Source organism: Oncorhynchus tshawytscha, linkage group LG26 (assembly GCF_018296145.1).
Source record: "Oncorhynchus tshawytscha isolate Ot180627B linkage group LG26, Otsh_v2.0, whole genome shotgun sequence".
In the NCBI taxonomy this organism is placed as follows: domain Eukaryota; kingdom Metazoa; phylum Chordata; class Actinopteri; order Salmoniformes; family Salmonidae; genus Oncorhynchus; species Oncorhynchus tshawytscha.
Genome location: NC_056454.1, coordinates 34133991 through 34206079, shown reverse-complemented (window position 1 = coordinate 34206079; position 72089 = coordinate 34133991).

Here is a 72089-nt window from a genome sequence, read left to right as displayed (position 1 = left end):
GGTCCGAGAATTGAACCCTGTGGCACCACCATAGAGACTGCCAGAGGTCCGGACAACAGGCCCTCCAATTTGACACACTGAACTCTATCTGAGAAGTAGTTGGTGAACCAGTCGAGGCAGTCATTAGAGAAACCAAGGCTGTTGAGTCTGCCGATAAGATTACGGTGATTGACAGAGTCGAAAGCCTTGGCCAGGTCAATGAAGATGGCTGCACGGTACTGTCTTTTATTGATGCCGTTTATGATATCGTTTAGGACCTTGTACGTGGCTGAGGTGTACCCATCACCAGCTCGGAAACCAGATTGCATAGCGGAGAAGGTATGATGGAATTCGAAATGGTAGGTGATCTGGTTGTTCACTTAGCTTCCGAAGACTTTAGAAAGGAAGGGCAGGATGGATATAGAGTTTGGTTCTAGAGTGTCCCCCCCTTTGAAGAGGGGGATGACCGCGGCCGCTTTCCAATCTTTAGGAATCTCAGATGATACAAAAGAGAGGTTGAACAGGCTAGTAATAGGGGTTGCAGCAATGGAGGGGGAGAATTTTTTGAAGAGAGGGTCCAGATTGTCTAGCCCACCCGATTTGTAGGGATCCAGATTTTGCAGCTCTTCCAGTTGCTGCGGGGGGTGCAGAGCGGTTGGCCAGGGTTGGGGTAGCCAGGTGGAAAGCATGACCAGCAGTAGAGAAATTCTTATTGAAATTCTCGATTATCGTGGATTTACTGTATCAGTGGTGACAGTGTTTCCTAGTCTCAAGTGCAGTGGGAAACTGGGAGGAGGTACTGTTATTCTCCATCGACTTTACAGTGGTTACATATGGTTTCTGGTGCTTTTCATTTGAGTGAGCAAATGGTTTCATAGGTGAACAGCAGACCAAAAATCGCAGGATCTAAATTCAGTTAATGAGAAAGGTTTTAACATTTTATATATTAATAGACACTCTTATCCAGAGCGACTTACAGGAGCAATTAGGGTTCAGTATCTTGCTCAAGGGCACATCGACATATCTTTCACCTAGTCAGCTTGGGGATTCAATGAGTGCCTTTTCGGTTTTTGGCCCAACGCTCTGAACCGCTAGGCTACCTACCCTTGAAGTTAAGCGCATGGTCTGGCCAACTGACTTTGATGATTTGAGAAACTTGTTAGCAGGCGGTCATGAGAGAGATGACATACTGTACAGGTCCTAATGGTACCAAGTTCTTACATGCCATTGATCAGAGTGAGAATAAGGATCTGACCAGTTTTGAATTTGCAGTGTGTTGAGATGTTATTTGCCTGACCCCTAAACAACTGTTTGTCATAGCAAGTAAATATAGGAATGATCTGTAGAGTGTGTTCGCATTAATGTATCCAAACAAGGAACTCATCATTGTTAAGCTGACAGCAAAACATGATAAGGTAGACATGCTGAGAGAGGTTATAAGCACTGATCAAAGTAGAAGGTTTCATCATGTGTACTTGCAAAGTGGTTCACCACTGACAGACATATGGGCCTACCACACATTCAATTAGATCAGACCTAATACCAGGCGAAGTAACTTTTGTGATGTGTTTGATGGTCAATGAAAACAGACACATTTCTCAAATCAAATCAAATTCTATTTGTCACATATGCATGGTTAGCAGATGTTAATGCGAGTGTAGCGAAATTCTTTGGCTTCTAGTTCTGACAATGCAGTAATAACCAACGAATATTCTAACCTAACAATTTCACAACAGCTACCTTATACACAAAGGGAAAGGGATGAAGAATATGTACATAAACATATATGAATGAGTGATGGTACAGAACAGCATAGGCAAGATGCAGTAGATGGTATCGAGTGCAGTATATACATATGAGATGAGCAATGTAGGGTATGTAAACGTTATATTAAGTGGCATTGTTTGAAGTGGCTAGTGATACATTATTTACACGTATGGCAACAGCCACTCAATGTTAGTGGTGGCTGTTTAATTAACAGTCTGATGGCCTTGAGATAGAAGCTGTTTTTCAGTCTCTCGGCCCCTGCTTTGATGCACCTGTACTGACCTCGCCTTCTGGATGATAGCGGGGTGAACAGGCTGTGGCTCGGGTGGTTGTTGTCCTTGATGATCTTTATGGCCTTCCTGTGACATCGGGTGGTGTAGGTGTCCTGGAGGGCAGGTAGTTTGCCCCCGGTGATGCGTTGTGCAGACCTCACTACCCTCTGGAGAGCCTTACAGTTGTGGGCGGAGCAGTCGCTGTACCAGGCGGTGATACAGCCTGACAGGATGCTCTCGATTGTGCATCTGTAGAAGTTTGTGAGTGCTTTTGGTGACAAGCCAAATTTCTTCAGCCTCCTGAGGAGCAATGCACTTAACCCCGTTGATAATGGCAGACCCTGGCTGTGACCCTGCTCTCCGAGGGTTCCTCAGGGAGATTTGGGATATGCAAAAAAAAAAATCATTTCCAATTCACACATGCATATTAATACACAACTGTACATGTGTGAAATAGGACAAATTTAAACATCCAGCAAATTATAATATGTTTGAGAACAGAGGGCCTATGTCCCAATTATCTCTTCTTCCTCCCAAATTGTGCATTTCTTCACTTCACTGATTACGAATGGAAATGACTGGCATATTTTATTTAACCAGGCAAGTCAGTTAAAAACAAACTCTTATTTACAATGACGGCCTAGGAACAGTGGGTTAACTGTCTTGTTCAGGTGCAGAACGACAGATTTTTACATTCTCAGCTCTGGCATTCGATCTCGCAAACTTTCGGTTACTGGCCCAATGCTCTAACCACTAGGCTACCTGCCGCCCCAATAATAAACACGGTGGAAACTCCCACTACCCCAGTTTTAGATTTGTGGGAAGTAGTGAACAAGTGCAAATTTCAGGAGAAAGTTTGCGCATTCTCCTATACCCCCCCCCAGTGCCAGCGTCTAGCAGGCCTCATGGGGTCTGGTCAAAAGTAGTGAACCATATAGACAACAGGGTGCCTTTTGGGACACAGACCAAGAAACAAACAGTAGTAACAATGAAGGTGAACATTTAAGAAGCAAGTGTAATAAAACATTAATATATACAATAAATCACAAAGGGGTAAATGAGAAACGGGTAAAGATAACTGATCAGTCATCTGAGTTAACAGATGTGTTTTTCTCAGTCAGTCACATGCACTAATACATTATTATATGGTATGTAGTAAATAGAGACAATGGATGTGTCCCAAATGGCATGCTATTTCCTATTTAGTGCACTACTTTTGACCAGGGCCCATACAGAATATTGAAATTTGGGATGAACATGATGCAACGCTCCCTAGCAGCCTACCCAGCTCCTCCCTGATGCTGGGCTGTTGCCTCCTAGATATGTGAGGTCATTTGCGAAGACATTAAAGAACACTGCACTTTAACTTAAAAGAATCTCAGCATTTTGACTATTTTTCAGTGTGAAATGTGTAAAACTCATTACAGGTGTTGACACTAGGGGATAGATCTAGCAGATAAATGTATTTTGGGGGATAGAGCTGTGGGGTGAGCGGAAGGAAGGAGAACCAATACACCCCTGGATTGGATACCATCGCCATCACCATCATTTCAAGGGGAAAGGTTGTCAAGTTTTTCATGGTGATACAAGCTATACACCATTACGCCTTTCTATCCCAACAAATTGAATGACTGAGGTAGTAATTCACTCATGGAGAGGAGACACCAGCCTGCTGACTCCAGCCGTGTGGATGCTCTGGGCTCTATTCAGCTTTACAGATTGAATAGAGCCCTCTGTGTTGTAATAGGAGACACTTTTCCATAGTACACTACTTTTGACAAGGGTACATACAGTAGGGTACCATTTGGGACGCAACCTTAGAGTCAGACGCCCTTTGAAGAGTTTTCCAATTAGTGAACACATCCCTACTTCTGCTGTTTTTACCAAGGTAAGATCCAAAATGTCACGCACTACATAGGAAATATGATGCTGTTTGGGAGGCTTCCCAACACTTATAAGTTTCCCTGCATACAGCATCACAACTTTTCAAAGCCAGACAATCCCCCTAACTCAGTTAACTGCTCTGAATGGGAGAGTGCCTGTTGCTGTGGAAGCTTTCCTCTTTCAGATAACCACTTGTTTTTTTAGCTCTCTTTCACGTTACTGTCAGCGTACATTGTCTACCAGTTAGCGACATCCTGAATTCACAGGGTTTAAAAGCTCTTTTGTAGCTTGGCCAAGAGACAATTAGCAGAGACAATTAGAGACCAGAGCCCAGCCAAATGAACTCGGTAGACAAAGAGCATCATTACCCTGACTCCAAAACAGCACCCTACTTCCTTTATAGTGCACTTCTTTTGACCAGAGCCCATGATGCCTGTTAGCTGTGGGACTGCCTGGCAACACTGGCATTGGGGCTGATATAGGAGGAAGGTAGGAGGGAAATGGAAGGATGTTATGGAGACACACTGGCATGTTAAACAACTACCTTGATTTCTGGGACATAACTGACGAATAAATACAGTGAGAGATTGTCCTTGATGGTCGTCTGGAAAGATTCCCTATTGATCCTTGGCACAGTATTACAGAATGAGATAATGTGTAACACTGGTGTTTAACTAACATACCGTAAGTGGATATTTCAAAGGTTATGTTCTTTACAGAATGATGAGAAAATAGGAAATCCTGAAAAGTGCTTGATACATGTAGCAAATTCTTCTTCTTAACCTGCTGAATCAACATCCTACTGTATTTTGTACTCCAGTACTGGTACTGTAGACTAATGTACTATAGGTTATTCCTTTGTGTGTACGTGTGTGTGTGTGTGTGTACGTGTGTGTGTGTGTGTGTGTGTGTGTGTGTGTGTGTGTGTGTACTTGTGTGTGTGTGTGTGTGTGTGTGTGTGTGTGTGTGTGTGTGTGTGTGTGTGTGTGTGTGTGTGTGTGTGTGTGTGTGTGTGTGTGTGTGTGTGTGTGTGTGTGTGTGTGTGTGTGTTTGCATCTGTGTGCACACTGGGAACTTAGAACTCAAACCCTCATCACCTGTGAACCACACATGGAGCGTAATTGCCGGTCATAGATCTGCCAGCCCTGCATTCTGTGCTTCGACACTCACTGACACCAAACAGATATTTACGCATTTAATTAAATTACACTCCTTTCAAAACGCTGCCTGCCTGGCACAAACTGCATAGAGAGATGTTACTTCAATAGTCTGTCAAAACCTAGCGGCTCGGTTTGCCCCTACATGTTTAACTAATCTCTGAGGAAGAGGCTTTGGTTAAAAGGGGAGTGAATGAAGTTCTTAAGTGTGAAATACTAAATACTGGGGAGAAATCAGCCTTCATGGTCAAACTGCTGCAAAGAAACCACTACTAATGGACTGCAATAAGAAGAAGATACCTACCTGCTTGGGCCAAGGAACACGAGCAACCGACAGACCTGTGGAAATCTGCCCTTTGGTCTAAATGTGAAATTTGTGTGTCTTTGTGAGACGCAGAGCAGGTAAACAGATGATCTCTGCATGTGTGGTTCCCACTGTGAAACATGGAGGTGTGATGTGATGGTGGAGGTGTGATGGTGTGGGGGTGCTTTTCTGGTGACACTGTTTGTGATTTATTTAGAATTCAAGGCACACTTAACCAGCATGGCTACCACGGCATTCTGCAGTGATACGCCATCCCATCTGCTTTGCGCTTAGTGGGACTATCTTTTGTTTTTTTCAACAGGACAATGACCCAACACACCTCCAGGCTGTGTAAGAGCTATTTGACCAAGGAGCGTGATGGAGTGCTGCATCAGACGATCTTGCCTCCACCATCACCCGACCTCAACCAAATTGAGATGGTTTGGGATGAGTTGGACCACAGAGTGAAGGAAATGAAGCCAACAAGAGCTCAGCATAAGTGGGAACTCCTTCAAGACTGTTGGAAAAACATTTCTCATGAATCTGGTTGAGAGAATGCCAAGAGTGTGCAAAGCTGTCATCAGACAAAAGGACAGATTTCCACTGGTCTAATGTCCATTGCTCATGTTTCTTGGCCCAAGCAAGTATCTTCTTCTTATTGGCGTTCGACCATAAAGGCCTGATTCATCCTCAGAACAGTTGATGTTGAGATGTGTCTGTTTCTTGAACTCTGTGAAGCATTTATTGGGGCTAAAATTTCTGAGGCTGGTAAATCTAATGAATGTATCGTCTGCAGCAGATGTAACTCTGTCTTCCTTTCCTGTGGTGGTCCTCATGAGAGGGAGTTTCATCTTAGCACTTCATGGTTTTTGTGACTGCACTTGAAGAAACTTTTTTCTGGATTGACTGACCTTCATGTCTTGAAGTCATGATGGACTGTCATTGCGCTTTGTTTATTATTTGAGCTGTTCTTGCCATAATATGGACTTGGTCTTTTACCAAATAGGGCTATATTCTGTATACCTACCCTACCTTGTCAAAACACAACTGATTGGGGCAAACAGAAGAAGGAAAGCAGTTCCACAAATGTACTTTTATCAAGGCACACCAGTTAATTGACAATATTTCCAGGTGACCACCTCATGAAGCTGGTTGCGAGAATGGCAATAATGTGCAAAGCTGTCATCAAGGCAAAGTGGGCTACTTTGAAGAATCTCAAATATAAAATATATTTGGATTTGTTTCTCTTTTTTGGTTACTACATGATTCCATATGTGTTATTTCATAGTGTTGATGTATTCACTATTATTCTACAATGTAGAAAATCGTAAAAATAAAGACATTTAAAAAAAAAAAAAATTTTTTAAAGAGTCACTTAACCTTGATACTTAAAACCTTAATTGATATCGTCAATAACGTGGTTCTTCAATAATTTAGCATACTACTTAACAATCTCAGACTCAATTTGAGCAAATATTTCCAAAAGGTATATCATCAGATTTCATGTGTTTTTGTGCGTTTTTGTATGGCTTAATTTGTGTGAAAAGTCCCCAAAATTTGTGCAACTTCATTCATAGGAGAATTCATTTTTGTGGGGCTAAACTTCGGAACAATCTTTTGAAAGTTGTTAGAGCAACGCATGATAAGCAATGGTGTTCTACACTGCATTTTTTTGTGTGCCATATTTATTTATATATTAAAATAAACGTGTTAACAAACCAATATTGTTCATCAATCAGGATGTCACCAAAATAATTATAATATAATAGTAACCTTACCTTGTTTTTATTTCTATTAACGCCTATACTGTTTTCTATGCTTGTTTTCACTTTGGGATACTGGTACACTTGATGTCAGAAAGGCCCTTTTTACATGTAGGCATCATAATGGATTTCATATTTTGTGGAGCCTACATTACACAATTTCTTTATAATGCATTTAATACAAGGCTCCACTTTTTCATGTCCATTACACCATTTCTTTATAATGCATTTAATACAAGGCTCCACTTTTTCATGTACATTACACCATTTCTTTATAATGCATTTAATACAAGGCTCCACTTTTTCATGTACATTACACCATTTCTTTATAATGCATTTAATACAAGGCTCCACTTTTTCATGTACATTACACCATTTCTTTATAATGCATTTAATACAAGGCTCCACTTTTTCATGTACATTACACCATTTCTTTCATAATGCATTTTATACAAGACTATGTCTAACTTTACAAGGGTTGCCAGATGGGAGAAAAAAAATACAGATTTATCATTTACATTTTTTGGTATCGATGAAGGTATTTGATTGGTGAATAGGGATACATTTTTACGATGAGAAATTGTAATACACACCGTAATACATACACACGCACGCAAACACTTACAGACATACGTATACACACACTCACTTTATTTGTACTCATGTTATAGTCAACACTTGACTTTTGCATAAATTGTCTTTAACTGGTTAATTGTTTTTAGTTTGCATGTTTCAGGAATGTTTAACATGGTTAAATATTCATTCATCTCTGCTTGATTTAGCTTTTGGTATATTTGGCATTTTTATACATATTCTGTATTTCAACTGAAGAAAGCAATAATTAAATCAACACACTACTGTAAATAAATGGACACTACCTGTTATAAAATGAAAATTGCTCTCCGTAAATAAATGGTGAGAAATGCTCTGTCTGAAGCTATTCGGCTATGGGTTTCACATTCCTATAATAATGATGCAATGTATATCATCTTAAAAAGGGTTTATTTACAACCAATGGGGTAAAGATGTTGGGAATAGTGTCATAGGAAAGTCTAAAATTATTAACTAACCCTAAGCTATGTTCATTGTCAGCAGCAATTTCCAGTGAGAAATGGTCGCTCTGAAGCCGTCCGGCTATGGGTTTTACAACACTACAATAATGATACAAGTTACATCACATTAAAAAGGGTTTATTTACAACCTATGATGTTGGGAATAGTGGCATAGGAGAGTCTCAAATGAATTAAATACCCTAACCTATGTTCAATGACAGTGTCACGCCCTGGTCTTAGTATTTTGTGTTTTCTTTCTTTATTTGGCCAGGCCAGGGTGTGACATGGGTTTATTTTGTGTTGTGTTTATGTATGGGGGTTTTTCGTAGGTTTTGGGATTGTGGCTTAGTGGGGTGTTCTAGCAAAGTCTATGGTTGCCTGAGGCGGTTCTCAATCAGAGGCAGGTGATTCTCGTTGTCTCTGATTGGGAACCATATTTAGGCAGCCATATTCTTTGAGTGTTTCGTGGGTGATTGTTCCTGTCTCAGTGTTTTGTATTTCACCAGATAGGCTGTATAGGTTTTCACGTTCCGTTTGTTGTTTTGTATTTCGTGTTTATTCGTTTATTAAACATGTATCTAACTTACCACGCTGCATTTTGGTCCGACTCTCTTTCGACGGAAGAAAGCCGTTACAGACAGTAGTAATTTCCAGTGAGAAATGCTTAGTCTGAAGACATTCAGCTATGGGCCTCACAGCCGCATAATAATCACCTTAAAAAGGGTTTATTTACAACCTCTGGGGTATAAAATGTTGGACAAAGTGGTATGGAAGAGTCTAACATATAACTCCTAACTTGAGTTCAATCTTCGCCAATGACAACCAAGAGGGGCTTAGCTTCGACCTGCATGACTTGAAAGGCCTTGATTCTAGGCCATAGAAAATGCTACATCCATCTCATTAGATCAGAACAGGATTCATCAACAGTGATTCATATTACTGGTTTGCATCCTAAATAAGGGATGGTTGTGTTTTGCTGCATAACACACTTACATAATTTGACTACCCATATGATGTGGCTACAGAAAAATCGCCACGTATGCATCCAATCTATTTAGTCAGGCAATGTCCATATTATTCTCACATAGGCAAGGCCAAAAACGTTGATTATTTTTGCATGCTTTTGAGGGGAGTGTTTTTTTATTTTTTTATTAGGCCTTATACAGTCTGTACAATTATATAAATGATACCATTGTATAAATGTATAAATGATTGCCATTAACTTCACCTTCACCTATAACAGAATTTGAATGTTTGGATTGTTAAATGTGATACGCCGTGTGTAGCGTCCATTTTATAGTTAACTCCATGCCGCTTTCCACACACATCTAGCAATGCCCCCTGTCACACAAGGAGCACATTTTTTGTTCCTCGACCACAAGACACTTGTGTTCAGTCTGCATGGTCAATGCAGCACATGCAACAATGTTGATGACAACGATGCGGTTTTAACTTTGCTTCTTAATATAAATCCACTAGTATTCTACAATTACACTATTCGTTTGTGTTTCTTATAACTGCAAACAAGTCAGTAGAGGATGCCTGGTTGCTCTCCAGACAATCTGGACCCTCTCTTTCTAAATTGTTGCAACCCCTATTTGTAGCCTATTCAACCTCTCTTTCGTATCGTCTGAGATCCCCAAAGATTGGAAAGCTGCCACGGTCATCCTCTTCAAAGGGGGAGACACTCTAGACCCAAACTGTTATAAACCTATATCCCTCCTGCCCTGCCTTTCTTCGAAAGCCAAGTTAACAGATCACTGACCATTTCAAATCCCACCGTACCTTCTCCACTATGAAATCTGGTTTCCGAGCTGGTCATGGGTGCACCTCTAAACAATATCATAACCAACATCGATAAAGACAGTACTGTGCAGCCGTCTTCATCGACCTGGCCAAGGTTTTCGACTGTCAAGCATCGCATTCTTATCGGCAGACTCAACAGCCTTGGGTTCTCAAATGACTGCCTTGCCTGGTTCACCAACTACTTCTCAGATAAAGTTCAATGTGTCAAATCGGAGGGCCTGTTGTCCGGACCTCTGGCAGTCTCTATGGGGGTGCCACAGGGTTAAATTCTCAGGCCGACTCTTTTCTCTGTATATATCAATGATGTCACTCTTGCTGCTGGTGATTCTCTGATCCACCTCTACGCAGACGACACCATTCTGTATACTTATGGCCCTTCTTTGGACACTGTGCTAACAAACCTACAAACGAGCTTCAACACGATACAACACTCCTTCCGTGGCCTCCAACTGCTTTAAATGCTAGTAAAACTAAGTTTGCACCCTCCCGCCCGACTAGCATCACTACTCTGGAGAGTTCTGACCTAGAATATGTGGACAACTACAAATACCTAGGTGTCTGGTTAGACTGTAATCTCTCCTTCTAGACTCACATCAAGCATCTCCAATCCAAAGTTAAATCTATAATTGGCTTCCTATTTCGCAACAAATCCTCCTTCACTCATGTTGCCAAACTTTGGCGATGTCATTTACAAAATAGCCCCCAACACTCTACTCAGCAAACTGGATGTAGTCTATCACAGTGCCATCTGTTTTATCACCAAAGCCCCATATACTGCCCACCACTGCGATCTGTATGCTCTCTTTGGCTGGCCTTCACTACATATCTGTCACCAAACCCACTGGCTCTAGGTCATCTATAAGTCTTTGCTAGGTAAAGCCCCACCTTATCTCAGCTCACTGGTCACAATAGCAACACCCACCTGTAGCAGGAGCTCCAGGAGGTATATTACAGTGGTCATCCCCAAAGCCAACTCTTCCTTTGGCTGCCTTTCCTTCCAGTCCTCTGCTGCCAATGACTGGAACAAATTGAAAAAAATCTCTGAAGCTGGAGTCTTATATCTTCCTCACTAACTTTAAGCATTAGCTATCAGAGCAGCTTACGATCACTGTACCTGTACACAGCCAATCTGTAATTAGCACACCCAACTACCTCAACCCCATATTATTACTTACCCTCTTGCTCTTTTGCACCCCAGTATCTCTACTTGCACATCATCATCTGCAGGTATATCACTCCAGTATTAATGCTAAATAGGTCTCTAGGGCCTATTTATTGCCTACCTCCCAACTCTTCCACATTTGCACACACTGTACATAGCTTTTTCAATTTTTATTTTTTGTTATTGATTGTTCTGTTGTTTATGTGTAACTCTGTTGTTGTCACACTGCTTTGCTTTATTTGGCCAGGTCACAGTTGTAAATGTGAACTTCTTCTCAACTGGCCTACCTGGTTAAATAAATGTTAAATTAAATTAAATAAATAGCTAGCTAATACATGTACTGAGTTAGAGCAAATTTAATTAGCTATGCAGCCTGATAATACCAGTGATGGTGAAGGCCTATATCAGCATGTTGTTTATGCAACACTATCTTCTAAATCAAAGAGGAATACACAAAGCATGAATATGTTATCTACATGAACTAGCCACATGAAGTAGTTAAGAGAACACATTTGATATAGCCAAAGATTATATGGTCCCCTAGGGAACACTCATCAACACTTTGGTTCCTAACCTGTCACAAACTCCTCCCTGGCATTTTCATTTCTTGTCATGTCAAGCAACACTGTATTCAAAGAGCACACTATTATATTCTAACTATATAATTAGAATAACCATTATATTTCCATAATTCAAAATTTTCACCCAAATGTTTTGCTCTAAATCCAAGTCAAATCGCAATTGCTACATTTGGTTAAAGGTAAGGCCTAGATTGTTAGCCCATATCATGCAGCCTTAAGTGCAGGAAATGCAGAAAATTGTTTTATTCTGTTCAACTTCAACCAAAAATAATCACTTAGAAATCACTTAGAATGTACAGCATGTGTTGCCACGCTAGGGTCACGCGCTACTCATAAAGCAACATTTGAACTTTTAATATTCAAATACGGCCATACCGTCCATTGAAAAAAATATGGTGGTATGATATTTTGACAATATCGCCCAGCCTTAGTGTCTTCCCTTTTTGGGGAAGAGGATTTCCCTCCTTCTTCCTCTGTTGCAGAACTAGCCTCATCCTCAGGTTGGCCTTAACTGGCCACCTTGTCAGAGCTGGTTTCTGTAGTAGCGGTGTGATAGAGTGTGCTCAGACTGTCAATGACATCTCGGACTGGGTCCCTATGAGTCACAAAGGGACTCGTGATAGATCATCACCACCCACTGTCTCATTGGGGTTTGCCATTCATTGCAAACCTAGAAAACACACCACATTGGGCACCACCACTATAACGATCGGTAATCACTAAACCTAACTCCGCTAATAGGAGAATAAGGGAAGATGTCATGAAAGAAAGATGTGCATTTTACAAATAAAGCAGATGGCATACAAAATCAAACTAACCCCTCCAAATCAAATCAACTGTATGGCTCAGTCTCTGAAACACAAATAAGAATGCAAAATAGCCTCTGTCCTTCAATGACCGTCAATACAGTTTCAAGTCCAGGTAAAATGTCCCAAAAAATAAGAACTCAAATAATCTAGAAATAATCTAGAAATTAAAATAAAGATTGATTTTACCAGTTCAAGCTGCACAGTTCAGTAAAAATAGTCCAAATGTAATCCACAAAGCAAAAAACCCAACAGGTAAAGTCGGCCTTAGAAACAGCCTTTAAAAACATAGTCCTTTAAACGGAGTGGGATAAACCACCAAAAGGAAAATTATTCTAAATGCTCCAAAACAAGAATGTGAGACAAGTCTCACCTGTATAAAATGAGGGAAACAACAAAACATTTTCCTACCAACATACAATCAAAATGTATTTATGCATGTACAATACATTGTCTCCTTGCAGCATGCCTAAGGCACATTCACGCAGATGAGCAGGGACCCTGGGCATCTTTCTTTTGATGTTTTTCAGAGTCAGTAGAATGGCCTCTCTAATGTCCTAAGTTTTCATAACTGTGACATTTATTGCCTACCGTCTGTAAGCTGTTAGTGTCTTAACGACCATTCCACAGGTGCATGTTCATTAATTGTTTATGGTTCATTGAACAAGCATGGGAAACATCGTTCCACAGGTGCATGTTCATTAATTGTTTATGGTTCATTGAACAAGCATGGGAAACATCGTTCCACAGGTGCATGTTCATTAATTGTTTATGGTTCTTTGAACAAGCATGGGAAACAGAGTTTAAACCCTTTACAATGAAGATCTGTGAAGTTATTTGGATTTTTACGAATTATCTTTGAAAGACAGGGTCCTGATGAAGGGATGTTTCTTTTTTTGCTGAGTTTAAATACACACACCTCTTTTTTTTTTACTTCAAGGGTTCTTAAAACCTCTTAACAATTGACCCTTTTTTTAAATGTTCGCCTAAAATGACATCAAATCTAACTGCCTGATACCATTTGAAAGGAAAAACTTTGAAGTTTGTGGAAATGTTAAACTAATGTAGGAGAATAGAACACATTAGATCTGGTAAAATATATTACAAAGAAAAAATGTGTGTTTATTTGTATTTTCTTGGACCATCTTTGAAATGCAAGAGAAAGTCCATAATGTATTCTTCCAGCCCAGGCGCAATTTAGATTTTGTACACTAGATGACAGTATATGTACACATTTTTAGACTTATCCAATTAACCATTGCATTTCTGTTCAAACATGTTTTAATCAAAACTGCCGAAATGTAACTAATTGGTTTATTAATACATTTTCACATTCATAACTGTGTACTCTCCTCAAACAATAGCATGGTGTTATTTCACTGTAAATTAGACAGTGCAGTTAGATTAACAAGAATTTAAGCTTTCTGACAATAAATCAAATCAAATCCAATCAAATTTTATTGGTCACATACACATGATTAGCAGATGTTAATGCGAGTGCAGTGAAATGCTTGTGCTTCTTGTTCCGACAGTTCAGTAATATCTAACAATATCTAACTATAACAGATATGTCTATGTTTACAAACCTCATGCTAATCAAATTAGCCTAAGTTAGCTCAACTGTCCCGCAGTGGACCCACCGATCATGTAGAGGCTAAAACTCAAAATAAAATAACTAAATGATCCTTGGTATGACCCTGTTAAAACAATTTCATATAGGTAAGTAGAACCCCTCCCCGGGCTTAGACTGTGATGGGGTACCAAATCACATAATACGTTGCTGTGTGTGTGTGTGTGTGTGTGTGTGTGTGTGTGTGTGTGTGTGTGTGTGTGTGTGTGTGTGTGTGTGTGTGTGTGTGTGTGTGTGTGTGTGTGTGTGTGTGTGTGTGTGTGTGAGAGCTTTTCTTTGACATCTGTTGGGAGAAATGACTGATTTACAGTTCATGTGGGTTGCCTAATCACACATATGAAGTTTTGAAAAGATCTGACCTTTTTAATCCTTCAAAAAAGCCATCATGACAACATTTGAAGGTACTTCCGGATGACAGAGGAAGCTGAAAGTGAAGACATATCCTCCTTGGTGTAGGCTCTTATAGAATTTTGAGTTTTAAGTATTTATGTTAAGAACTGACTTATTTACAGAGGGTTGAATGAGTTTGTGTTATTTCAGAAAATCACAGAAATCTCACAGAGCTCCGAAACCAACTTAAAAAAGATTAGTCGGAACACCCTGCCACTGGATCTGTAACTTTTTTGGGGAAATGTTGTACATTGGGGAAAAAATTGCACATTGTACGATTTCTCTTAAATTACGATAGATAAGTGGCTGGTTCTTTTTTTCTTCACTTTGACGTGAAGCGGTCAAATTTGCGCTCTAATTTTCGTTTTTGACCTTTAACCTCTCTAGGGTATGCTAGCGTCCCATCTGGACAACATCCAGTGAGGTTGCAGAGCGCCAAATTCAATTACAGAAATGCTCATTATAAAAATTCTTGTTTAACCAACCACAGTGTCATATTTATAAAATGCTTTTCAGCGAAAGCATACCCAGCCCAGAACATACCTAGCCCAGAACATAGCCCAGTTGACAAATTATTACAAACAGTAACCAGCCAAGCAGAAGTGTTACAAAACTCAGAAATAGAGATCAAATTAATCCCTTACCTTTGATGATCTTCATATGGTGGCAATCAGAAGACATTAATTTACTCAATAAATGTTCCTTTTGTTCGATGAAGTCTCTTTATATCCGAAAACCTCAGTTTTGTTAGCGCGTTTTCTTCAGTAATCCACAGGCTCAAACTCAGTCAAAACAATCAGACAAAAAAATCAAAATTGTATCCGTAAAGTTCATAGAAACATGTCAAACGATGTTTATATTCAATCCTCGGGTTGTTTTTTAGCCTAAATTATCTATAATATTTCAACCGGACTATAACATTGTCAATATAAAAGGTAAACAAGAAATGCACATGCGCCTGAAAAAACTCTGCGTCACATTAGGGTCCACTCGTTCAGACTGGTTTTCGCCTGCTAAATCAGTTCTGTTATACTCAGACACTATTTTAACAGTTTTGGAAATAGTAGAGTGTTTTCTATCAGAATCTACCAGTTATATGCATATCATATCTTCTGGGCCCGAGTAGCAGGCCGTTTAATTTGGGCATGCTTTTCATCCAAAATTTCCGAATGCTGCCCCCTACCCTAGAGACGTTAATCCCAGAAAAATGCCCATAACTCAAAAAGCGTTGAGGCCTCGACACCATCTTGTTCGGGGCCAACTGCCCATTGTGCCAAACCTATGCTCACCAAGTTTCGTCTTCGAAGTCTTTTCCATTTAGGAGAAAAGGCTACGTCGTGATTGTGATGTTTTGTACATTTGCAATATGATTCCATTCACCCTCTGGTGGGATTTTCCGGGACAGCGGAAAAATGACCAATATTTAACCATTTTATCAAACGGAAACCGAAGAGACTTCGTTCGATGACTTCCCGGAAGATCTGGCACGGCCCGCAGCAGTCCGCAAATTTTACAAACATTCACGGACGTCTAGTAAGGGACCGTACATTTGCAATATGGAGTTTCTCATCAACCATACGGCAAATGTCAAAATGTTCCCTTCAGGTATGTAATTCCTTCTCACAACTATCTACGTGGTTTCCTCCTCTCACCTTTTCCCTTCTCTTGTGGGCTTCAGTGCACGGCACATCAGCTTTCTGTGACCAGACGGGAAAAAAACTTTACAAGCAATGACTGCTAACCGCTACACACAGCCTTGTCATGTCCTACTCAAGTAGGTAAGGGGAGGCTGCGAATTTTCGCAGCTTTTTGTTAAAAATCGCGCAACATTTCAGCGCCCTGCTACTCATGCCAGGAATATAGTATATGCATATGATTAGTATGTGTGGATAGAAAACACTCAGACGTTTCTAAAACTGGTTAAATCACGGCGGTGACTATAACAGAACGTGCGTTTCATCGAAAAGTGCAGGAAAATCTGATCACTGAAAATGGGAAAATATATCCACGCGCCACTTCAACCCATTGTTAAAAGTGACCCACATTAAATGGGGCCGAGGTTGCAATACCTACAGCTTCCACACAATGTCAACAGTCTTGTCATTTGTCTCGGATTTGTTTCTTGGTCAAACCGAAACAAGGCAGCCGATTTATTCCGGTCTCCGAAAGGATGTTTTGATTGAGAAATATCCGGACATGATTTTAAGACGTGGAGATATAGAATATACATCGCCCCGTGATCATTTTGATAGATTATTAACGTTTACTAATACCTAAAGTTGCATTACAAAAGTATTTCGAAGTGTTTTGTGAAAGTTTATCGTCGACTTTTTAAATTTTTAAAAATGACGTTGCGTTATCAAACTCAGTTTTTTCCTTGATTACACAGTCTTCATAGATCGATATCTAGGCTATATATGGACCGATTTAATCGAAAAAAAGACCCAAATAAATGTTTATGGGACATCTAGGAGTGCCAAGAAAGAAGCTCGTCAAAGGTAATGAATGTTTTATATTTTATTTCTGCGTTTTGGATAGCGCCGGCTACTGCAAAATCTGTCGTGTTAGGTGACGTTGCAGTATTTTGGGGGTACATGCTATCAGATAATAGCTTCTCATGCTTTCGCCGAAAAGCATTTTACAAATCTGACTTGGTGGATAGATTCACAACGAGTGTAGCTTTAATTCACTACCTTGAATGTGTATTTTAATGAAAGTTTAATGAAATTATGAGTTTTATCAAAAACTATAGGTGGCGCTCTGAAATCCGCTGAGTGATGTTCCTGCATGGGAACAGTATTCTGCGTCATCCTTAAGAAGTTAATGAACCTCTACAATCATGCAGTGTAGTGTATAGTCTGAAAGCAGTTTAGCACTTACACTTGCAAGCCCCAGTGGCAATAAATGACTAAAACCAAAACCTTACATTGACTCTGAAGAGTTCCTGTGTTCTGTTGAATAGTCATAGCCAGCTAGCTAAAATGTCATCCCTCTGTTTGAGCCAGGTGTTTCAGTAGGCTAAACTAACTAGCTGCATTTGCTATCTAAGTGAAAGTTTAAAAAATACAACCAAATATCTCTCTCTCTTTTGTTTCTACTTAATTTTGGAAGAAATCATTTTTCAACTTTTGTCTTTCTCTCTGATTCAACTACTCACGACATGTTACGTAGTGCCAGCTAGCTTTAGTTTATGCTTTCAGTACTAGATTAATTCTCTGATCCTTTGATTGGGTGGACAACATGTCAGTTCATGGTCTTCCAATCCCTCCTCTTAGGACCCTCCACTGGTAGATGCTATACCGATGGTCATACTATCAACAAACTATTTGTTGATAAGAAACTGCTTTCTAAGGTTACTGTTAGTGTTAGGGTTAGGTTTAGAATAAAGGTTAGGGTTATGGTGAGGGTTAAGTTTAGGGTTAGGATAAGGGTTAAAGTTTGGATTAGTAGTTAGTTGAAATGTTATCTATAGTCTGTCACTTGGCAACACCTTTCAACCTCATTCATTAGCTCTTGCAGCAAACCAGTGTCTACATATGTGAAAAATCGTGTTTCTATGATCGGTTCTTAAAATAAGGTAGTTGTCCTTGCAAAAATCTAATTAGCATAATACAAAAATCCCCAAAGAAATACATCAGTTTAAACTAGAGATATTTGTCTCAATCCACCAAATCCGCTTATGTACTATAACACTTCCGCATCTGCGGTGAAAGTTGACAGAGCTAGAAGCTAGAGTCTTCTCACAAAATCATCTGTAGTGTCCAAACGGTTTCCCATCGATGGAAAGATTTTAAAATTTTATTTCAACTTTATTTAACCAGGTAGGCTAGTTGAGAACAAGTTCTCATTTGCAACTGCGACCTAGCCAAGATAAGGCAAAGCAGTTCAACACATACAACAACACAGAGTTACACATGGAATAAACAAACATACAATCAATAATACAGTAGAAAAATATACAGCATGTGCAAAGGATAGGATAAGAAATGTAAGGTGGCGAAGTAATTACAATTTAGCAATTAAACACTGGAACGATAGAATGTGCAGAAGCTAAATGTGCAAGTAGAGATACTGGGGTGCAAAGGATCAAGATAAATAAATAAATAAATACAGTATGGGGATGAGGTAGATTGGATGGGCTATTTACAGATGAGCTATTGGAGATGTTTAATGTGAGTCTGGAAGGAGAGTTTACAGTCTAACCAGACACCTAGGTATTTGTAGTTGTCCACATATTCTAAGTTAGAACCGTCCAGAGTAGTGATGCTGGACGGGCAGGTGCGGGCAGCGATCGGTTGAAGAGCATGCACATAGTTTTACTTGCATTTAAGAGCAGTTGGAGGCCACGGAAGGAGAGTTGTATGGCATTGAATCTCATCTGGAGGTTAGTTAGTGTCCAAAGAAGGACCAGAGGTATACAGAATTGTGTCGTCTGCGTAGAGGTGGATCAAAAAATCACCAGCAGCAAGAGTGACATCATTGATGTATACAGAGAAGAGAGTCGGCCTGAGAATTGAACCCTGTGGCACCCCCATAGAGACTGTCAGAGGTCCAGACAACAGGCCTTCCGATTTGACATACTGAACTCTATCAGAGAAGTAGTTGGTGAACCAGGCGTGGCAATCATTTGAGAAACCAAGGCAGTTGAGTCTGCCAATAAGAATGCGGTGATTGACAGAGTCGAAACCCTTGGCCAGGTCGATAAAGATGGCTGCACAGTATTGTCTTTTTTAGGACCTTGTACGTGGCTGAGGTGCACCCATGACCAGCTCTGAAACCAGATTTCATAGCAGAGAAGGTACGGTGTCATTCAAAACAGTTGGTAATCTGTTTGTTAACTTGGCTTTCGAAGACCTTAGAAAGGCAGGGTAGAATAGATGTAGGTCTGTAGCAGTTTGGGTCTAGAGTGTCTCCCCCTTTGAAGAGGAGGATGACTGTGCCCACTTTCCAATCTATGGGAATCTCAGACGATACGAAAGAGAGATTGAACATGGTAGTAATAGGGGTTGCAACAATTTCGGCAGATCATTTTAGAAAGAGATTGTCCAGAATGTCTGGCCCCTCTGATTTGTAGCGGTCCAGATTTTTCAGGAAAGAAGAGATGATCACGAACATCATGATGTTCTCCGTTTTGATCACCCACAATCATTTTGCTCCCCTACAAACATTTTTTATTTTACATTGTCAGCTCAGGGATTCGATCCAGCAACCTTTCAGTTACTGGCCCAAAGCTCTAACCAGTAGCCACTGGTATTGTGCTGGAGATGAAGAAAAGTAGGTTAATAGTGGTGGAATTGCCTTTTTAAAGGGGGCTGAACTTCCTGATTTGGCATGGTCGAGGCTTCTAAACTTAGTTACTACGGATCAAAAAGACAAGGCTTGCCACCCAACCATTAAAGATATGAGACTTACTGCCACACTGATCTGTCCCGTATCTAAATGTAATTTAAGGTAACCACTACCACATTACTTAAATTGGCACACTCACTAACAGGTGCAACATTTATAGCCTCTTTCAAGACACACCTCAAAATATGTTAATGAGTGAGAAACAAGTCTTTGCACTCTTGTGTGTGTTTGCACGTGGCAAGTGTTTGTAAATTCACTCTGCCAAAACAGTAAACAGTTAGTGACTTACCTTTCTAGATAACTTGTAACCATTTGTAGTTGGTTTGTGGTTTTTAAGTAATTGAAATTTGGAGCTATTGATATTTGAAAATATTGTCCCATGTACATTGTGCAATTTACTGATGGTCCCTGTCTATTCCCACAGGGATATTGAATGTTTAACCAAATTGACCATTGGCGTTATGATCGGGTCGAGTGCAGCTATGCTTCCGAATTGATGTTTACTTGGGTGCTGCCAGCTGTGGGCATGTGGGCAGAATTGAAATAAACCCAACCCAAGGAAAACTGTTAGGGTACCCATCATTCTGTGACATACCAATTTATCCTATTATCTCACAAATCTCTGTTTTGGACGAGTCTGACTTTAGGACCTCCTATTTACATTTTGTAGTCAATTTTTACACAAGAATAAATCTTTCTGACTCATATTGATGCCACATAGGCCATTTTCACAATGAGAAGTTGCTTTTTTGGGGCAGTCGCTCTTAAGACAAATACATTTTTAAAACACTAAGTCTAAGAACATTGCTTTGTGTTGACTTCATAAATTATTGGATTTACAGTGACATTCACTTCTACTGTTCATTTTATTTTTTAAACAAGACAGACAGATCTACAGTTTAAGTAAAAGCAAAGCGCTTTAGGCTTGAGTGATGTTCCTTAGACATTTGTCAGATGTTCGAAATTAAACATGTTCAAATTCAAGAATAAAAGTGACAGAAATTCATTGTTGCATTACTATAAACTAGCAGGTGTCCAGTGTTGATCGTTCTCTGTATTGTTATAGCTACTGCAGCCCCAGTGCAGCAACACATCAGGATACAGATCACCAACACAAATCAAGAGCTGAAGAGCTGGTTTCATTGAACACGACGATAAGCAACATGGGTTCTCATTACACCATTGTTGTTGAGATAATGAGACCTGGTGAGGTACCGAAGTTGTTCTTTGTTCAGGTTTGTAATGAGTGAAAACATGGTTGGAGGATGCCTGTAGTTGAATGCTACTCTAATTGGCTACCAATGAGCCAAGGTCAGAAGCTGTTAAGGGAGCAGGTTTTCTCCAATTAAGAAACACACACACACACACACACACACACACACACACACACACACACACACACACACACACACACACACACACTGATTTAAAAATGGTTTATTCATTACTGACAAGGCAACGACAGGGCTCATTCTATTCCTTCCATCATTGTCACAGAAGTAGATGGGAGCTGTGTTAAGATCATCGATGTTGATACTGTAACTGACTGACTTGTGGAAGGACAAGGCAAAATAACAAAATAACACACAAATAACACACAAACTTCATATTTTGAAAATCGTTCTTCATTGCTGCATCCCAAATGCACCCTATTCTCTATAAAGTGTATATATATATATATATGCATATATACAGTGAATAGGGTGCCATTTGATTTGTTGCTGTAAATGACTCTGCATTAATTGCATCAAATGGTGCCTGAAAGGCAATTCATTAATTTAGAAATGGTTATTTGGAATTATCAGGACGCAATTATACATTTTTCAGAGTCCTGCCGGCTGCTTACTGTAATACTGCGGTACGTGTCCATGAAATCCAACCATATAATAGGATGCTACCTGGACCTATGTGGACACTGATTTGGACTGGAGCCAATCTGGTGTAGAGGGTTGTAATGAGCAATGTCAGTACCAAGGCCTGTGTGTGTGTGTGTGTGTGTGTGTGTGTGTGTGTGTGTGTGTGTGTGTGTGTGTGTGTGTGTGTGTGTGTGTGTGTGTGTGTGTGTGTGTGTGTGTGTGTGTGTGTGCATACACATGTGTAGCCTGAAGTTGCAAGTGTGTTATCTTTTTGTTTAGCAGTGGTGTGGAAACGTCATCCTGGCAACGTGCGTGTTACATGTGAGCGTGGTAGGGGATTGTGGCACGCCACGTATGTGTGACTGGTTGGAGTAACCAGCAGGCACCAGACCACAGACATATACTCCCCCACACACGCTCACACGCGTGAATGGCAGGAGTAACCAGCGTGCACCAGACCACAGCCGTGCCAATCTACCACCTCCACGGGGCATGCATCCACAGGAAAAAGGGTTGCAGGATTCAGGATTTTGAAGGTGTGTATAATCACACTGGTAGCCATTGTTTTATTTTATCTGTATTAATCAACAGTATATTACCGTTGGACAGTAAAATGTCATACATTTGTTTTACAGCACACTGTAAGACCTCTCTGTAATTTCAAAAGTGAAACACAGAAGAATGCACTGTAAAATACAGCATGTGTTTTACAGTATTAATTATGGTGCATTGTGGGAAAATGTTGTGGGTGGGGAAAGAGTCTCTGGCTCATGAACATATTTTAAGGCGTGCCTTGTAAGAGGTTGTATTTGGTGCACCCGTTAGTGGGAATTCTCTACCCCCCACAGAATATGGTAACATACTGTGCTTTACAAATGCTACAAAGCTTGTCCTGAAACTCAATATTAGTTCATTAGCCAATTTCTGTCAGTAAATTACTTAGTTGAATACAGTACCATACTACATTTCTGGAGCATCACAAACCTTGCAAACACTAGTAGTTGCATGTAATTGTTGTTTGTCACTCAGTAATGTGTCGAGGCATATCCTGTAAGAGGCTATGTTTGTTGCACCTGTTAGTGGGAGTGCTGTACCAATTTAGGTGATATGTGGTAGTGTTTTCTCTTTATTACCCACAACCCTGCATGGTGGAGATTTTCTGGGGTTGTGTCCCTCGCTCTACCCTCCTTTTCCACTATCCTTTCTTTGGAAGGACAATGGAGGCAGCAACAGTAACAGTGGCTTGCTCTGTCTCTCTGGTCCAGTGGACAAAAGACACCAACCTACACCTGGAGCGAGCAGACTACAGAGGAGTGCCTCCATTGACCTCTGGGTCATGGGCTACCAGGTGTGTCTATTCACTCGGAAGTTGTCCTTCCTCCCCCTGCAGGACCGGGCGAATCCGACCATGTCTTCATCTTGTTGCTCCCCTCCTATAGGCAGAAACTAAAACAGGAAGCGCCCGTGCTTAGGTCTATCCAACGCTGGTCTGACCCATCGGATTGCACACTTCAAGATTGCTTCGATCACGTGGACTGGGATATGTTCCGGGTAGTCTCAGACAATGACATTGACATATACTCTGACTCGGTGAGCGAGTTTATAAGGAAGTGCATAGGAGATGTACCCACTGTCACTATTAAAACCTTCCCCAACCAAAAACATTGGATTGATGGCAGCATTCGCGCAAAACTGAAAGCACCTACCACATGAAGTGCTTTGAGAGACTAGTCAAGGATCATATTATTTCCACCCTACCTGTCACACTAGCCCCACTTCAATTTGCTTACCGCCCCAATTGGTCCACAGACAATGCAATCCCCATCACACTCCACACTGCCCTATCTCAACGGGACAAGAGGAATACCTACATATGTAAGAATGCTGTTCATTGACAACAGCTCAGCATTCAACACCATAGTACCCTTCAAGCTCATCATTAAGCTTAAGACCCTGGGTCTCGAACCTGCCATGTGCAACTGGTGCCTGGACTTCCTGATGGGACGTCCCCAGGTGGTGAAGGTAGGAAACAACATCTCCACTCCACTGACCCTCAACACTGTGGCCCCACAAGGGTGCGTTCTAAGCCCTCTCCTGTACTCCCTGTTCACCCATGACTGCGTGGCCATGCACGCCTCCAACTCAATCATCAAGTTTGCATACGAAACTACAGTGGTAGGCTTGATTACCAACAATGACGAGACAGCCTACAGGGAGCAGGTGAGGGGCCAGGAAAATAAACTGAAATGGTCCAGGCACACAGACAGTGTGGTGAAGAAGGCGCAACAGAGCCTCTTCAACCTCAGGAGGCTGAAAAAATGTGGCTTGTCAACGAAAACCCTCACTAACTTTTGCAGGTGCACAATTGAGAATATCTTGTCGGGCTATATCACATGGCATGGTAAGGCAACTGCACCGCCCACAATTGCAGGGCTCTCCAGAGGGTGGTGCGGTCTGCACAACGCATCACAGGGGGCAAACTACCTGCCCCCCAGGACACCTATAACACCCGATGTCACAGGAAGGCAAACAAGATCATCAAGGACAATAACCACCTGAGCCACTGCCTGTTCACCCTGCTTCCATCCAGAAGGTGAGATCAGTACAGGTGCATAAAAGCTGGGATAGAAAGATTGAAAAACAGCTTCTATCTCAATTGCATCAAACTGTTCAACAGCCGTCACTAGCACGGAGAGGCTGCAGCCTACATACAGACTTGAAATCATTTGCCACTTTAAAAAAATGGAACACTAGTCACTTTAATAATGACACTTGCATTACTCATTTCATATGTATATACTGTGTTCTATGCTACAGTTGAAGTCGGAAGTTTACATACACTTAGGATGGAGTATTTAAAACTTGTTTTTCAATTTAACAAACTATAGTTTTGGCAAGTCAGTTAGGACATCTACTTTGTGCATGAAACAAGTAATTCTTCCAACATTTGTTTATAGACAGATTATTTCACTTATAATTCACTGTATCACAATTCCAGTGGGTCAGAAGTTTAAATACACTGAGTTGCCTTTAAACAGCTTGGAAAGCTCCAAAAAATTGTGTAATGGCTTTAGAGTCAATTGAGTCAATTGGAGGTGTACCTGTAGATGTATTTCAAGGCCTACCTTCAAACTCAGTGCCTCTTTGCTTGACATCATGGGAAACTTTCAAAAAACCAGTCAAGACCTCAGAATTTGTTTTAGACCTCCACAAGTCTGGTTCATCTATTGGAGCAATTTTCAAACAACTGAAGGTACCACGTTCTTCTGTACAGACAATAGTACGCAAGTATAAACACCATGGCACCACGCAGACATCATACTGCTCAGGAATGAGACGGTTCTGTCTCCTAGAGATGAATGTACTTTGGTGCGAAAGGTGCAAATCAATCCCAGAAAAACAGCAAAGGACCTTGTGAAGATGCTGGAGGAAACAGATATAAATGTATCTATATCCACAGTAAAATGAGTCATATATTGACATAACCTGAAAGGCCGCTCAGCAAGGAAGAAGCCACTGCTCCAAAACCGCCATAAACAAGCCATACTACGGTTTGCAACTGCACATGGGGACAAAGATCGTACTTTTTGGAGGAATGTCCTCTGGTCTGATGAAACAAAAATATAATCCTTTTTCCATAATGACCATCGTTATGTTTGGAGGAAAAAGGGGGGAGGCTTGCAAGCCTAAGAACACCATCCCAACCATGAAGCACGGGGTGGCAGCGTCATGTTGTGGGGGTGCTTTCCTGCAGGGGGGACTGGTGCACTTCACAAAATAGGTGGCATCATGAGGTAGGAAAATTATGTGGATATGTTGAAGCAACATCTGACGACAGCAGTCAGGAAGTTAAAGCTTGGTCGCAAATGGGTCTTCCAAATGGACAATAACCCCAAGCATACTTCCAAAGTTGTGGCAAAATGGCTTAAGGACAACAAAGTCAAGGTATTGGAGTGGTCATCACAAAGCCCTGACCTCAATCCTATAGAACATTTGTGGGCAGAACTGAAAAAGTGTGTGCGAGCAAGGAGGCCTGCAAACCTGACTCGGTTACACCAGCTCTGTCAGGAGTAATGGGCCAAAATTCACCCAACTTATTGTAGGAAGCTTGTGGTAGGCAACCCAAAACGTTTGACCCAAGTTAAACAATTTAAAGGCAATGCTTCCAAATACTAATTTAGTGTATGTAAAATTCTGACCCATTTGGAATGCGATGAAAGAAATAAAAGCTGAACTAAATCATTCTCTCTTCTTTTATTCTGACTTTTCACATTCTTAAAGTAATAAAGTGGTGATCCTAACTGACCTGAGACAGTTTTTACTAGGATTAAATATCAGGAATTGTGAAAAACTGAGTTTAAATGTATTTGGCTAAGGTGTATGTAAACTTCCAACTTCAACTGTATCTATTGCATCTTAGCCACCCTGTCACTGCTTATCCATATATTTTATATTTATATATTCTTATCCCATTTCTTTACTAGATTGTGTGTATTAGGTTTTGTTGTGGAATTGTTAGATATTACCTGCACTGTCAGATCTAGAAGCATCAGCATTTCGCTACACTCGCAATAACATCTGTTAAACCATGTGTATGTGACCAATAAAATTTGATTTGATACATCCTCCCACATCAAACTGAAGTCCAGTAAGGGTAGTCAAGAGCGGGCGAATCCTCGTCTTTGAACTCAAGATTCAGGGTTTTCCCCCTGAGGGTCATCAATGTGTACAGCCCCACCAACGTGGCCAAGAGAGTAACCCTCTTCAAACTGCTTCGGTTACTCCTGCTCACACCCACACCAGTCCTGGTGGGGAGAGACTTCAACTGTGCCCCCCGAGACAAAGGCCCAGGAGAGATTGTAGCGCACAGGAACTACAATCAATCATCTGAGAATGTTCTCCCTGACAAGCCAAGCGGTGCACTTCTCAGACCACAGGATGCTGACCGTGTCCTTAGATTGGGAAAGCCTAGTGAGAGTAGGTAGGGGGTCCTTAGGGATGAATACATCTATCCTTCAGGACCCAGTAGTCAATGCCTTCTAATGTCTTGTCCTACTCCCTCTAGCTGGAGGAGGCTATGGCCCAAGAGATGGCTGAAACCAAGGGACAACTTTCCACCTTCTATCAGGAAGAACAGAAGAATATCCAGCACAAGTCAAAACTCCAGGGTCTGGAGAAAGAGGAGAAATGCACCCATCCTTTCTCTGTACAACAACCAATGGGACTGTGTTACCAACAGTGATGACATCCTGGGGGTGGCTAGGGAGTTCTTTGGTAGGCTACCATTTCTGAGTCAAGATCACGTTCGCAGTCAAAAAGCAAGCTAAGATCTATCGCTCAGATAAAAACAAAATAAAAAATATTACTTCAATTTTTTTTACATTAACCTAACAAAACAGTTCTGTAGGAATGAGGTTTATGCAGTAGGCCTAATAAATTACCAAAGACTTTTGACTATATGCCTGGCCTGACAAAACTCTAGCTTTGATAATAAAATAGATCAGTTGGTAAAGCACTTGCAAGGCACAGCTGAGGCACAGCTGAGCATAAATTGAAATAATTTACAAATATATGTTTTATTTTATTGGACTAATGGTACTCATGGTGATTTCAAGACAACTAGGAACTCAGAAAGATGCACGAGTTTCCGACTTGGAATTCTGAGTTGGATGACCATTCAAAAATACTTCTCCCAGTTGGATCACTTTTTTTTTAGTTCCCAGTTGTCTTGAACACACTGAAGTCGGAAATCAGAGATGTCCATGTTCCCAGTTGTTTTGAACACGGCATTAGTCTTAATGGAGGGAGGAAGAGAACAGCAGAGGGTCCGTCTCTTAGTCGCAATATTATGCTTGATCTGAAAAATGTGGTCGGAGACTCCATATGGAGAGTGTGACGCAATTGCATCTGCCTCATGAACAAATTAATGTTTTTCCTAAGACCAGAGAAAGTCAAATATTCCTTGATATTAAAATAGGCACGACGAGCTGCCACTAATATAAAAAACACAGGGCTATCAATACACTTGGATAATAATGAATTGCAGCGAGAGTGGAGAAGCACATTGGTTGTGCACATTTTATGTTTTGTAATAGTGTTGAATAAAAACAGTGTTGACAGTGCTGAAACTCACTCATAAAAACAGCAGCTCTTTTCTGTATTCTTTGACAGTCTCTCTCTGGTCATGGTTTTTAAAAGTTATGAAATCCTCATGTAGGATGGTATCAAACTTTGCTAGAAGCTGTAGGCACGGTGACATTGAGCTATATCTGATTGGCAGCACAGGTAGGCACTCTTAATTTAGCCACAGATCTGCCGGTCTGCCTGGGTAGGTGGTCTGCCCGGGTAGGTGGTCTGCCCGGGTAGGTGGTCTGCCCGGGACGGTTACATGGGAACACTTTCCATACCCGGTGCGCAGGGCTTCTGAATCAAGTGCACCTGCCGCCAACAGCACAACACAAAAAAAAGTAGCGCAAGCTTTTATCTTTGGCTTGTCTATAGAATTGCCTTGAAGATTGACCAGTCGATCACAATCAACCAGTTGGTGGCCACTGCTGCAAGCTTTTATCTTTGGCTTGTCTATAGAATTGCCTTGAAGATTGACCAGTCGATCACAATCAACCAGTTGGTGGCCACTGCTGCAAGCTTTTATCTTTGGCTTGTCTATAGAATTGCCTTGAAGATTGACCAGTCGATCACAATCAACCAGTTGGTGGCCACTGCTGCAAGCTTTTATCTTTGGCTTGTCTATAGAATTGCCTTGAAGATTGACCAGTCGATCACAATCAACCAGTTGGTGGCCACTGCTGCAAGCTTTTATCTTTGGCTTGTCTATAGAATTGCCTTGAAGATTGACCAGTCGATCACAATCTACCAGTTGGTGGCCACTGCTGCAAGCTTTTATCTTTGGCTTGTCTATAGAATTGCCTTGAAGATTGGCCAGTCGATCACAATCAACCAGTTGGTGGCCACTGCTGCAAGCTTTTATCTTTGGCTTGTCTATAGAATTGCCTTGAAGATTGACCAGTCGATCACAATCAACCAGTTGGTGGCCACTGCTGTATAATATCAAGCATACTGACGAGGCTCTCATGGCCACCTTCCTAGATAGTCTAGACCAGGCCTGGGCAATTATTTTCCATGGATGGCCACATTAGAATATATTTTTTCCATTACAGGCCAGAATCATATTACAGGATGGGTATGACTGTCTTGACAGATATATCTACTGTAAATCACGTCCAGATATGCTACTTATTTTAATATTTAACATGCACAGAAATAAACCACAACCTTATGGTAGGTATTTTCATTATTAAACATGCAATGAACTACACGGAGGGAAGAATACACTGTGCATTCAGCACCATGGACAGAACTCTTGTTTTAACGGGTATGCACAAAAACACAAGAAAGGGAGAGAGCTCAACATTATATTTAAACTACTCAGTGTGAAGAGTGAAGTCTCTGATGGGCATTGACTAGAGCAGTGAAGTCAGGTATAGTTTCTGACGTCGCTATGCGCAGGATTGCTGAGAGGTGAGAGTCAGTAGGAGATGAGCTGTGCCTTGACTTGCTATATTTCATTACTGAAAATGTCTGTTCACATACATAGGTTGACCCAAACAGTACAAACATCTTCTGAGCATTACTTCTAATCTTTGGAAAGTTTTGTTAATCGAGAGATGCATAGAACCTCATCAGAGACCTCATTGTTTTGAATAGTTCTCCAATCACTGCATCAGACTGATGCTCGATAAGCTCAAGTTGCAGGTCAGTGGGAGCGTTTTCCACATTGAAGGTGAAGGGAGAGGATACCAACTGCATGTCATTTTTTAACACTTTGAAATCCCCAAAACGATGAGAAAACTCACCGTTCAAAGTGATGTATTCTTCTCCCACTGGTCCTCTGATAGGGAACAGACTAGTAGTGTCAGAAGGTCCTCTGATAGGGAACAGACTAGTAGTGTCGGAAGGTCCTCTGATAGGGAACAGACTAGTAGTGTCAGAAGGTCCTCTGATAGGGAACAGACTAGTAGTGTCAGAAGGTCATCTGGTAGGGAACAGACTAGTAGTGTCAGAAGGTCATCTGATAGGGAACAGACTAGTAGTGTCAGAAGGTCATCTGGTAGGGAACAGACTAGTAGTGTCAGAAGGTCATCTGATAGGGAACAGACTAGTAGTGTCAGAAGGTCATCTGGTAGGGAACAGACTAGTAGTGTCGGAAGGTCATCTGGTAGGGAACAGACTAGTAGTGTCAGAAGGTCATCTGGTAGGGAACAGACTAGTAGTGTCAGAAGGTCATCTGATAGGGAACAGACTAGTAGTGTCAGAAGGTCATCTGATAGGGAACAGACTAGTAGTGTCAGAAGGTCATCTGGTAGGGAACAGACTAGTAGTGTCAGAAGGTCATCTGATAGGGAACAGACTAGTAGTGTCAGAAGGTCATCTGGTAGGGAACATACTAGTAGTGTCAGAAGGTCATCTGTGTAGAAGGGGAACAGACTAGTAGTGTCAGAAGGTCATCTGGTAGGGAACAGACTAGTAGTGTCAGAAGGTCATCTGGTAGGGAACAGACTAGTAGTGTCAGAAGGTCATCTGGTAGGGAACAGAGACAGAAGGTCAGTAGGGAACAGACTAGTAGTGTCAGAAGGTCATCTGATAGGGAACAGACTAGTAGTGTCAGAAGGTCATCTGATAGGGAACAGACTAGTAGTGTCAGAAGGTCATCTGGTAGGGAACAGACTAGTAGTGTCAGAAGGTCATCTGGTAGGGAACAGACTAGTAGTGTCAGAAGGTCCTCTGATAGGGAACAGACTAGTAGTGTCAGACTAGTAGTGTCAGAAGGTCATCTGATAGGGAACAGACTAGTAGTGTCAGAAGGTCATCTGATAGGGAACAGACTAGTAGTGTCAGAAGGTCATCTGATAGGGAACAGACTAGTAGTGTCAGAAGGTCATCTGATAGGGAACAGACTAGTAGTGTCAGAAGGTCATCTGATAGGGAACAGACTAGTAGTGTCAGAAGGTCATCTGACTAGTAGTGTCAGAAGGTCATCTGGTAGGGAACAGACTAGTAGTGTCAGAAGGTCCTCTGATAGGGAACAGACTAGTAGTGTCAGAAGGTCATCTGATAGGGAACAGACTAGTAGTGTCAGAAGGTCATCTGATAGGGAACAGGAACAGACTAGTAGTGTCAGAAGGTCATCTGGTAGGGAACAGACTAGTAGTGTCAGAAGGTCATCTGATAGGGAACAGACTAGTAGTGTCAGAAGGTCATCTGGTAGGGAACAGACTAGTAGTGTCAGAAGGTCATCTGATAGGGAACAGACTAGTAGTGTCAGAAGGTGGGTGAGATTGTTGGCTTCTACTTGGTGGGTCAGGAGGAGTCATTTCCCTTTGAAGGCTTTGACAAGGCTGTACATCTGATGTGCAAAAAGGCCCTTCCTCGTAGTTTGGAATTCAGTTCATTCATGAGGGCCATGATGTCCACGGTGAAGGCAAAATCAGCCAACCATTCTTTATATTGCAGTTGAGGGAAATCCACATATTTTCCTTCCATTTGCAAAAACTCAGCAATCTTCGACTTCAGGTCCCACACCTTCCCCAAACCCAGCCATCTCACATTTGTGTGGTGGGGGAGATCTGCATGACTCAACTCTGGCTCTTCCAACAGTGAGACAAACTCCCTGGGGTTTACCACTTTAGTGACTGTATCCACAATATACCCATTTTCAGAACACATTTACAGTGCACCTCTTGATGAATAATGCAATACAGGTAAATTATTTTCTGATCTGGGTTCAGCTCAGCTACTTGATCTTGTATCCTTTTCAAAAGGCCAATGTTTTTTCATGTCAAGTTTGGGTAGCCATCAGTGGTCACACTGGATATCTTTTCAAAACTCAGTCCCAGCTTTGCCAAACACTTATTAACCTCCTCCAGTGAATATTTCCCTGTGGTTGTGCTCTTCATTAACTGCACAGAAGCAAGCTCCTCTGTAATTTCAAAGTCTGGGGTTATGCCTCGTAAGAATATCAACAACTGCACCATGTCACGTGCATCACTGCTAGTGACATGTATGCGGGCCGCATACGTCCCCCGGGCAGGCCTTTGCCCAGGCCTGGTCTAGACAGTCACCGAGGTTGGCAAGAGCGAGTACGCCGACCTAAGTGACAAGGAGTTCATCCAGGTCATGTGCTCCCTGAACAAACACAAAGCACCAGGCACCAGAACCAGACTGGATCTTAGAAGAGTTCTATCAGACCTTTTGGAATCTCCTCAAGGATGGCGTGGTGAAGGTTTTCAGAGCAGTATTCAGGGAAAAGAGGCTGGGTGGGTTCATAGGACAGAGTACCGTCTCTATTATCCTAAAGAAAGGGGACCTCAAGGACCTCTGGAACTGACTCCCAATCAACCTCCTCTCTGTCGATTACAAAATCATGACCAAGGACCTCGCCAAATGGTTTGAGACACACATCTCCTCAGTAATAGCCCCAGACCAGACCTGCAGCATCCCCAGTAGATCCTTCAATGACAACCTTCTCCTGGTGAGAGATCTCATCCTGCACTCCTGCACTCCTCCTCTCCTTCAGCGGAAGAAAACCGTTACACACAAGTATTCAGACCTTTTTCTGTGAGACTCGAAATTGAGCTCAGGTACATCCTGTTTCCATTGAGATGTTTCTACAACTTGATTGGGGTCCACCTGTGGTAAATTCAATTGATTGGACATGATTTGGAAAGGCACAGACCTGTCTATATAAGGTCCCACAGTTGACAGTGCATGTCAGAGCAAAAACCAAGCCATGAGGGCAAAGGAATTGTCCATAGAGCTCCAAGACAGGATTGTGTTGAGGAACAGATCTAGGGAAGGGTACCAAAATATTTCTGCAGCATTGAAGATCTCCAAGAACACAGTGGCCTCCATCATTCTTATATGGAGGATGTTTGGAACCACCAAGACTCTTCCGAGAGCTGGCCGCGCCCAGGCCAAACAGAGCAATCAGGAAAGAAGGGCCTTGGTCAGGGAGGTGACCAAGAACCCGATGCTCACTCTGACAGAGCTCCAGAACCCTTTATGGTGGAGTGGCTAGACGGTAGCCATCTCTCAGTAAAAGGCACATGACACCCTACTTAGAGTTTGTCAAAAGGCATCTAAAAACTCTCGCAGCATGAGAAACAAGATTATCTGGTTTGATGAACCAAGATTGAACTCTTTGACCTGAATGCCAAGCTTTACGTCTGGAGGAAACCTGGTACCATCCCTACGGTGAAGCATGGTGGTGGCAGCATCATGCTCTGGGGATATTTTTCAGCAGCAGGGACTGGGAGACTAGTCAGGATTGAGGAAAAGATGAACGGAACAAAGTACAGAGAGATCCTTGATGAACACGTTTCGGGACAAGTCTCTGAATGTCCTTGAGTGGCCAAATCAGAGCCTGGACATGAACCCAATCGAACATCTCTGGAGAGACCTGAAAATAGCTGTGCAGCGACACTCCCCATCCAAACTGACAGAGCTTGAGAAGATCTGCAGAGAAGAATGGGAGATACTCCCCAAATACAGGTGTGTCAAGCTCATAGCATCATACCCAAGAAGACTTGAGGCTGTAATCGCTGCTTAAGGTGCTCCTGGTTTTGCTTTGTCATTATGGGGTATTGTGTGTAGATTATTGACGTTAAAAACAAACAATTTAATCAATTTTAGAATAAGGCTGTAATGTAACAAAATGTGGAAAAGGTCAAGGGGTCTGAATACTTTCCGAAGGCACTGTATACGGAACATTAATATAAACGCAACGTGTGTTGGTCCAATGATTCATGAGCTGAAATAAAACATCCTAGAAATTTTACATATGCACAAAAAGCTTATTTCTCTCAAATTTTGTGGACAAATTTTAAGGAATCCATCCACCTGACAGGTTGGCATATCAAGAAGCTGGTTAAACAGCATGATCATTAAACAGGTGCACCTTGTGCTGGAGACAATAAAAGTCCACTCTAAAATCTGCAGTTTTGTCACACAACCCAATGCAATGCCACAGATGTCTTGAGTTTTGAGGGAGCGTGCAATTGGCATGCAGGAATGTCCACTGGAGCTGCTGCCAGATAATTTAATGTTCATTTCTCTACCATAAGACGCTTTCAACATTGTTTTAGTGAATTTGGCACTATGTCCAACCAGCCTTACAACCGCAGACCACGTCTAACCACGCCAGCCCTGGACCTCCACATCTGGCTTCTTCACTTTCGGGATCACCTGAGACCAGCCACCCTGCAGCTGATGAAACTGAGGAATTTTTCTGTCTGTAATAAAGTATTTTTGTGGGGAAAAACTCAATCTGAATGGCTGGGCCTGGCTCCCAAGTGGGTGGACCTATCCCCTCCCAGGCCCACCGATTGCTGTGTGTCCTGCCCAGTCGTGATTTCCATAGATTAGAGTCTATTGAATTTAATTAATTTCAATTGACTGATATACTTATGTGAACCTCTCGGCTCCTTCTCTCTCTACCTCACGGCCTACGTCTACCTCCCTCTATCTCTTTCTGTGTCTCTCTTTTGGTGGCAGGGCACAGGTGGGGAATATTAATTACCTGGTTGGCTGGCAGTCAGACTAACAGACTGACAGACGGACGGGTGGACGGGTAGGTAGGTAGACAGATAGACAGATAGACAGGTAGGTACCTTTTTTCTCTGCTGAGGAAGGATGGATGAGAAGAGAGAGTGAAGGATGAGACTGACTGCACCAGCCATGTCTGCCTCTCGTCGATAGCTGTGTGCAAGGAAAGGATATGCAATCTAATGTGTGGTGTGCCAAATTTGGTTACATGGGTTTCGCTTCAATGCCATTGAATTGGCCATTGTTTAAAAATAAATTAAACACAGATTAACACTGAATATACCAAACTGCAGTGTTGTGCATACATGCTTGCGTAAGCAGCATGGCATTATCAGGATTTAACCTCTGATCTCAGGGACAACATTCAAAGATGCAGAACCTTCAGACCAAAACTTTTAAATAAACACCCATCTTCCCATCATCGTCATTGTCATCAACATCAGCAGGTTTTTATGTGTTACATTTACCACGCCTGCCAGCTCTGACACTTCTAACACATTTCTGGCTCTCAGCAACTCACAGGAAAACAGATCAACAGATATCAACCAGAAGGCTTGAATCATGAACTGTAACAGTAATCAGTCATATAAGATCAGAGTTTGAATGATGATTCAAGCTCAAGATGGGCATGGCAAGGTCTGCCTCTTGTCGAATGTGAATGTTGGGTGTGCCAAATTGGGCATTCATAGGTTTTGTTGTTAACCTACTTAACACTTTTAAAGTCTGGTTTATAAATGTATAGCACACCTTTCCCGGTTTCTGGGAAGATGTGAACTGCGGGGCGAGGCTCGCCTCATAGGGGAGTGATCCAGACTACTGCCTGTGTGGTGATCTTACTTGCGCTTTTAGCTGCCGAAGCATCACCCAGGTGGGTGCTTCACTTCATCTTCAAATAATATTTTTGCAGGAATCTCCTTGCGAATGATTTTGTCGAAGATTGTATCACCGCCGGGATGGGCAACCTGAGCCTACAGACGAAGGATGAGCTGTGAATGTTGAGAGCTCTGGGCTTGTCTGTCAGACATTCAACATCCCAGCAAAGCTGAACCATAAATGCTCCCTCCGCTAAAGACAGACTACTGCCTTTCCGAACCACCTATCATCTCGTTCCGGAAGACCACCACCCAAGAGCTGCAATATCCCTACATTTATTTGTATTTATTTTTTAAAGCGACTTTGAAAGTCTGATTTGAATGAAAAGCGCTATATACATATATAATTGGTACTATTATTGCAAAGCATACATTAATATGCCAACACTGATCGCTGTGGGCAGTTCTGGCTCAGACAAGGCTCACATACTCGTATACATACACAAAATACTATTAATGCAGAGAGATTTTTTGTTCAGTAGAAAAACAACATTTGTCTTTATTCTTCAATACTGAACTTTAGGGGGTGGTTTCCCAGACACACATTAAGCCTGGTCCTGGACGAAAAATGTTTTTCAATAGTGAATCTCCATTGAGCTTGCTTTTTAGTCCAGGACAGCACATTCTCCAATGTTAAATCAACACCCATGTAAAATAGCCTTTTGTGTGACTAAAATATCACCCACAATATTTTGGGCTAGAAATGCTAGAAATGTCACAAAAAGTAATTTTTCTCTCATGGCTAGTGGGCGGGGAGCTTATAGTCATGAGCCTGCCTTAACTGACAGCTCTTTGAAATGCTTATGTCAAGAAACCTGGATGCAATGAGCAGTGTTGCAGCACAATCAACTCAAGCATTGATTATACACAAAGCAACTCAAGCATTGATTATACACAAAGCAACTCAAGCATTGATTATACACAAAGCAACTCAAGCATTGATTATACACAGCAACTCAAGCATTGATTATACACAAAGCAACTCAAGCATTGATTATACACAAAGCAACTCAAGCATTGATTATACACAAAGCAACTCAAGCATTGATTATACACAAAGCAACTCAAGCATTGATTATACACAAAGCAACTCAAGCATTGATTATACACAAAGCAACTCAAGCATTGATTATACACAAAGCAACTCAAGCATTGATTATACACAAAGCAACTCAAGCATTGATTATACACAAAGCAACTCAAGCATTGATTATACACAGCAACTCAAACAACATTGAATTTGCATCAAAGATGTCCATTTTTTATAAATATATATATCTCGTGATGTGGTTCACAGCAGCACTGACGGACGTGTCAGAGTTTTGAACAACCCTTTTTGTTCCATGTTGGCTGAAGAACTAGCTAGCCAGTAACTAGCTAACACCAGACACAGATGAAAGGGGAGACATATAAGTATCTTTGCCATAGACGAATAGTGTAAACTTTTCATTATAGTCAAATTTTGGCATCAGTAGAGCAGCTGTCTAGCTTTATAAACTACACCCCTCCGCAAACACGCCTTCTCCGATGTTGGTTACAAGGCAGTACTTATTTTAATTAGTTAAGATAATATAATTTTACCATTGGCGTGTTAAAATGAGAGTTTGGGTGATGTCACCCTAAACCCTTAATATTACTGCCTCCTGAATCCAAGTGTTTGACATGGAGGAGGGTAACTCTATGATCCAACTTTATCAATGTAGTAGCAACAGTCATTTTTCATACTATGATCTGGTTTCATCCAAATATCATTCAACATGACATTGACTGTTCATTACCTTCAAATAATGGGATTTTAATAATATCATATTCACTTAAGGTCTCACTTGGTGACATCAACAAAGCAGAAATGGATAAATGCAATAATCATGTTTGTCACTAACAAATTCAGTCTTGGGTGGTAAACTCTACAATTGACTCAAAGGCAAGGCACTCTGGGAAATATGCAAATTAATCTTTACACTAAGCAGTGTGTTAATTATACGTGTCCGTACTTTCATTGTTAATTTAAAACACTGGGAAATTCGCTGTGTACGTACTGCAGTATGTAGGGAATCGAGTACAATTTGAGACCTAGACCACATCATAACATCTTCAAAAGGGGGCAAATGAAAGACGTTGACCATGAGATCTGATTGGACGTTGGCATCAAAGACTCTTAATGAAGAAAAGAAGGGAACCAGCCTATAGAATACCAGCCCCTCAACAACTTTCAGCATGCGTTCTGCCTGTGGCACACACGCAAAAACTCCTTAATTGGGTTTCTGAAACTAAACGTGAGAGCAGGGGCAGTCAATTCATGTTCCTGAAGTGTCGCAGGTACTTCAGGATTTTGCTCCAACTAGGCACCGCAACTGAGCAAAGTGATCAGTTAAGTGATTTCCCTAAATTCAACACACCTTGTCTTCCAGCTCAGTTAAATCAAAAACATGAAGTGCCTCCAGGACCATGGTTGCCGACCCCTGCGATAGAGCATTGTCATCCAGAGGATCTGAGGATGTTGTACAGCAGTATCAGTACTTCCATCCTTGCATGCAGTGGCGGATTTAGGTATAGGCGACATAGGCAGTCGTCCAGGGCGGCATCTTGCCAGGGGCGCCACGGGGCACCCGCACCAAAACATTTGGAATGGTGACATTTGCGTGATCGTTTTCTATTGCTTATTTGCATGTTACGTCAATGATATCATGTCACCGTGCGGGACTGTGGGTCAATTAATCTTGTCAGAGTGGGCGCCCTGATTGTAGTTGAGTAAGGCAGGCTAATGTCTGGGAAGGTCTCCCCACTCAGAAGTATGAGATGGGGAGGGGGGCAGGGGTAGGTTGACCTCAGGTCTCCCCACTGGAAGCCCAAGGTCAAGGGAGCAGGGGAATCTATCAAATAGCGCACCTCTAACTTTGTACAGTACTAATGCAATTAGTAAATCAGTCACACTACAAAATGCTACCAACTAAACCACAATTCATTCATAATACTGTGAATGTATAGTTTCACAAACATAGTGTTGCATTTTTTTCTGGTTTGTGCGAAATCGTTAAGATTAATATAAAACCAGTCTGCACACCACCAAGGTATATTGGTTTAGTCTTGACTCTTGGTTGACAGTGTTGGGGGATGGGAAATGGATTGATGCTCGAGTGCTAAATCAACACAAATTTGTTTCTATTTGACTTTGTTACTTCGTTTTGATATTTATGAGTCTTATTTTTGTATATATTTTTATATTTATATAGTTTTAAATGTTATGATTATTTATTTGTGTTGTTCCAAATGTCTGAATAAAAATGACAGTTAGTGGGGAATGGGCACTGAAGGGGGGGCTCGCCCCAGGGAGCCATACAGGCTAGAACCACGACTGCTTACATGTATTACGCCATCCATACATTAACTACACAGGTGCCTACATGATCTAACATGGCCACTGACTGAGCTTATTTAGCCAATATACAGTTGAAGTGTTGTTTACCCAGTTAAACTTGTACAGCCCCAATCCTTACATTAATCACAGCATCCTTACATTAACATTCAACATTGTAGTAGACACTCTTATCCAGAGCGACCGGATAGGTGTTGTAACATGTCTTGTTTTACTGGATCAGCCATAGTAGTACAGCTCCCCTGGAGCAAATAAGGGTTAAGTGTCTTGCTCAAGGGTACAGATTTTTCACTTTGTTTGCACTTTGTAGGGGTGGTATACAGAAGATAGCCCTATATGGTAAAATACCAAGTCCATATTATGGCAAGAACAGCTCAAATAAGCAAAGAGAAATGACAGTCCATCTTTAGCCATGAAGGTCAGTCAATCCAGAAAATTTCAAGAACGTTGAAAGTTTCTTCAAGTGCAGTCGCAAAAACAATTAAGCTCTATGATGAAACTCGCTCTCATGAGGCCCACCACAGGATTGGAAGACCCGTAGTTACCTCTGCTGCAGAGGATAACCGTTACCAGATTCAGAAATTTCAGCCCAAATAAATGCTCACAGGTCAAGTAACAGCCACATCTCAACATCAACTGTTCATAGGAGACTGCGTGAATCAGGCCTTCATGGTTGAATTGCTGCAAAGAAACCACTACTAAAGGACACCAACAAGAAGAAGAGTCTTGCTTGGGCCAAGAAACATGAGCAATGGATATTAGACCAGTGAAAATCTGTCCTTGGTCAGATGAGTCCAAATTTGAGATTTTGGGTTCCAACCACCATGTCTTTGTGAGACACAGAGTAGATGACTGGTTGATCTCTGCATGTGTAGTTCCCATGTGTAGTTCTAGGTGAAACCGGTTAAGAGAATGCCAAGAGTGTGCAATGCTGTCAAAGCAAAGGGTGGCTACTTTGAAGAATCTCAAATATAAAATATATTTTGATTTGTTAAACACTATTTTTTGGTTACTACATGATTCCGTATGTGTTATTTCATAGATTTGATGTCTTCACTAATATTCTACAATGTAGGAAATACTAAAAATAAAGATAAACCCTTGAATGAGTAGGTGTGTCCAAACTTTTAACTGGTTATGTTTATGTTTTTGAATGTACATTTATTGATTCATTAATCTAATGGTACTCAAACATAAATAGCATACATTTCTACAAACTATTTCCATCTGTTACTTGGACTTATTGCACCTGTTACTGAAATGGTTCTTCCAATTTAGATTTTTGGGTAGTCTCATATCAGTTTCATTGCTTAGTCTTCCCAACCCTGTGAATACTAATACCAAATGTTGGATATCCCCGATCTGGATTCCAATAGGAATTACACATAACTTTGCAAGCCAACATGATATGACTTTCAGGCCTGATGTGCACTGTAAACTGTGAGTTTCAGGTCACTGTATTATGTTAAAACTAGGCCCTCAAAAGAAAGCCTTACAAAATATGTAACTGTGTGGCTCAGTTGGTATAGCATGGCACTTGCAATGCTGGAGTTGTGGGTGTGATCCCCATGGGGAACCAGTTTGAAAAAGTATGTACTCACTACTATAAGTCACTATAAATAAGTGCATCTTATGAAATGTAATTCATGTCATTCAAATGACCATATATTCACTTAGGATTTCACTTGGTGAACGCCGCAGGACTAAACAATTTTATGCAAAAACCGTGTCTCTATCACTAGTAAACACAGTCATGGGTGGTACTGGGAACTCTAAAATTCACTTGAAAGGATCCCAGGAAAATAAGGCTTAAAAACCTACAGCAGGCTATTTATTAAGACCCTAAAGTGTTTCCCCTATGGCTTCACTCTAAATAACCTTACTTGGTTCCAACTTGCATCTTTATTTTTCAGAGGGTATCAATCAATAAATCACATTTATAAAGCCCTTTTTGCATCAGCAGCTGTCACCAAGTGCTATATAGAAACCCAGCCTAAAACCCCAAACAGCAAGCAATGCAGATGTAGAAGCATGGTGGCTAGGAAAAACTCCCTAGAAAGGCAAAAACCTAGGAAGATACCTAGAGAGGAACCAAGCTATGTGGGTGGCCAGTCCTCTTCTGGCTGTGCCGGGTGGAGATTATAACAGAACATGGCCAAGATGTTCAAATGTTTATAAATGACCAGCATGGTCAAATATTAATAATCACAGGCAGAACAGTTGAAACTGGAGCAGCAGCACGGCCAGGTGGACTGGGGACAGCAAGGAGTCATCATGTCAGATAGTCCTGAGGCATGGTCCTAGGGCTCAGGTCCTCCGAGAGAGAGAAAGAAAGAGAGAAAGAGAGAATTAGAGAGAGCATACTTAAATTCACACAGGACACCAGATAGGACAGGAGAAGTACTCCAGATATAACAAACTGACCCTAACCCCCCAACACATAAACTACTGCAGCATAAATACTGGAGGCTGAGACAGGAGGGGTCAGGATATCACTGGCTTGGGTGTGTAGAGACTTAAGCAGAAGCAGAGATAGCAGTGTGCATTATCAGACAGACGTACAGACATCTCTTGAAAGAAGAATGGCTTCGGTCATAAAGCTCAGCATTCTACTGGCTGTTCTGATCAGAACCATCCTTGCACGCCAGTACATCATGAGAAAGGGGGAAAGTTATCGCACTTCAGGTCGTTTTGTAGTAGACTACTGATTGATCTTCAATTCCACAGCTAATGGGAGCCTGCTGCTTTGGAATTTAATTAACCCAGTTGAGAATTCCACCCTGGCAGCGAAGTTTAGGGATCGACTGAAACTGACTAGGGGTCCGACAGATTCAAATCTCTGGATCAACAATCTTACTCGGTCAGACTCTGGACAGTACAGGGTGATGTGTTTGAGAGATCGCAGGGTGTCATACCAGGACACCACTGACATCTTAGTCTGCAGTGCTTTCAATAAACAGAGGTCTCTACATGCTGATGCAGGAGAGACAGTAAAGCTACAGTGTGAGGGTGGAAGTGGTAGTGAAAACATCACAGTCCAGTGGTTCTGAGAGGACACCAGAGTAATGGACAAAGTGTTGGCTGAGAACAGCTCCTCTCTCCACATCACCAACCACACTGTAAAGGACCTGGGCAATTACACATGCGTAGTACTGGGCGGACAGCTTTGTGTTTTCCAGCCAAATATTTAATCTGAGACATGGGACACAGTATGTTATTTTCTCAGTGGGAAAATAGGCTGTACTACCCTGCTTTATTACTGATGGGTATGCATTCTGGGACACCTCATTAAAAGCAAGGGAAACAGCTGTATGTGACAGATGGAAGAATATCAGGGAACTACTCCCTGGTCTTCCCATCACTGATGCTCAACCACTCAGGGAATTTTGAGTGCTCTGAGTTTGGCCACCTAAACAGAATATGCTTTGAACTCCTGTTGTCCCCCAAGTCTGACCCGCTCACATAATTATTCTCAGAGGGAGATGAGGTTGTTCTCAACTGTAACTCTAATCTCAATGTGTCTGCCAAGGTGGTGTAGTACAGACGGACTGCTCAGGTTGACAAAGTCATTCTGGACACAGAATATAAACAACCACATTTGCTTCAAAATCTCAATGCATCTCACCCTCACTCCTTTCTGGCCCTCTCTAACCTTTCATTGGCGGACAGTGGGGAGTACTGGTGTTCTATGACAAAGTGTGTGTATTAGCAACTAAGACCCTCTTGCTGGAGTGGGACCCCTTTGGCATCGACTCCACATTCTACAGAGTGTACTCTTCACTGATAGGCTGTGCTCTGCTGGGGATGGTCTGTGCTGTGATCATTCTGATCATGATGATCAGGAGAAAAAATGACTGCAGCTCAGACTCAGGGACAGCGGAGCAGCAGAGTGGAAGAGGAGAGAGAAGAGAGTGAAGAGAGAAGAAAGTGAGAGAGAGAGGAAGATAAAGAGATCTGTGAGTAAAGTTTAAATGAGCAACATGTAATATTTTAGTCATTATTTTACATTCCCTCATGGTAGTTGAAGGACACTGCTTAGAAATGCCTAAAATGGCTTGGTACTGCTTTCTCATTTTATCATAAATGCAAAAATGTTACCAGGACGTGAAGAAGTATTGCTGATGTTCTTGCTTTTGCTATTGTTGTCAACTTTGAGAATGAAAACCGATCAGAAAACAAAATGATGTACACCCACTTATGGTAAAAAAGTTCCAGCAACGTTTTTCTTTTGTGGATTACTATTCATTTGCGACTGTTAATATTTAGCAGTATTTGCAGGTGAAAATGTTACATGTATACCCGATAAAGGTGAAACTTCATTAGTAAGCAAGGAAATGTCCATTGTGTAAGACTTGATATAAACTATGTTGGACGAGAGAATAAAAACTTTTAAAAAAGCATGAAGAACTAATGTAACAGTAAATGGCTTTGTCCAAGCCACAATGACCTATAGGGCAGGAGCCAATACATTTATCCTGTTTCTGTAGTGCGAGGCAGCTTAATGTAAAAGTACACCTCCCGGACAGGACACTATTCTGTCATTTTATCACGAGTCAGGATGCTCTCGGTGTTGCAGCTATAGAACCTTTTGAGGACCCATGCCAAATCTTTTTAGATGCCTGTGGAGGAATAGGCTTTGTCGTGTCCTCTTCACAACTGTCTTGGTGTGTTTGGACCATTCTAGTTTGTTGGTGATGTGGACACCAAGGAACTTGTAGCTCTCAACCTGCTCCATTACAGCCCCATCGATGAGAATGGGGCGTACTCGGTCCTCCTTTTCCTGTAGTGCACAATCATCTCCTTCATCTTGATTACGTTGAGGGATAGGTTGTTATTCTGGCACCACCCGGCCAGGTCTCTGACATCCTCCCTATAGGCTGTCTCGTCATTGTCGGTGATCAGGCCTACCACTGTTGTGTTGTCTGCATACTTAATGATGGTGTTGGAGTCGTGCCTGGCCACGAGTCATGGGTGAACAGGGAGTACAGGAGGGGACCGTGCACGCACACCTGAGAGGATCCAGTGTTGAGGATCAGTGTGGCGCATGTGTTGCTACCTAACCTCACCACTTGTGGGTGGCCCTTCAGGAAGTCCAGGATCCAGTTGCAGAAGGAGGGATTTAGTCCCAGGATCCTTAGTTCAGTGATGAGCTTTGAGGGTACTATGGTGTTGAAGGCTGAGCTGTAGTCAATGAATAGCATTCTCACATAGGTGTTCCTATTATCCCGGTGGGAAAGAGCAGTGTGGAGTGCAATAGAGATTGCATCATCTGTGGATCTGTTTGGGCGGTATGGAAATTGGAGTGGATCTAGGGTTTCTGGGATAATGGTGTTGATGTGAGCCATTAGCAGCCTTTCAAAGCACTTCATGGCTACGGACGTGAGTGCTACGGGTCTGTAGTCATTTAGGCAGGTTGCCTTAGTGTTCTTGGGCACAGGGACTATGGTGGTCTGCTTGAAACATGTTGGTATTACAGACTCAACCAGGGACATGTCAAAAATGTCAGTGAAGACACCTGCCAGTTGGTCTGCACATGCCTGGAGTACACGTCCTGGTAATCCGTCTGGCCTTGTGAATTTTGACCTGTTTAAAGGTCTTACTCACGTCGGCTACGGAGAGCGTGGTCACACAGTCGTCTAGAACAGCTGATGCTCTCATGCATGCCTCAGTGTTGCTTGCCTCGATGTGAGCATAGAACTGATTTAGCTCGTCTGGTAGGCTCTTGTCACTGGGCATCTCGTGTATGTGCTTCCCTTTGTAGTCTATAATAGTTTGCAGGCCCTGCCACATAAGACAAGCATCGGAGCCGGTGTAGTATGATTCAATCTTAGCCCTGTATTGGCGCTTTGCCTGTTTGATGGTTCGTCGGAAAGCATAGAAGGATTTCTTATCAGTCTCGCACCGGTACTTCCTGCGCCGACAGAGATGGCCCCCTCTCTTCGTGTTCTTAGGAAACTATGCAGTATTTAGTTTTTTTAATGTATTATTTCTTATTCTTATTTCCTAGGAAATCTTAAGTCTTATTACATATAGCCGGGAGGAACTATTGGATATAAGAGCAACATCAACTTACCAATATTATAACCAGAAATACAACTTTCCAGAAGCGGATCCTTTGGTCCACCACCCAGGACAATGGATAACGGCGACGCAGAAGAGGCACAGAGCGGTCTTCTGGTCAGGCTCCGTAGACGGGCACATCGCCCACCACTTCCGAGTATACTACTCGCCAATGACCAGTCTCTTGACAAAAAGGTAGGGGAAATCCGAGCAAGGGTTGCCTTCCAGAGAGACATCAGAGATTGTAACATTCTCTGTTTCACGGAAACGTGGCTCACTCAGGATACGTTATAAGAGTCGATACAGCCACCTGGTTTCTTCAGACATCACGCCAACAGAAACAAACATCTCTCTGGTAAGAAGAAGGGCGGGGTGTATGCCTTTTGATTAACGAGTTGTGGTGTGATCATAACAACATACAGGAACTCAAGTCCTTTTGTTCACCTGACCTAGAATTCCTTACAATCAAATGCCAATCGCACTATCTACCAAGAGAATTCTCTTCATTTATAGTCAGTCGTGTATATCCCCCCCAAGCAGACACCTCCACGGCCCAGAAATAACTTCATTGGACTCTATGTAAACTGGAAACCACATATCCTGAGGCTGCATTTATTGTAGCTGGGGATTGTAACAAGGCTAATTGAAAACAAGGCTCCCTAAATTTCAACTGCATATCAAATGCGCGTGTCACGCCCTGGCCATAGAGAGGCTTTAATTCTCTATTTTGGTTAGGCCAGGGTGGGCATTCTAGTTTCTTTATTTCTATGTTTTCTATTTCTTTGTTTTTGGCCGAGTGTGGTTCCCAAACAGAGGCAGCTGTCTATCGTTGTCTCTGATTGGGAATCATACTTAGGCAGCCTTTTGCCACCTGTGTTTTGTGGGTAGTTATTTTCTGTTTAGCTGTTTTGTTGCCTGACAGAACTGTGCGCTTTCGTTTTTTCTACTTTGTTATTTTGTTGCGGTGTTCAGTTTAATAAAAATCATGAACGCCTACCACGCTGCACCTTGGTCTCCTTCTTCAACCCATGAGAGTCATTACAGCGCGACCCAGGCTGGCAAAATTCTGGATCATTGTTACTCTAACTTCCGCGATGCATACAAAGCCCTCCCTCGCCCTACTTTCAGCAAATCTGACCACGACTCCATTTTGTTGCTCCCAGCCTATAGACAGACACTAAAACAGGAAACGCCCGTGCTCAGGTCTGTTCAACGCTGGTCCGACCAATCTGATTCCACGCTTCAAGATTGCTTCGATCACGTGGACTGTGATATGTTCTGGATGGCGTCGAACAAAAACATTGATGTATACGCTGATTCGGTGAGCAAGTTTATTAGCAAGTGCATCGGTGATGTTGTACCCACGGCGACTATTAAAGCCTTCCCCAACCAGAAACCATGGATTGATGGCAGCTTTCGCTCAAAACTGAAAGTGTGAACCATTGCTTTTAATCAGGGCAAGGCAATGGGAAACATGACCGAACACAAACAGTGCAGCTATTCCCTCCGCAAGGCAATCAAACAAGCTAAGCGTCAGTATAGAGACAAAGTATAGTCGCAATTCAACGGCTCAGACACGAGAGGAATGTGGCAGGGTCTACAGTCAATCATGGACTACAAAAAGAAAACCAGCCCCATCGCGGACCCCGATGTCTTGCCCCCAGACAAACAAAACAAATTCTTTGCTCGCTTTGAGGACAATACAGTGCCACCAAAACATTAAACGTGTTAACCCTCGCAATTCTGCCTTGCAAGGCTGAAATGGTCCACTCACACAGACAGCGTGGTGAAGAAGGCGCTGAAGCGCCTCTTCAACCTCAGGAGGCTGAAGAAATTTGGCCTGTCTCCAAAAACACTCAACTTTTACAGATGCACAATCGAGAGCATCCTGTCGGGCAGTATCACCGCCTGGTACGGCAACTGCTCTGCCCACAACTGTAAGGCTCTCCAGAGGATAGTGAAGTCTGCACAACGCATCACCGGGGTCAAACTACCTGCCCTCCAGGACACCTACACCACCAGATGTCACAGGAAGGCCATAAAGATCATCAAGGACAACAACCACCCGAGCCACTGCCTGTTCATCCCGCTATCATCCAGAAAGCCAGGTCAGTACAGGTGCATCAAAGCTGGGACCGAGAGACTGAGAACAGCTTCTATCTCAAGGCCATCAGACTGTTAAACAGCTGCGGATGCTGCCAACATACGGACTCAAATCTCTAGCCACTTTAATAATGATAAATTGGATGTAAGAAATGTATCACTAGTCACTTTAAACAATGCCACTTTATATAATGTTTACATACTTTACATTACTCATCTCATATGTATATACTGTACTCTATACCACCTACTGCATCTTGCCTATGCCGTTCGGCCATCGCTCATCCATATATTTATATGTACATATTCTTATTCATTCTTTTACACTTGTGTGTGTATAAGGTAGTTGTTGTGAAATTGTGAGATTACTTGTTAGATATTACTGCATGGTCAGAACTAGAAACACAAGCATTTCACTACTTGCATTAACATCTGCTAACCATCTGTATGTGACCAATAAAATTTGATTTGATATGACCTTGAAAAACGCAGCGCTACCCTTTAGCTCATTGTGAGTGTTGCCTGTAATCCATGGCTTCTGGTTTGGGTATGTACGTACAGTCACTGTGGGGACCATGTCCTCGATGCACGTATTGATGAAGCCAGTGACTGATGGGATGTACTCCTCAATGCCATCGGAAGAATCCTGGAACATGTTCCAGTCTGTGCTAGCAAAACAGTTCTGTAGCTTAGCATCTGCTTCATCTGATCACTTTTAATAGACCCAGTCACTGGTGCTTCCAGATTACATTTTTTCTTCTAAGCAGGAATCAGGAGGATAGAATTGTGGTCAGATTTACCAAATGGAGGGCGAGGGAGAGCTTTGTACATGTCTCTGTGTGTGGAGTACAGGTGATCTAGAATTGTTTTCCCTCTGGTTGCGCATTTAACATGTTGATATAAATGAGGTAAATCTGATTGAAGTTTCCCTGCATTAAGGTCCCAAGCCACTAGGTGTGCCACCTCTGGGTGAGCGGTTTCCTGTTTGCTTATTTCCTTATACAGCTGACTGAGTGTGGTCTTAGTGCCAGCATCCGCCTGTGGTGGGAAATAAACAACCACAAAAAAATATAGATGAAACTCTCTTGGCAAATTCTGTGGTCTACAGCTTATCATGAGATACTCTACTCCAGGCGAGCAAAATCTAGAAGCTTCCTTAGATTTCGTGCACCAGCTGTTGTTTACAAATATGCACAAACCGCCCCCCTAGTCCTACCAGAGTGTGCTGTTCTATCTAGCCAATGTAGCATATATCCCACTAGCTGAATATCCATGTCATCATTCAGCTACGATTCCGTGAAACATAAGATGTTACAGTTTTTGATGTCCCGTTGGTAGGGTATTTGTGATCGTACCTCGTTTATCTATTGTGCAATGATTGTACGTTGGCAAGTAATACTGACGGTTAAGGCAGCTTTCCCACTCGCAGTCTGCGAATCCTTACGAGGCACCCCGCTCTGTGTCCTCTGTACCTGCGTCTCTTTTTCTTGCCAATGACGGGGATGTTGGCTTGTCGGGTGTCTGAAGTACATCCTGTGCGTCCTGCTTGTTGAAGAAAAAATATTTGTCTAATCCAAGGTGTGTGATCGCTGTTCTGATATCCAGAAGGTCTTTTTTGCCGTAAGAGAAGGTGGCAGAAACATTATGTACAAAGTAAGTTACAAATAACGTAAAACAACCTACATAATAGCACAATTGGTTAGGCGCCCGTAAATCTGCTGCCATTTCTTCCAGCGTCACAACGGAAGTCCCTGATGGTCCCGTGGCCGGGAGCACCCGACGTTTTCCAACCTTTCTCGAGAGTCACCGAAGATGGCCGAGGTGCTGTTTCCCAAGCATATGCAACTAGGCAGAGCTGGGCTGTTGTCAGCGGAATGGCAACACAGGATCAATACAAGGAGCTGTTTGTATTGTGGGTCTTTTGGTCATTTTGTGTCCTCTTGCCCGGTAAAAGACCAGGTTCACAGGTAGGAGCGAGGACTCTGGTGGGCCATATGGAGAACTTTTCTGCTTCCCTTACACGCTCCCCTTTTCATGTAATTTGCTGTGGGGAAACCAGTCCAATGACTCTGGGGCTGATGAGAGCTTTTTTGGACACCACACTGGCTTCCGAGCTGAACATCCCCACTCAGCCCCTCTCCATTCCCATGGATGTTAGAGCGCTGGACGGGCGCTCCATAGGTCAACCATAACACCACTTCCATCAACCTACGTGTGTCAGGGAATCACAGCAAGACCATTCAATTCCTGCTCATCAAGTCCCCCCAGATTCCCGTGGTTTTTGGATACTCCTGGATCCACCTATACAATACCCTTATCAACTTGTCTACGGGTGCTATCATGGGCTAGAGTTGACGCAACCTGCCCTCGGACATCTCCTGTACCAGGACTTCCAGAATGTGTTCAGCAAGACCCTGCAACCGTGCGTTGACTTCCGGGGACTCAATGACATTACTGTGAAGACCCATTATCCGTTACCACTCATTTCCTCTGTCTTCGAGCGACTCCAGGGGCTTTCTCCAAGCTGGATCTACGAAACGTCTTCATCTACATTGATGACATCCTCATCTTCTCCTGCTCGCCCCAAGTACACATGCTCCACGACCGACAAGTTCTACAGCATCTTCTGGAGAACCAGTTGTTTGTTAAGGCGGAAAAGTGTGAGTTCCATCGCTCCACCATTAACTTTCTGGGCTACATCATCTCTGTTGAGAGTGTCCGGATGCGTCCCGAGTAGCTGAGAACGGTGGTGGATTGGCCTCAGCCTACGTCCAGGGTGAAGCTGCAACGATTCCTGGGGTTCGGCAACTTTTATTGACTCTTTATCCAGGGTTACAGCACCCTGGCCTACCCCTGTCTCCACTATCCTCTACCAAGGTTCCGTTCACGTGGTTCACTGCCGCTGACCGGGCATTCTGGGACCTTAAACATCACTTCACCACGGCTCCCATCCTGGTTCATCCTGACCCTTCCCGTCAGTTTGTGGTGGAGGCTCATGCTTCGGATGTCGGAGTGGGGGCTGTCCTGTCCCAACGTTCTGCCCTGGACCTTAAGCTGCATCCCTGCGCCTTCCTCTCCCACCGCCTCAATGCCAAGGACAGGAACTATGATGTGGGGAATCGTGAGCTTCTCGTGGTGAAGATGGCGCTGGAGGAATGGAGGCACTGGCAAGAAGGGGCAGAACATCCGTTTATTGTGTGGACCTACCACAAAAACCTGGAGTATCTCCGCACCACCAAGCGCCTCTACTCCAGGCAAGCGGGATGGGCCCTGCTGTTTAACCAGAAGGCGCAGTGTTCCCAGCCGAACCCTGGTGGGGTCCAAATAGCCGGATGTTTGTGCCTGACGCTGACAGGCTGACACGCTTGCCTGTCACCCGGGCTCTTGTCAGAGCCTGGCCTTCATGCGACAATGCTTTTAGTGGCCTACTATGGTTCCAGATGTTGCCACGTTTGTCTCCACCTGCACGGTCTGCGCACAGAATAAGACTCCTCGGCAAGCACCGGCAGCTCTTCTCCAACCACTGCCTGTCCCCCACTGTCCCTGGTCCCATATCCCTTGATTTCGTCACGGGTCTCCTCCCGTCAGAGGGCAACATTGCCATCCTGACTGTGGTTGAACCGGTTTTCCAAAGTCGCCCACTTCATTCCTCTCCCCAAACTACCCTTGGCCAAGGAGACAGCCAAGCTTATGTTGCAGCACGTCTTCCAGATCCATGGACTCCCAGTGGACATGGTCTCCGACCGGGGTCCGCAGTTCTAGTCCCGGTTCTGGAAGGTGTTCTGCACACTCATTGGGTTGTTAGCCAGCCTGTCTTCTGGATTCCACCCCCAGTCCAATTGTCAGTCGGAGCGAGCCAACCAGGACTTAGAGACGACTCTTCACTGCCTAGTCTCCGCCAACCATACCACCTGGAGTCAGCAACTGGTATGGGTTGAGTATGCCTGCAACACCATTCCTTGCTTTGCCATGGGTCTGTCGCCCTTCGAGTGTTCCTTGGGATATCAGCCTCCGCTCTTCCCCGAGCAAGAGGAAGTCAGCAATCCCTCTTCCCAGATGTTCATCCGTACCTGGAAGAGAGCCCAGGCCGCTCTGTTGAAGACCACTTCCAGGTATAGGCGACAAGCGGATTGCCACCGGACCCCTGCTCCACGCTATCGGCTCGGGCAGAGGGTATGGCTCTCCACCTGGGACCTGCCCCACTGGATGGAGTCTCGTAAACTTTCCCCTGATTCATTGACTCTTTCCCCATCTCTAGAGTCATCAGCCCAACTGCTGTTCGTATTTTGAATACCCCGTACCCTCTGTATTCACTCTCCATGTGTCTAGGATTAAGCCCATGTCTCACAGCCCATTGTCTTGTTTCCAGGCCATCGTCCGTTGCTAGTTCGTCTTGTTTGTCAAGTCAACCAGCGTTTTTGCCTCAGCTCCTGCTTTTCCCAGTCTCTCTTTTTCTCGTCCTCCTGGTTTTGACCCTTGACTCTGAGCCCGCCTGCCTGACCACTCTGCCTGACCCTGAGCCTGCTTGCCGACCTTACCTTTGCCCCACCTCTGGTTTACTGACCCCTGCCTGCCTTGACCTGTTCTGTCAAAGGCACGTGGTTGACAAGCGCACTGACTGCATGGTTGACAATGGTCCTTTTAAATGGAATTTCCCTGATGTTTGCAGAGATCATAAGTAATTAGTTAGTAACAGAATTAAATGTATATCTCTAAACTTTTCCTAATCCCTAATCTCCTTTTCTTCATCGATTCTGTCTTCCTTTCTTCTTACACGGAACCCAAACCGGCTGCGCGCATGCACCATTGTGCATAAATGTATTTTGTCCCCCCACACCAAACGCGATCAGGCCGCAGGGGTTCAAATATCAAAACAAACTCTGAACCAATTACAATAATTTGGGGACAGGTCAAAAAGTATTAAACATTTATGGCAATTTAGCTAGCTTGCACATGCTAGCTAATTTGTCCTATTTAGCTAGCTTGCTATTGCTAGTTAATTTGTCCTGGGATATAAACATTGAGTTGTTATTTTATCTGAAATGCACAAGGTCCTCTACTCCGACAATTAATACACACATAAAACGGTCAACCGAATCGTTTCTAGTCATCTCTCCTCCTTCCAGGCTTTTTCATCTTTGAACTTGATGATTGGCATCTAAACTTTCATAGTATTTCCACAACGACCGGCAAAACAGATCATCTTTCAATCACCCACGTGGGTATAACCAATGAGGAGATGGCACGTGGGTACCTGCTTCTATAAACCAATGAGAAGATGGGAGAGGCAGGACTTGTGGCGCGATCTGCGTCAGAAATAGGAATGACTTCTATTTTAGGCCTTGGCAACGCAGAGGGCTAAAATACGCAGAGCAGTGTGGGTGCAATAATTGAATAAGATGGATTTCTAAATGTATTTTGCAACGCTCGCACACGCGACGTGTCCAGTCTGGTCAGCATGTTAGCTGTGACTCCAGTTGCTTTAAGCCCTATCGATGCCCAGTAGAGAAGTGCACCCGTGCAGAGATTCATTAGGCCAAAAGAATTGCACACCGAGGAATCCAATTGGTTATTACAAGCCCACCTTGGTTGTTACAAGCTTCACTCCATTGATCTACGTGTGTGCATGCACATGGGTGGTGTGTGATTTTTGGAGTAGCGGATACCTTTTGGTAACATGATAACCTCAGAACCCACTCCCATTCACAAGGGGGTGATAGAAAAGTTGTTTTTATTTTTGCCTTTCCTTGCTAGTAGTAGCTAGCTGGCAGCCTGGCTAGCTAGCTGGCTTTAGCCTGGCTAAAAACATAGCAAGCTAGCTAGTCTATTTAGCTTCCCATGTTAAATAAAAATAGGCTACTTCGATGAATAGCCTATGTAGCCTATATATCAGATCAAGAAAACCAAGCGACAACACTGCTCCCCCGGGTGCGGAAGGAATGATACGGGCGTGTGTCAATTTTCAGGTAATAAAATAGTATGTTGAATGCTGGAGCGTATTACAAGGAGACACTCCTTTTTGTGACAAAAAAAAGACTTTGCAACACTCTGAATCTTGCGTCTGCGTAGAGCTTGTAGTAAGCTTTAGCTGTGCTCCAAAAGCTTTAAGAGGGATGCACAAAAAACCCAGCCTTAGCACACCTTTTGAAACTGGCACTTCTTATTAATGCTTCGTCCCAAATTGCACCCTATTTCATATATAGTTCTCTGGTCAAAAGTAGTGCATTAAGTAGGGAATAAGTTATCATTTGGCACGCACCACACAGCTTTATTGTCCCACACTGTATAGGCCCTATGGCTTCATATTACACATATAGAATGTCTCTCACCTGAACTATTGCATAAAAAGCATGTTACATATGAAATAGTATGACATCAACAATGTGCTGCTTTTTCACTCTCGATCAAACATCACTGGAGCTGCAAAGAGAATAAAAAATGGGACAATGCTAGCCTCAACAAACTCTGGCTCGCTTACTTGCTAAGTATGTACCAGTGGTCCTGTACGATTATTCATGTAGCCTACTTCATCCAAACTGTGTCATCTGTGCAAAACTCAGGCAGCATTGTCTCCAGAGTTTCGCTGTTAATGGAACACAGTGTTATGCTGTACTTGGCTTTGACCATACTTTATAGCCAGGCCCCACCACTCCCACCTCTTTCTCCCCCTCTCTTTCTTTCTCTGTCCCTCTCACTTCCAGCCTCACTCACCCTCGATACCGCTCTCTCTCTCCCCCTCCACCCTCTCAACCCCCATCTTCGCTCTGACAGTTATTTGGCCCCTAGCCTCTTAAATCCTGCAAAATGAATCTATTTCATCATCCACAACTTCCACCACTCACCACTAGGACATTTAGATCCAAGCAAATGCTAATGTCGGCCTATTTAAGGAAAAAAGTTGTATGCTATGACGATACAGTAACTTTATTGAGCACACGCACAGTCCCTGTGGTAAAATGTCCGGCCATGTATTGAGCTCACGTTATGTCCTACAGATGTAGAATCTTATTTTGAGCCAGTCTGCTACAGCAGGAAAATAAACCTGCAGCAACAGGAAATGTGAATTATTACATGGATTATAATTAATTGCCATTGTTGTAGGGGTTGACACATTTTTCTATAGGAAAAATTAAGTCTGACATTTTAAAGTGTAAATTACAAACTTTAGAAGCCTTTTAAAACCTTGCATACAATACAAGTTTGCACTTTAAAGGAAAATTCTCAACAACAAAAGAGTGATCAAATTAATATAGCGTACCAGTCGGACGTCTATTTGTCCCATGTACTATATATATTGATTTCTTCTGATATATTATTTATATTTTTAATCTCAAATTCCATCTACTGACTGAACATACTCTCCTGCAACCTGCCTCACCCAATGTGGTACAGATCTGCTATTTTTTTTACACTTTAGAACCGGAACCCCCATCAGAAGCTAGCCAGCTAACTAGCTACTAACTAGTAGTCACTTAGCCACTGCTAGCGGTCCTCACCGTTAACTCGGACATCAGCAGACCGTTAAGTCGGACATCAGCCAGCATCAGCCCGGTCAATTTCCTACCAGTCTTCCAACCGCAAGCTCTAAACCTTAACACCGGATTATCGCAGCTAGCTACCTGTATCCGAGTGGCTATTCCTGGCTAACGTCTCTGTCCCGAAGCAAGCACCAGTTAAACTGGAGCTAGCCTTGAGCTAGGCCCATCTTCCGGCTAGCTGAAGAGGTCCTTCAGCCAATTCTTGGGCTACAATAACTATTTTGCCAATTGGCCTGGACCCTTTTACTACATGGAGCTCCGCCATCACGACTGGTCTACCGATGTAACCGTCCGAGGGTGTCTCAACAGGCTATTCTGTTACACCGAAGAACCATCTGCTAGCCCCGGCCCTCTAGCTTTTCTGAATGCTGTGTCGCCTGCTCACCTAGCGCAGTAGTGACTGCTGAACAGCACCCTAACTCACCTATTGCTGCTCTTTTGACCCTATGATCACTCGGCTACACAGCGGATGCCCTCTGGACTGTTTCAATAACACAGTACCTCATTTTGTTTACCTGTCGGCCCCAGCCTCAAACTCAGTTCCTGTATGTACCTAACTAACCCGCTCTGCCCATTCAACGCAATTTAGCCATTGTTGTCTTAGCTCCCCTGATCAACACCTGTGTTTGCTTTATGCCTCTCTCTACTGTCAATATGCCTTGTCTACGGCTGTCTTCGCTTAGTTCTTACTGTTTTATTTCACTGTAGAGCTCTCAGTCCCACTCAAAATGCCTAGCTCTTTTGTCCCACCCCACACACATGTGGAGACCTCACCTGGCTTCCAGAGACAAAACCTCTCTCATTGTCACTCAACGCCTAGGTTCACCTCCACTGTACTCACATCCTACCATACCTTTGTCTGTACATTATGCCCTGAATCTATTCAACCATGCCCAGAAATCTGCTCCTTTAATTCTCTATCCCTAAAGCACTAGACGATCAGTTCTTATAGCCTTTAGCCGTACCCCTATGCTACTCCTCCTCTGTTCCTCTGGTGATATAGAGATTAACCCAGGTCCTGTAGCCCCCAGTTCCACTCCTATTTCCCAGGCGCTATCTTTTGTTGACTTCTGTAACCATAAAATAATTGGTTTCATGCATGTTAACATCAGAAGCTTCCTCCCTAAGTTTGTTTCCTTCACTGCTTTATCACACTCCGCCAACCCTGATGTCCTAGCCATGTCTGAATCCTAGCTAAGGAAGGCCACCAATAATTCTGAAATGTCTATCCCCAACTACAACATTTTCCGCCAAGATAGAACTGCCAAAGGGGGTTAGTTGCAATCTACTGCAGAGTTCTGTCATGCTATCCAGTTCTGTGCCCAAAGCATGCTGGCCATGCTTTCCACCTGGCTACCCCTACCCCGGTCAACAGCTCTGCACCCTCATAGCAACTTGCCAAACCCTCCAGATAGCTGATGTTCTGAAAGAGATGGAAAATCTGGACCCCTACAAATCAACTGGGCTCGACAATCTGGACCCTCTCTTTCTAAAATTATCCGCCGCAATAGTTGAAACCCCTATAAGCCTATTAGCCTGTTCAACCTCTCTTTCATATCTCTGAGATCCCTAAAGATTGAGAAGCTGCTGCGGTCATCCCCCTCTTCATAGGGGGAGACACTCTAGACCCAAAATGTTACAGACCTATATTTAGCCTTCCCTGCCTTTCTAAAGTCACCAACCATTTTGAATCCCATCGTACCTTCTCCGCTATGCAATCTGGTTTCCGAGTGGGTTTTGGGTGCACCTCAGCCACGCTCAAGGTCCTAATCAAATCAAATCAAATCATCAAATCAAATTTTATTTGTCACATACACATGGTTAGCAGATGTTAATGCGAGTGTAGCGAAATGCTTGTGCTTCTAGTTCCGACAATGCAGTAATAACGAACAAGTAATCTAACTAACAATTTAAAAAAAACTACTGTCTTATACACAGTGTAAGGGGATAAAGAATATGTACATAAGGATATATGAATGAGTGATGGTACAGAGCAGCATAGGCAAGATACAGTAGATGATATCGAGTACAGTATATACATATGAGATAAGTATTGTAAACCAAGTGGCATAGTTAAAGTGGCTAGTGATACATGTATTACATAAGGATGCAGTCGATGATATAGAGTACAGTATCAACGTATGCATATGAGATGAATAATGTAGGGTAAGTAACATTATATAAGGTAGCATTGTTTAAAGTGGCTAGTGATATATTTACATCATTTCCCATCAATTCCCATGATTAAAGTGGCTGGAGTAGAGTCAGTGTCATTGACAGTGTGTTGGCAGTAGCCACTCAATGTTAGTGGTGGCTGTTTAACAGTCTGATGGCCTTGAGATAGAAGCTGTTTTTCAGTCTCTCGGTCCCAGCTTTGATGCACCTGTACTGACCTCGCCTTCTGGATGACAGCGGGGTGAACAGGCAGTGGCTCGGGTGGTTGATGTCCTTGATGATCTTTATGGCCTTCCTGTAGCATCGGGTGGTGTAGGTGTCCTGGAGGGCAGGTAGTTTGCCCCCGGTGATGCGTTGTGCAGACCTCACTACCCTCTGGAGAGCCTTACGGTTGAGGGCGGTGCAGTTGCCATACCAGGCGGTGATACAGCCCGCCAGGATGCTCTCGATTGTGCATCTGTAGAAGTTTGTGAGTGCTTTTGGTGACAAGCCGAATTTCTTCAGCCTCCTGAGGTTGAAGAGGCGCTGCTGCGCCTTCCTCACGATGCTGTCTGTGTGAGTGGACCAATTCAGTTTGTCTGTGATGTGTATGCCGAGGAACTTAAAACTTGCTACCCTCTCCACTACTGTTCCATCGATGTGGATGGCGGGGTGTTCCCTCTGCTGTTTCCTGAAGTCCACAATCATCTCCTTAGTTTTGTTGACGTTGAGTGTGAGGTTATTTTCCTGACACCACACTCCGAGGGCCCTCACCTCCTCCCTGTAGGCCGTCTCGTCGTTGTTGGTAATCAAGCCTACCACTGTTGTGTCGTCCGCAAACTTGATGATTGAGTTGGAGGCGTGCATGGCCACGCAGTCGTGGGTGAACAGGGAGTACAGGAGAGGGCTCAGAACGCACCCTTGTGGGGCCCCAGTGTTGAGGATCAGCGGGGAGGAGATGTTGTTGCCTACCCTCACCACCTGGGGCGGCCCGTCAGGAAGTCCAGTACCCAGTTGCACAGGGCGGGGTCGAGACCCAGGGTCTCGAGCTTGATGACGAGCTTGGAGGGTACTATGGTGTTGAATGCCGAGCTGTAGTCGATGAACAGCATTCTCACATAGGTATTCCTCTTGTCCAGATGGGTTAGGGCAGTGTGCAGTGTGGTTGAGATTGCATCGTCTATGGACCTATTTGGGCGGTAAGCAAATTGGAGTGGGTCAAGGGTGTCAGGTAGGGTGGAGGTGATGTGGTCCTTGACTAGTCTCTCAAAGCACTTCATGATGACGGATGTGAGTGCTACGGGCGGTAGTCGTTTAGCTCAGTTACCTTAGCTTTCTTGGGAACAGGAACAATGGTGGCCCTCTTGAAGCATGTGGGAACAGCAGACTGGTATAGGGATTGATTGAATATGTCCGTAAACACACCGGCCAGCTGGTCTGCGCATGCTCTGAGGGCGCGGCTGGGGATGCCGTCTGGGCCTGCAGCCTTGCGAGGGTTAACACGTTTAAATGTCTTACTCACTTCGGCTGCAGTGAAGGAGAGACCGCATGTTTCCGTTGCAGGCCGTGTCAGTGGCACTGTATTGTCCTCAAAGCGGGCAAAAAGTTATTTAGTCTGCCTGGGAGCAAGACATCCTGGTCCGTGACTGGGCTGGGTTTCTTCCTGTAGTCCGTGATTGACTGTAGACCCTGCCACATGCCTCTTGTGTCTGAGCCATTGAATTGAGATTCTACTTTGTCTCTGTACTGGCGCTTAGCTTGTTTGATAGCCTTGCGGAGGGAATAGCTGCACTGTTTGTATTCAGTCATGTTACCAGACACCTTGCCCTGATTAAAAGCAGTGGTTCGTGCCTTCAGTTTCACACGAATGCTGCCATCAATCCACGGTTTCTGGTTAGGGAATGTTTTAATCGTTGCTATGGGAACGACATCTTCAACGCACGTTCTAATGAACTCGCACACCGTATCAGCGTATTCGTCAATGTTGTTGTCTGACGCAATACGAAACATCTCCCAGTCCACGTGATGGAAGCAGTCTTGGAGTGTGGAGTCAGCTTGGTCGGACCAGCGTTGGAAGGACCTCAGCGTGGGAGCTTCTTGTTTTAGTTTCTGTCTGTAGGCAGGGATCAACAAAATGGAGTCGTGGTCAGCTTTTCCGAAAGGGGGGCGGGGCAGGGCCTTATATGCGTCGCGGAAGTTAGAGTAACAATGATCCAGGGTCTTTCCACCCCTGGTTGCGCAATCGATATGCTGATAAAATTTAGGGAGTCTTGTTTTCAGATTAGCCTTGTTAAAATCCCCAGCTACAATGAATGCAGCCTCCGGATAAATCGTTTCCAGTTTGCAGAGAGTTAAATAAAGTTCGTTCAGAGCCATCGATGTGTCTGCTTGGGGGATATATACGGCTGTGATTATAATCGAAGAGAATTCTCTTGGTAGATAATGCGGTCTACATTTGATTGTGAGGAATTCTAAATCAGGTGAACAGAAGGATTTGAGTTCCTGTATGTTTCTTTCATCACACCATGTCACGTTGGCCATAAGGCATACACCCCCGCCCGTCTTCTTACCAGAAAGATGTTTGTTTCTGTCGGCGCGATGCGTGGAGAAACCCGCTGGCTGCACCGCTTCGGATTGCGTCTCTCCAGTTAGCCATGTTTCCGTGAAGCAGAGAACGTTACAGTCTCTGATGTCCCTCTGGAATGCTACCCTTGCTCGGATTTCATCAACCTTGTTGTCAAGAGACTGGACATTGGCAAGAAGAATGCTAGGGAGTGGTGCACGATGTGCCCGTCTCCGGAGTCTGACCAGAAGACCGCTTCGTTTCCCTCTTTTTCTGAGTCGTTTTTTTTTTTTTTTTGGTCGCTGCATGTGATCCACTCGGTTACACTGGTTGTAAGGCAGAACACAGGATCCGCATCGCGAAAAACATATTCTTGGTCGTACTGATGGTGAGTTGACGCTGATCTTATATTCAGTAGTTCTTCTCGGCTGTATGTAATGAAACCTAAGATGACCTGGGGTACTAGTGTAAGAAATAACACGTAAAAAAACAAAAAACTGCATAGTTTCCTAGGAACTAAACGATATCATAACCGCCATTGATAAAATACAATACTGTGCAGCTATATTTATCAACCTGGCCAAGGCTTTTGACTCTGTCAATCACCGCATTCTTATCGGCAGACTCAACAGCCTTGGTTTCTCAAATGACTGCTTCGCCTGGTTCACCAACTACTTCTTAGATAGAGCTCAGTGTGTCAAATCGGAGGGCCTGTTGTCCGGACCTCTGGCAGTCTCTATGGGGGTGCCACAGGGTTCAATTCTCAGGCTGACTCTCTTCTCTGAATACATCAATGATGTCGCTCTTGCTGCTGGTGATTCCCTGATCCACCTCTACACAGACGACACCATTCTGTATGCTTATGGCCCTTCTTTTGCACCGTGCTAACAAACTTCCAGACAAGATTCAATGCAATACAACACTCCTTCCGTGGCCTCCAACTGCTCTTAAATGCAAGCAAAATTAAATGCATGCTCTTCAACCGATCGCCTCCATCACCTGCCCGCCCGACTAGCATCACTACTCTTAGAACTTAGAATATCTGGACAACTACAAATACCTAGGTGTATGACTAGACTGTAAACTCTCCTTCCAGACTCACATTAAGCATCTCCAACCCAAAATTAAATCTAGAATCGGCTTCCTATTTCGCAACAAAGCATCCTTCACTCATGCTGTCAAACTTGCCTTCGTAAAACTGATTATCCTGCCGATCCTTGACTTCGGCGATGTCATTTACAAAATAGCCTCCAACACTCTACTCAGCAAATTGGATGTAGTCTATCACAGTGCCATCTGTTTTGTCACCAAAGCCCCATATACTACCCACCACTGTGACCTGCATTCTCTCGTTGGCTGGCCCTCGCTTCCTATTCGTCACCAAACCCACTGGCTCCAGGTCATCTAAGTCTTTGCTAGGTAATGCCCCATCTTATCTCAGCTCACTGGTCACCATAGGAGCGCTCCAGCAGGCATACTTCACTGGTCATCCCCAAAGCCAACTCCTCTTTTGGTCGCCTTTCCTTTCAGTTCTCTGCTGCCAATGACTGGAACAAATTGCAAAAATCACTGAAGCTAGAGGCTTATATCTCCCTCACTAACTTTAATTATCAGCTGTCAGAGCAGCTTACCGATCATTGCACCTGTACACAGTCCATCTGTAAATAGCCCACCCAACTACCTCATCCCCATATTGTTATTTATTTTCTTTCTCCTTTGCACCTCAGTATCTCTACTTGCACATTCATCTTCTGCACATCTATCACTCCAGTGTTTAATTGCTAAATTGTAATTATTTCGCTACTATGGCCTATTTATTGCCTTACCTCCCTAATCTTACTTCATTTGCACATACTTTATATATATATTTTCAATTGTGTTGTTGACTGTACATTTCTATATCCCATGTGTAACTCTGTTGTTTGTGTCGCACTGCTTTGCTTTATCTTGGCCAGGTCGGAGTTGTAAATGAGAACGTGTTCTCAACTGGCCTACCTGGTTAAATTAAGGTCAAATAAAAATATATATATCCTACATCTGTATAACCCACTGTTCAACAATCTGGTGGCCAAAGGAATGAAACTTGTCCTGCTCCTAATCTTACTGAGTTGTGGAAACTAGTCAACTTCAGGAGGGCATGTTAATCCCTCTATCCCCCATGGGCAGACTGGCCATCTGGCAATTCTGGCAATTCTGGCAAATGCCATCTTCTATTGCGGTAGGCTAGTTGTAATTGACAAAACAATGATATGTCATATTTACAGTACCAGTCAAATCAAAATATATTTTATATTTGAGATTCTTCAAATTATTCACCCATTGCCTTGATGACAGCTTTGCACACTCTTGGCATTCTCTCAACCAGCTTGATGAGGTACTCAACTGTAATGCATTTTGATTAACAGGTGTGCCTTGTTAAAAGTTAATTTGTGCAATTTCTTTCCTTCTTAATTCTTTTGAACCAATCAGTTAGGGGTAGGGGTGGTATACAGAAGATAGTCCTATCTGATAAAAGACCAAGTCCATATTATGGCAAGAACAGCTCAAATAAGCAAAGAGACAGTCCATCATTACTTTAAGACATGATGGTCAGTCAATACAGAACATTTCAAGAACTTTAAAAGTGTCTTCAAGTTCTGTCACAAAAACCATCAAGCGCTATGACGAAACTCGCTCTCATGAGGACTGCCACAGGAAAGGAAGATCCCGAGTTACCTCTGCTGCAGAGAATAAGTTCATTAGATTTGACTGCACCCCAGATTGCAGCCCAAATAAATGTTTCACCGAGTTCAAATAACAGACACACCTCAACATCAACTGTTCAGTGGAGATTGCGTGAACCAGGCCTTCATGGTGGAATTTCTGCAAAGAAACCAATACAAAAGGACACCAATAAGAAGAGACTTGCTTGGGCCAAGAAACACGAGCAATGGACGTTAGACAGGTGGAAATCTGTTCTTTGGTCAGATGAGTCCAAATTAGAGATTTTTAGTTCTAACCCCCATGTCTTTGTGAGATGTAGAGTAGGTGAACGGATGATCTCTGCATGTGTAGGTCCCACCGTGAAGCATGGAGGAGGAGGTGTGGGGGTGCTTTGCTGGTGAAACTGTCAGTGAGCTATTTAGAATTCTAATCACGCTAAAAAAAAACTTTGTAGGGCCAGGCCCCTTTTTTCCCATTTCTGTGTGAATGACATGCCCAAAGTAAACTGCCTGTTGCTCAAGCAATATAATTGGTACCATTGGATAGACAACACTTTGATGTTTGTAGAAATGTTAAAATAATGTAGGAGAATATAAAACAATATATATGGTAAGAGAAAACCAACCAGATTTAGTTTTTTGAGAGCACATGCTTTTACAATGAAAAGTATATGGGCATACTGAATTCTAGCTCCCAGCATGCAATTCCTATGGATTCCACAGGGTGTCAGCAGTCTATGTTCAAAGTTTCAGGCTTGAAATGAATAATAAATATCAGTTTTAGTACGGGGACACAGTCTTGGAAATTTGTGTATGCACGCGCGAAGAAGACAGAACGCACCTGCTAAAATTAGTTTCCTTTTGAACATACTTCTTTCCGTAGGAAATATTATAGTTTGATTACATTTTAGGGTATCTGAGGAGTGAATAGAAATGTATTTTCACTTGTTGAAACAAAGTTTAGGGGTAGATTTTCGGATTCCTTTCTCTGGATGTTGAACGAGTGCATTCTTTTTGGGATATTAAGAAGTATTTTATCAACAAAACGACACGCCATGTTATAACTGAGACCCTTTGTATGACAAATCAGAGGAAGATTTTCAATAAATAAGTTAATATTTAATCGCTATTTGTGAATTTATGAAACCTGTGCCGATGGAAAAATATTTTGATGTGGGGTGCCATCCTTAAACAATCGCATGGCATGATATCACTGTAATGGCTACTGTAAATCGTACAGTGCAGTTAGATTAACAAGAATTTAACAAGAATTGATGTCAGACACTTGTATGTACCTAAATGTTTAATATTCCTAATTTGTATGATTATTTATTAGATTTGAGCACCCCAGTTTCAACAGAAGTTGGACATCTAGCCCTAGCCAGCATGGCTACAACAGCATTCTGCAGCGATACGCCATCCCATCTGGTTTGCGCTTAGTGGGACTATAATTTGTTTTTCAACAGGACAACGACCCAAAACACAACTCTAGGCTGTGTAAGGGCTATTTGACCAAGGAAAGTGATGGAGTGCTGCATCAGATGAACTGGCCCCCACAATCACCCGACCTTAACCCAATTGAGATGGGTTGGCATGAGTTGGACCATAGATTGAAGGAAAACCAGCCAACAAGAGCTCAGCATATGTGGGAACTCCTTCAAGACTATTGGAAAAGCATTCCTCATGAAGCTGGTTAAGAGAATGCCAAGAGTGTACAAAGCTGTCATCAAGACAAAAGGTGGCTACTTTGAATAATCTGAAATATAAAATATATTTGTTTAACAATGTTTTGGCTACTATCAAATCAAATCAAATGTATTTATATAGCCCTTCTTACATCAGCTGATATCTCAAAGTGCTGTACAGAAACCCAGCCTAAAACCCCAAACAGCAAGCAATGCAGGTGTTGAAGCACGTGATACATGATTCCATATGTGTTATTTCTTAGTTATGAGGTCCTCAATATTATTCTCCCATGTAGAAAACAGTACAAATAAAGATCCTCTTGAATGAGTAGGTGTGTCCAAACTTTTGACTAGTACTGTAAATATATCATTTAGTTATATGAATATATTTTATTATTATAAAAACAATGTGTGACAAGGCCGAAGGCCCATGGGTCTGTTTTTTTAATGACTTTTAAGCAATTTCTCTGTTGCCATAACGATCTATATTGAGTATTTGGCTGACCTGTGGACAACTAATGGCACCCCTACCAAGATGGTCTGGCCCGGTATTCTGATTGGCTGAGCAAAGGTGATGCAAATTGTAATTCAAAGTATAATGCGCATCATCAAAAAGAGTGAGACCCATTCTGTCATAACAGAAGGTCCTGGATCATAAAAAACATAAAGGTTGTGCCCAAAAAGTTAGAGACCAAAGAAAGGGCTCTTTAGGCCAATTCTGCTAAATGTCTGAAATTAACCGACGTTTCTGCAAAAGGTTCTAGTTATACTGGTCCAAGTGCTTTGTCTGTGACAGTAGTGCAGTCGAGGTAGGAAGAAAACAGAGAAAGATACGCACAATAACACAGAATGGTCTTGAATGGTCGCACCTGATCTCGCCTCCTCCCCACCTGCCTTATATCTTTATTTATTTGTATTGCTCTGTTGAGGAGAGCCCGTGAGTAAGCATTTGTCTGCAACGTTTACATCCTGTATTCTGGGCGTGTGACCAATAAACTATGATTTGATGTGATGACAGCCAGGCAATAATTTTCCAAATAAGTAGTTAGGATTTTATAAGGTATTATAATTATTATATTATTATATAACCTATTATGCATTTATTCAGTATTTCTTCTTCTTTATCTAATAAATGTGTTTATTGAGTCACAACTACGGTGTTGCTGGGATCACTACAGGAAGTGTGGTCCCCTGGTCTTCTAGTACCAGTGCCATGAGAAAGGGTGCAAGGAAACCGAGAGAAACACACAGATATACTCCAGTTCTTTAACTTCTTGGATATAGGGGGCGCTCTTTTAATTTATGGATAAAAAAATGTGCCCGTTTTAAGCGCAATATTTTGTCACGAAAAGATGCTCGACTATGCATATAATTGGCAGCTTTGGAAAGAAAACACCCTAAGGTTTCCAAAACTGCAAAGATATTATCTGTGAGTGCCACAGAACTCATGCTACAGGCGAAACCAAGATGAAACTGTTTTCCATTGTCTCCTTATATGGCTGTGAATGCGCCGGGAATGAGCCTGCCCTTTCTATCGTTTCTCCAAGGTGTCTGCAGCATTGTGACGTATTTGTAGGCATATCATATCAGCTGCGCTAGCTGTTACACAAATGCTTGTTTTGCTATGGTTGAGAAGCATATTTTGAAAATCTGAGATGACAGTGTTGTTAACAAAAGGCTAAGCTTGAGAGCTAGCATATTAATTTCATTTCATTTGCGATTTTCATGAATAGTTAACGTTGCGTTATGGTAATGAGCTTGAGGCTGTATTCACGATCCCGGATCCGGGATGGCTCGACGCAAGAAGTTAATATGTAATAGTAATTAACTCTAGGGTGGCATATTATATATGAAACAACAATCTTAATTATGTCAACATTTAGACACTTAAAACTTCAAATGAGTTCATATCTCCCTTCATAGCACACATAGTCTATATGGCAGAGTCAAATATAGAGATACATGTCTCTGCATTAGTGTATATTCCATGGTGCTTACCAGACATGGGGTAGAATTGTATTTAAAATCCTCAGCTATGCTTGATTGAAATTGGACCACGCCCATCTGGGACTCCAAGCGGGCTCAAGCTAACATTCAAAGTATTTGAAAGATTGATTTGTACCCAGGTCTGATGTCTACCTACATACAAAACACACTTTACCTCAGCCTGCTCTACACATGTCCTACTCTTTCTTTTCTCCAAGCACATGGATAGTGATACTCTTATAATGTTATTTTTAACAGTCTAAAAACAGGTGTTCCCTCGACCAATTGAGCCAGCAGGGCTAGAGATTTTTTATTTTTTTATTTAACTAGGCAAGTCATTTAAAAACAAATTCTTATTTACAATGACGGCCTACCCCTATCCCGGACGACACTGGGCTAATTGTGTGCTGCCCCATTCACATCCGGTTGTGAAACAGACTGGAATCAAACCAGGGTCTGTAGTGACACCTCTATCCCTGAGATGCAGTGCCTTAGACCGTTGCACCACTCGGGAAACCATTTGATGGCAGACTCAACTACAACATTGCTACGAGAGAAAGGCGGTGTCCCAAATGGCACCCTATTTCCTATATTCAGTGCACTAATTGACCAGGGCCCATAAAGTAGTGCACTATATAGTGCCATTTGGGCCGCAGCCAATGCGAAGAGAAATCAATGTAGCAAATGTCACCCTATTGTATTCCCTATATAGTGCATCACTCTCTCTTCAATAATGCATTGGCAGTTCTCAGACTAAAGCAATAGGGGTCTGTTATAGTAATGTCATCATTTTGTTATTCAAAACGGACAAAAATTATATTCTGCAAAGCCAACATATTTTCTTTGCAATTAATATAGAAATATATTATATTTCAATAATATTATTTCCAAACTTTGCTGTGTGAAAGGAAAAGTAAATCCATAATGAAGGAAGTAAGATACAGTATATTCACATGAGATAAAGTCCAACATGTACTGGAAGTGATTTAAATTGTTATGATGCCAATCTATATGATTGAATATTGTCTTTACGATGTCAGATGGGAGGAAAATATAGAGTATTTTATTGTGTGTGTGTGTGTGTGTGTGTGTGTGTGTGTGTGTGTGTGTGTGTGTGTGTGAGGTTGCATGCATGTGTGTGAAGTGAAGGAGTGACTGTCTCATGTAAGGGAACAGTGTTCTTGAAAGTGTTGTTGTGCAGGCATTGATTACCTGCTCTATGGTCAATTATCTGACACAAACACTCAGCTGCTACACACACTAAGCACAATAGACAGAGTCTGGAGAAGAGAGGTGGAAAGATGAGAGAAGAGAGCTGGAAAGAGGAGAGAAGTGGGGAGAAGAGAGGTGGAGAGAAGAGAGGTGGAGAGAAGAGACGTGAAAGGAGGAGAGAAAAGAGGTAGAAAGAGGAGAGAAGTGGGGAGAAGAGAGGTGGAGAGAAGAGAGGTGGAGAGAAGAGATGTGAAAGGAGGAGAGAAAAGAGGTAGAAAGAGGAGAGAAGTGGGGAGAAGATAGGTGGCGAGAAGAGAGGTGAAAGGAGGAGAGAAGAGAGGTAGAAAGAGGAGAGAAGTGGGGAGAAAATCAAATCAAATCAAATTTTATTTGTCACATACACATGGTTAGCAGATGTTAATGCGAGTGTAGCGAAATGCTTGTGCTTCTAGTTCCGACAATGCAGTAATAACGAGCAAGTAATCTAACTAACAATTCCAAAAAAAAAAAAAAAAAAAACTACTGTCTTATACACAGTGTAAGGGGATAAAGAATATGTACATAAGGATATATGAATGAGTGATGGTACAGAGCAGCATAGGCAAGATACAGTAGATGATATCGAGTACAGTATATACATATGAGATAAGTATGTAAACCAAGTGGCATAGTTAAAGTGGCTAGTGATACATGTATTACATAAGGATGCAGTCGATGATATAGAGTACAGTATCAACGTATGCATATGAGATGAACAATGTAGGGTAAGTAACATTATATAAGGTAGCATTGTTTAAAGTGGCTAGTGATATATTTACATCATTTCCCATCAATTCCCATGATTAAAGTGGCTGGAGTAGAGTCAGTGTCATTGACAGTGTGTTGGCAGTAGCCACTCAATGTTAGTGGTGGCTGTTTAACAGTCTGATGGCCTTGAGATAGAAGCTGTTTTCAGTCTCTCGGTCCCAGCTTTGATGCACCTGTACTGACCTCGCCTTCTGGATGACAGCGGGGTGAACAGGCAGTGGCTCGGGTGGTTGATGTCCTTGATGATCTTTATGGCCTTCCTGTAGCATCGGGTGGTGTAGGTGTCCTGGAGGGCAGGTAGTTTGCCCCCGGTGATGCGTTGTGCAGACCTCACTACCCTCTGGAGAGCCTTACGGTTGAGGGCGGTGCAGTTGCCATACCAGGCGGTGATACAGCCCGCCAGGATGCTCTCGATTGTGCATCTGTAGAAGTTTGTGAGTGCTTTTGGTGACAAGCCGAATTTCTTCAGCCTCCTGAGGTTGAAGAGGCGCTGCTGCGCCTTCCTCACGATGCTGTCTGTGTGAGTGGACCAATTCAGTTTGTCTGTGATGTGTATGCCGAGGAACTTAAAACTTGCTACCCTCTCCACTACTGTTCCATCGATGTGGATGGGGGTGTTCCCTCTGCTGTTTCCTGAAGTCCACAATCATCTCCTTAGTTTTGTTGACGTTGAGTGTGAGGTTATTTTCCTGACACCACACTCCGAGGGCCCTCACCTCCTCCCTGTAGGCCGTCCATCGTTGTTGGTAATCAAGCCTACCACTGTTGTGTCGTCCGCAAACTTGATGATTGAGTTGGAGCGTGCATGGCCACGCAGTCGTGGGTGAACAGGGAGTACAGGAGGGGGCTCAGAACGCACCCTTGTGGGGCCCCAGTGTTGAGGATCAGCGGGGAGGAGATGTTGTTGCCTACCCTCACCACCTGGGGCGGCCCGTCAGGAAGTCCAGTACCCAGTTGCACAGGGCGGGGTCGAGACCCAGGGTCTCGAGCTTGATGACGAGCTTGGAGGGTACTATGGTGTTGAATGCCGAGCTGTAGTCGATGAACAGCATTCTCACATAGGTATTCCTCTTGTCCAGATGGGTTAGGGCAGTGTGCAGTGTGGTTGAGATTGCATCGTCTGTGGACCTATTTGGGCGGTAAGCAAATTGGAGTGGGTCAAGGGTGTCACACACACAAGAGAGGTGGAGAGAAGAGAGGTGGAGAGAAGAGAGGTGAAAGGAGGAGAGAAGAGAGGTAGAAAGAGGAGAGGAGTGGGGAGAAGAGAGGTGGCGAGAAGAGAGGTGAAAGGAGGAGAGAAGAGAGGTAGAAAGAGGAGAGAAGTGGGGAGAAGAGAGGTGGAGAGAAGAGAGCTGAAAGGAGGAGAGAAGAGAGGTAGAAAGAGGAGAGAAGTGGGGAGAAGAGAGGTGGAGAGAAGAGAGGTGGAGAGAAGAGAGCTGAAAGGAGGAGAGAAGAGAGGTTGAAAGAGGAGAGAAGTGGGGAGAAGAGCAGTGGAAAGATGAGAGAAGAGAGGTGGAAAGAGGAGAGAAGAGAGGTGGAAAGAGGAGAGAAGAGAGGTTGAAAGAGGAGAGAAGTGGGGAGAAGAGCAGTGGAAAGATGAGAGAAGAGAGGTGGAAAGAGGAGAGAAGAGAGGTGGAAAGAGGAGAGAAGTGGGGAGAAGAGAGAAGGCGAGAAGAGAGGTGGAGAGAAGAGAGGTGGAGAGAAGAGAGGTGGAGAGAAGAGAGGTGAAAGGAGGAGAGAAGAGAGGTAGAAAGAGGAGAGAAGTGGGGAGAAGAGAGGTGGCGAGAAGAGAGGTGGAGAGAAGAGAGGTGGAGAGAAGAGAGGTGGAGAGAAGAGAGGTGAAAGGAGGAGAGAAGAGAGGTAGAAAGAGGAGAGAAGTGGGGAGAAGAGAGGTGGCGAGAAGAGAGGTGGAGAGAAGAGAGATGGAGAGAAGAGAGGTGAAAGGAGGAGAGAAGAGAGGTAGAAAGAGGAGAGAAGTGGGGAGAAGAGAGGTGGCGAGAAGAGAGGTAGAAAGAGGAGAGAAGAGAGGTGGAAAGAGGAGAGAAGAGAGGTGGAAAGAGGAGAGAAGAGAGGTGGAAAGAGGAGAGAAGAGAGGTGGAAAGAGGAGAGAAGAGAGGTGGAAAGATGAGAGAAGAGAGGTGGAAAGAGGAGAGAAGAGAGGTGGAAAGAGGAGAGAAGAGAGGTGGAAAGAGGAGAGAAGTGGGGAGAAGAGAGAAGGCGAGAAGAGAGGTGGAGAGAAGAGAGGTGGAGAGAAGAGAGGTGGAGAGAAGAGAGGTGAAAGGAGGAGAGAAGAGAGGTAGAAAGAGGAGAGAAGTGGGGAGAAGAGAGGTGGCGAGAAGAGAGGTGGAGAGAAGAGAGGTGAAAGGAGGAGAGAAGAGAGGTAGAAAGAGGAGAGAAGTGGGGAGAAGAGAGGTGGCGAGAAGAGAGGTGGAGAGAAGAGAGATGGAGAGAAGAGAGGTGAAAGGAGGAGAGAAGAGAGGTAGAAAGAGGAGAGAAGTGGGGAGAAGAGAGGTGGCGAGAAGAGAGGTAGAAAGAGGAGAGAAGTGGGGAGAAGAGAGGTGGCGAGAAGAGAGGTGGAGAGAAGAGAGATGGAGAGAAGAGAGGTGAAAGGAGGAGAGAAGAGAGATGGAAAGAGGACAGAAGTGGGGAGAAGAGCAGTGGAAAGAGGTGAAGAGAGGGGAGAAGAGAGGTGAAGAGAGGGGAGAAGAGGGGAGATGAGAGGTGAGAAGAGGGGAGATGAGAGGTGAAGAGAGGGGAGAAGAGGGGAGAAGAGAGGTGAAGAGAGGGGAGAAGAGAGGCAGAGAAGGGGGAAGGGAGATGGAAAGAGGGGGGAGAAGAGAGATGGTGAATTGAGAGGAAAACTCCTTCTTTGGGAATTTCAGTACTTAGGCAGAACATTTCCTACAGGGTTCTATTTAAAGTAATTTTCTCAAATTGTTCTGAGAACGTTAAGAAAACTTTACATAGAAACCACAAGACAACTTTAGTAACATTCAGAGAACGTTTTAAGAATGTTATTTAAAAACAAATGCATTCTGTTCTCAGCATCCTATCTGTGCTTGGAGTTCAAACAGTTAACACAAACTAAACTAGCAGTGTTGTTGAAAGTCTTATTGAAACATGCTTTCAGAATGTTATTTAATTACCTTCAAATAACCTATCATTTCTGTTCTCAGAACGTTAATAAAACCTCCAGGAAAACTTTCAGGGAACCATAGTAAAATGTTTTCAAACCTCACTGAAACCAGAACAGGTGAAATTTTCACTTTGGTTCTCAGAATGTTTAAAAAAACATTCAGTTTAACCGGTCAGGATACTTGACTTGGTTCCCAGAACCATTAGGAAACCAAAAACGTACCTTCCCACAGCTTCCAAGGAACCAAATGTGCTAACTGGTCCTCCTTCTTCTCTCCATCTGTCACACCCTGACCATAGTTTGCTTTGTATGTTTCTATGTTTTGTTTGGTCAGGGTGTGAGCTGAGTGGGCATTCTATGTTGTCTGTCTAGTTTGTCTGTTTCTGTGTTTGGCCTGATATGGTTCTCAATCAGAGGCAGGTGTTAGTCATTGTCTCTGATTGGGAACCATATTTAGGTAGCCTGTTTGGTGTTGGGTTTTGTGGGTGATTGTCTCCTGTGTCAGTGTTTGTACCACACGGGACTGGTTTTGGGTTTTCACATTTATTGTTTTGTAGTTTGTTCATGTATAGTTTTTCTTCTTAAAAAACCATGAACTTCAACCACGCTGCGTATTGGTCCGCCTCTCCTTCGACGGAAGAATCCCGTTACACCATCCTTGTCACGCCTTGGTCATAAGTGTTTTGTGTTTTCGTTATATATTTTGGTCAGGCCAGGGTGTGACATGGGTTTATGTGTTGTGTTTCGTATTGGAGTTTTATAGGATTTGGGATTGCTAATGATTAGGGGTGTGTCTAGTTAGGTTTGGCTGCCTGAGGCGGTTCTCAATCTGAGTCAGGTGATTCTCGTTGTCTCGGATTGGGAACCGTATTTAGGTAGCCTGGGTTTCGCTTTGTATTTCGTGGGTGATTGTTCCTGTCTTTGTGTAGTGTTCACCAGATAGGCTGTATTAGGTTTCACGTTCCGTTTGTTGTTTTCGTATTTAATAGTTATTTCATGTATCGTCATTCATTCATTAAAGAGCATGAGTAACCACCACGCTGCATTTCGGTCCTCTCTTTCAACAAACGAAGAACGCCGTTACAGAATCACCCACCACATACGGACCGAGCGGCGTGGTAACAGGCAGGAGAAGCGAAAGGAGGACGTTATGGACAGCAATGGCATGGAGTATACGACGTGGGAAGAGATCGACAGGTGGGCGGCCGACCCAGAGAGAGTGCCTGAGCCCGCCTGGGATTCGCTGGAACAGTGCGAAGAGGGCTATAGACGAATGGAGTCGAAAAGAAAGACACGGCGGCGCAGAGCGAAAACCGAAAAGCAGCCCCAAAAATTTATTGGGGGGGGGCTCAGAGGGAGAGTGGCTGAGTCAGGAGATAGACCTGAGCCAACTCTCCCTGTTTATCGTGAGGAGCCAAGGAGGAGACCAGAACCAGAGCCGGTGTTGGAGGTGAGCGAAACAGAGACTGTGAAGGAGTTAATGGGGAAATTGGAGGAGAGAGAAATGAGGGAGTTG